The sequence below is a fragment of the Talpa europaea genome (assembly GCF_964194135.1).
Source record: "Talpa europaea genome assembly, chromosome: 5".
Taxonomy (NCBI): Eukaryota; Metazoa; Chordata; class Mammalia; order Eulipotyphla; family Talpidae; genus Talpa; species Talpa europaea.
This window is the reverse complement of record NC_140071.1, coordinates 48,649-113,273: the sequence shown is the minus strand read 5'-3', so window position 1 is coordinate 113,273 and position 64,625 is coordinate 48,649. Positions and strand designations below refer to the sequence as shown.

At 61.1% G+C, this 64,625-nt stretch overlaps 4 protein-coding genes across 7 annotated transcripts; 1 reads left to right on the top strand and 3 right to left on the bottom strand.

Annotated features, from left to right (window-relative positions):
- Positions 1 to 6,236: 6,236 nt before the first annotated feature.
- PDCD6 (programmed cell death 6) lies at positions 6,237 to 13,912 on the bottom strand (the record flags this gene model as incomplete). 3 transcript variants are annotated; one of them, XM_084233909.1, is made up of 6 exons in its annotated part: positions 6,237 to 6,648; positions 7,410 to 7,519; positions 10,106 to 10,264; positions 10,721 to 10,765; positions 12,661 to 12,722; positions 13,809 to 13,912. In XM_084233909.1, 6 exons carry the CDS (start codon positions 13,901 to 13,903, stop codon positions 6,550 to 6,552), a joined length of 570 nt encoding a protein of 189 aa, XP_084090035.1. In that variant the 3' UTR covers positions 6,237 to 6,549. The 3 variants fall into 3 exon arrangements, with proteins under 3 accessions (XP_084090035.1, XP_084090033.1, XP_084090034.1); XM_084233907.1 differs by having other exon boundaries at positions 10,112 to 10,264; positions 13,809 to 13,903; XM_084233908.1 differs by lacking the exons at positions 10,106 to 10,264; positions 10,721 to 10,765 and having other exon boundaries at positions 13,809 to 13,903.
- Positions 13,913 to 17,461: 3,549 nt separating this feature from the next.
- SDHA (succinate dehydrogenase complex flavoprotein subunit A) lies at positions 17,462 to 36,816 on the bottom strand (the record flags this gene model as incomplete). 2 transcript variants are annotated; one of them, XM_084233519.1, is made up of 15 exons in its annotated part: positions 17,462 to 17,627; positions 18,578 to 18,691; positions 19,819 to 19,949; positions 20,059 to 20,170; positions 24,345 to 24,463; positions 25,965 to 26,136; positions 26,619 to 26,814; positions 27,351 to 27,519; positions 28,709 to 28,833; positions 29,363 to 29,511; positions 30,114 to 30,278; positions 30,535 to 30,678; positions 30,954 to 31,115; positions 31,813 to 31,920; positions 36,754 to 36,816. In XM_084233519.1, the coding sequence occupies 15 exons, from the start codon at positions 36,814 to 36,816 to the stop codon at positions 17,541 to 17,543; spliced, it is 2,016 nt and encodes a 671-aa protein (XP_084089645.1). In that variant the 3' UTR covers positions 17,462 to 17,540. The 2 variants fall into 2 exon arrangements, with proteins under 2 accessions (XP_084089645.1, XP_084089646.1); XM_084233520.1 differs by having other exon boundaries at positions 31,813 to 31,893.
- Positions 36,817 to 38,751: 1,935 nt separating this feature from the next.
- CCDC127 (coiled-coil domain containing 127) lies at positions 38,752 to 42,401 on the top strand (the record flags this gene model as incomplete). The annotated part of the gene is made up of 2 exons (XM_084233874.1): positions 38,752 to 38,872; positions 41,731 to 42,401. 2 exons carry the CDS (start codon positions 38,752 to 38,754, stop codon positions 42,399 to 42,401), a joined length of 792 nt encoding a protein of 263 aa, XP_084090000.1.
- A 5,947-nt stretch (positions 42,402 to 48,348) lies between these two features.
- On the bottom strand, positions 48,349 to 51,849 carry LRRC14B (leucine rich repeat containing 14B; the record flags this gene model as incomplete). The annotated part of the gene is made up of 2 exons (XM_084233906.1): positions 48,349 to 49,164; positions 50,975 to 51,849. 2 exons carry the CDS (start codon positions 51,847 to 51,849, stop codon positions 48,519 to 48,521), a joined length of 1,521 nt encoding a protein of 506 aa, XP_084090032.1. The 3' UTR covers positions 48,349 to 48,518.
- Between the last annotated feature and the right edge of the window lie 12,776 nt (positions 51,850 to 64,625).

Here is a 64,625-nt window from a genome sequence, read left to right as displayed (position 1 = left end):
GCTCCCGCTGACCCCGCCCGGCCTCCCCCGCCTCCCGCCCCAGGAGGCACCTGCTCCCCGTCTCCCGCGGGAGCCCCCAGAGGCCCAGGCCGTGGCCCAAAGCGCCCGGAGCCGGGGCTTGGGCCAGTGCAGGAGCCGCCCCGCCCGCAGCGCCCGTGCCGGGGAAACAGGCCCCGGCGGCTCCGGGCGGCCTCGGCCCGGGCACCCGCGGCGGTCGCGGGGGCCACCGGTCGGGTGGGGGCCGCTGGGCGCGCCCGCGCTTCTCGGGAACACCGGCTCGTTAAGGGAACGCTCCTCCGATGGGAGCGTGGAGGCGTCCGTCCAGGCGCCCGCAGGCTGCGCCCAGCCCGCGCCAGCCCGCGCCAGCCCCCGCGCCACGCAGGACCGGGCGCCCGGGGGTGCTCAGCGGGGCCGGAGCAGCAGGCAGGGACCGGGCCGGGGGCCGCACCCCGGCCAGCACCCCGCCTGGACACGGCGCCACGCGGGCGGCCACGGCGGGCCCCCGGGAGAGAAGCGCCCCGGCCCGCGCCCAAGGCAGGCGGCCGCGCCCCGCTCTCCACGGCGGCCGCAGGGGCGCCCGCGGCGGGCCCCGGGGGAGGGTCGCGCCCGCAGCGCTGCCCCCTGCCCGGAGCGGGGCGCGGCGGGCTGCCCTGGGAAGAGGCGCCCCGAAGCCCTCGAAGGCAAGTGCGGCCGGAGCAGAGCGAGGGGCGCAGCCCACCGTCCCGCGGCCGCCGGGCGCTGCGCTCCCGGGAGGGGCTGCGGCGCCGACCCGACGGGCCCGAGGGCGCTGCCCGGTCCCTGCTGCGAGTCGGAGAGGGCCGGGGCCGGGGCCGGGGCCGGGGCCGGGGCCGGGGCCGGGGCCGGGGCCGGGGCGGGCGAGGAGGCGCGGGTGGGGGCCGCCCGGCCCGGGGACTTACCGGCCGGCGGGGCGCGGAGCCCGGGCGCGCCGCGGGGGGAGGCCGCCCGGCTGGGAGCTGTGGCGGCGGGGCTGCCGGCGCTCGCATCGCGGGGACCCGGCGCGGCCGCCGAAGGACCGCCCCCCCCGGACCGCGAGCCCGCCCCGCCGCGCCCCGCCGCGCCCCGCGGCCCCGAGGCGACAGGGGGCGCGCGCGCGCTGCCCGCCCCGCTGCCCCCGCCCCGCACCCCCGCCCCCCGCCCTTCCCCGACCCCCCACTTCCCCGACCCCTGCCCCTCGCCCCGCCTCCCCCGCCTCCCCCGCCCCCGCCGCTCCCGCGCCCCTGCCCGCGCCCCACTTCCCCGACGCGTGCCCCGCGCCCCCACCCGCGCCCGCCCCGGCGGGCCCCGCTCTCCTCCGCGCCCCCACCTCGCCCGCACTCCCGCCCCACTGCCGCCGCCCCCGGCCACACGTCCCGCGCCCTGATCCCGGCTCCCGCGTCCACGGCGCTCCCAGGCCGGCGCCCCCGACGTCCGCCCTGCGCCTCGAGCGAGCGCCTGAGGCCCCGAGCTCCCCTGGGGGCCTGGCCGCCCCCTGCACCTGTGCCCGCGGGCCAAGCGCGCACCTGCGCCTCGCGGGGTGGGCCCGGCTGCCCGAGCTGGGGGGCTGGCGGCCCGCCTGAGAGGGGCGCGCAGCGAGGCGCGCGGGGTCTGGCTGCTGGGCCACCCGCCTCAAGACCGAGAGGGGGACACGCCCTCCCCGGCGCGGGAAGGAGCCGGCGCGGCTGCCGCCGTCCACGCCGAGGCGCGGGTCTCCCCCGAGGGGCTGGGCTCCCTGGGCTCCGGCCCACCCTGTTCCCGCTCCCGGCCTCTGGCGCAGACCAGCCGACCCCGGGGGTTGCTCCTCCTGCAGCCTCGGGCACCCACAGGCCCCGCGCTGGGTCCCCGCAGAGACAGCCCCCCAAATCCAGGCCGTGCCGGCTCCGCCCCTGTCGTCCCTTCCTGAAGCCACAGGGGACGGCTCTCCGGGTCTGCTCTGCTCGCCTGTCTGCCCGGAGGGGTGCCCCCGCACCCCCCCCCCACCCCGCACAAGGCAGGGGCTGGCCAGGGGTCGGGAGCTGCTCTGAGCTTCCAGCAGCACCTGAGAACCGCAGCTGCGTTTTGCTCCAAGTTTTGTCCAGTGGGTGAGGCACACCCGCTGGGGTGCGGGAACCTGAATTTTCTTTTCGCTTTTTAAAAAGCCCACAGTGCCCAGGCGGCGGGGTGTTTGCAGGAAGGATGGCACCCGCCTGCGCTTTTCTGTATTTTCTTTTGGGTAACGAAAATATGTGAAGTATGTTGTTGAGGACAGGTCTTGGAGAGGTGCGTGGGCCCAGGTCTGTGGGGGACCCTGGACCCAGGAATGTAAACAGGACATTGGGGGTGCCTCAAGGATTGGGGCTCTGCAGACCCTCCCAGAGCCTGCGGAGCTTCCCCCTAAGAGCCTGTACTTCGGGGCCCAGGAGGACCCACATCTGCGTCTCAGGGGCCCTTTGTCCAAGCACCTGTCACATCACCCACCTGTGCCATCAGGGACTCACCAAAGGGAAACAGGTCTTTGCTGCTCCTCCCAGTAAGGCAGGCAGGGAAGCTGCCCAGCCAGAGGCAGAAGCGAATCCGTATCCTCCAGAGTCTCCCCCCAAAACACCTGCCTGGACGGCAGATAACTCCTGCGGCCGGCCAGGCAGTCACAGGACTGCAGGGACAGAATGCCCGTCTGGGAGGCGCCCTGAGTCCCAGAGAACAGGGGGGACCCTAGTGGGAGCCTCTGGGTAACAGAGGAGGGACTCCCCGCCTCTCAGGCAGTGGTCCCCGGTTTCAGCCGCCACATCCTGCCTCTGGCAGCTTCCCGTTCACACAGGGCACGCGAGCAGACAGCGACCTGGAGCCAACATCAGGCCTCACTGTCATGACCACCCTGCGGCCCACTTCCCCCTACAGGGCTGAACGCACGGGGCACCTGGGCCCAGGAGGCCTCTCTTCTCAGCCAGGACCCCAGCTCCAAACAGGTACATGCCGCCGTCGCCCAGCCCCTCCAACTTCCCTCCAGCAGGGGCCCTGAGCCCCAGGGACAGGGGCGGGCGGTTTGCCCAGAGCTGCTTGTGGAAAAGCCCAAGCTCCTCCAGGTGCCCGCCATGGCTCCTCTGGCCCTGCCGTGGGCCACCAGCCCGGGTCCCAGCGCCTGGAGGCCACAGCACCTCCTCAGGGGCCTCCCAGATGCTGTCCCTGGACTGAAATGCCCTTTCTGGCAGGCGGGGCCTGTCCTCTGAGCAGCCCTGCCTGCGCCCCTCACCCGCTGACATCTGGGCGTCCTGGGGGAAGTGCAGGGCTGCGCCCTCCTGCCAGGCAGAGCAGCCTACCTTGGGGAAAAGGGCAGATGGTGCGGAAGAGAGGGGAGAGGGGAGGAAGGGAGGCGGGTGGGGGAGGGGAGGCCAGGGAGGGGGCTAAGTGGGCGGGGCCAGCCGCCGCACTAGCTTCCCCCCCCCCCCCCCCCCCGCAGGGGCAGGTGTGCTGACTCCACACCTTGTGACAGTGACAGTCCCCTTCCTGGTACAGCCCCTGAACCCTAACTCTGTACTTGGACACCCCACAGACTGGAGCAGCCCCACCGAGCCTCCCCAGGCTTCCAGGCCCAGGACCCCTCGCCCCTTCCCTGCCTGCCCCATTACCACCGCTCCCTCGGGCCCTGTCCACTCCCGGGCTGACCCGGAGGCCCTGAGCTCGGCCCTCCAGCCAGACTAGCACCTGTGCCTGACCCGGGCCGCTGCTCTCCCTTGGGCGGCCCCTCCCCAGCTGCCTGCGCCCAGGGGACCAGTGAGTGGCCCTCCCACCTGTCCTTTGGTTTGGGGGGCACCCACTGTCCCCAGGGTGCGTCCCCCCAGGGCTGTGCTGTGAAGGCAATCTCAGGAGGAACCCACAGCCTCAGGGCCCCCTGAGCTGCGGGCAGCTTGTCCAAGCCCATTTAGGGTAGAGGAGGCCTGGCCGGAGCGCACCTGTGGGGAGCAGGCAGGCTGCTGTGTGTCCAGGGTCCTCCTGCCGCCATGGGCGAGGATGCTCTAGGGCCTCCGCCTGCGCCCACCGACAGATTGGCCTCCCCCATGTCGGCCGTCATGCCACCTCGCTGTCCACAGGCCCCCCACCCCCTGGGCAGAGCAGGACGCCCACTGTGCCCCGTGTCACCCCCGACTGCGCACACTAAAGGGTTGGGCCCTCAGGGAGGCCGGAGGCTCTGGGAAGAAAGCGAGGGGGTCACCACGCCGCACGCGCTGAGAACCTGTCGCCGCAGCAACAACGAAAACAAAGACACAGACTGTGCCAGCGTCTGTGCATCGCGGGGCATCACCAGCAGCGCACGGGTGCCCGGCTTGGGAAGGGAGGGACCCCGGCCCCGCACCCCTTCACTGCAGAACTTGTAGGCGTGGCTCCGCCGGCCAAGGGCAGGGAGCACTGGGGTGGTAGAGAGGGGCAGGGCAGGGGCCTGCTGGCCTCCTGATGGCAGCGCCCGCAGGGAGAAGGGCTCGGAGCCCTGGTCACAGCCAGGAATGTGCGTTGTGGGCCGCGCTCTGAGCCGGCACTGAAAGGCGCTCAAGGGACAGCCCTGACCGCCCCGCAGAGCCCCTGGCCCACCGCCAGCCCCACAGGCCCGGGAGCGCGGACACCTGTCTTGGGGGCCCCGACCGCAACCTCTTCACATCGGACGCACGTGGGGCTGAGGCTGGGCACAAGGGCCGGAGCTGCTCCCTCTGGTCCCTGCGCCGAGCCAGGGGCTGTCCCACTTGCAGCTCAAATGGGGGCAGGGCGGGGCAGGGATGAGAAGCCCGGGAAGGGGCAGGGGCTGAGGGGAGGGGCCCAGGCAGTGGCAGGGACATGGGGACAGGGCAGCTGACCTGGGGAGGCTCCCGGCAGGGGTGCCCCAGGCCAGTCAGCTGCCTGCTGGCGCTGGGCTGGCTCTGCCCCAGACCCCACCCTCGGGCCCGGGGTTCCCTGAGAGAGCCAGGCCCCCAGCCCCGCCCTCAGTGCGCCTGGCCCTGGGCGAACCTGCCCCGCGTGGCAGCTGGGGGCGCCTCTGACTCCCATCTCTGCCTGGACTGAGCAGGTGTCCTGGGGACAGTCCTGCCTTCCTGCACATGCTGGCCCTGCAGGGGCTCAGGAAGGCTGCTCCCCACCTTCAGGTGGCACCAGGTTCCCCAGTGGGGGCCTCCCAAACCTCAAACCCTCCCGCCCCAAGCCTTCCAGAGAGCTGGGGCCTCATCTGCAACCCTCAGGCCTGCAGGGCGGCTGTGCTCCATCCCTGGCCTCGCCCCACACCCAAGGGCGTCACCAGTCTGGGCCTCCCCCACAGCTGAGGGCATCATGAGTCCCAAGGCGGGAATGTGGACATTGTGCAGCGTCTGCTCTCGGCTGGTGGCTTGTGTCTGCACAGGCCCCTCCAGGGGTAGCTGGGGGTGGAGGCAGAGGTCCTGGGTGGCCTGGGCTTTACAGCGACACTTAGCTCAGGTCATGAGGGCTGGGGTGTGGGCCAGGGTCAAAGGCCTTGCCCAGGAAGTTGGCGATCTGGGGCCTGGAGGTCAGGTAGGTCCCACGGAATCTGGACCTGGAAATGTGGAGGCCTGAGTGGCAACTTGGGGATTGGGGGACAGAGCTCACTGGACAGCATCTAGGGTCACATACAGATGCTACGTCTCAGTGTGGGCAGGAAGGAAACTGCAGACCCAGTGGCTGCACCCACACATCCCCACTGACCCACAAGGCCAGTGTTTGAGCCCCAGACTCCGCCCCCCCAAACACCAGTGGCAGGAAACCCGCAGCCCCAGGCAGCCAACACAGACCCGGCCACGCCTGACCTCTGACAGGTCAGATCTTTATAAATCCTGATGTCCATCCAGAACCTGCATGGCCTCAAAACCCACAACTCCTACCCCAGATTCTGGCTGGGAGGGTCAATTCAAAGAGGGAGTGGACAGAAGCAGTCGAAAGGGACTGCCTAGGCGGCTGGGCAGCCAGCACAACTGGAAGCCACGAGGTTGCAGGCCTGAGGGCGGCGCGGGAGAGAGGGCGGACAGAGGCCTGAGGGGGGCACGGGAGAGGGCGGGACAGAGGCCTGAGGGGGGTGTGGGCAAGGGCAGAAGGGGGTGCAGGCCCCAGGGGGCTGATTGGAGTGTGCGAAGCAGCAGCTCCTGAGCCAGAGGCTGTGGCCGCCCCAAAGATCACAGGGCGCATCTGAGAGGAACTGGCCCCGGGGCGCGGTCCGCTCTGTGGCCCAGCCCGCTGCGAGAAGGAAAGCCCGGTGCATCTGACAGAGATCGTGAATTCATATTGGCCGACACAGAGATTTCTCCTACACGCGGGGCGTCTAGAGGAACACGTGGTGAGGGACCCGAGCAGCGCCCCGAACCCCTGGCAGCTCACAGCACCTCGGCGGTCACTGCCTCCCAAGTTCATGCCCGACAACTGTCAGAACCGCAGAAGCCCCCATGAGCACATCGCCACACGCAAGGCCGGCCCGGCGGGCGCGGAGCATGAGGGGACGGTGTCCTGCTGCACCCGTGCCTCTTTCACCAAAGGGAAGCGATTTGGCATTTCCAGTCTTTTCTCCCGGAAGCCGCGCAGCTGGTGTCATACGATGCTGAAGACCATGGAGAGGTACTGCTCATAGGACACCTGGATCCAGCCGTCCTGGTCCGTGTCGTAGCGCCTGAAGATGTCCGTCAGCCTCTGGGGAACACGGGGCACTGAGACCCTGGCACCGGCCAGCGCGCAGCTCGTGTGCTGGGGCGGCACCTGGAGTCTCGGTTCAGGAGTGGTCAAGGCTGTCCTTCACCTAACGCGGACAGGTCAGCGCCGGGAGGTGGGCTGGGGCCCCTGAAGTCTGGCCCCCGTGAAGGGCGGCAGAGGGTGGGGGCAACACGGGGCAGGCAGAGGCAGAGCAGTGTACCGCTTGGAAAGGAGGGCTCGCTAGGCCTCAAGGAGTGTTTGCCCATTTCCTTGGATGGAAAATATAATCAAAACGCTAGAGTGGGGCTTCCCTGCGGCCCAAGAGTCAGTCTCAGGCGGTCACCGCCACGGCCTGGGTTCGATCTTGCCCGGGAGCTGACCCACACGGTGCAGCAGACCTCTCCTCTCTCCGCTACTCCCCTCAGCAGTGGATCTCAGTGGATCTGCTGCTCTGCTCCCCACCCTGTCTCTGGGGAGTCCTCCCACCTCCCACCCCCCACCTCTGGTCTGCAGCCCAGTTCAACACAAAAATAAAACATGAGAGTAGACCTGTGGCCGCACCACCAGCCCTGGGAAGCTTCCAGTGGGTTTCTAGAATGTTCCCGCGGGGAGAGTGCCACTGCCGATGCCCTAACTGGGACTCCTTACGGGATGACACTGGCTTTCATCTGCTCTGGAGACAAACCCTGAGGTCTGCCCCAGTTACTGCAGGTCGAGGCGCCCGCCCGCACCCAGGACCTGTCGCCAGCAGGTGCCCCTACCTGCAAGACGATGCAGCCCTGGATGAAGTCGTCAAACGCGATCTGGCCCCGTCCTTGTCTGTCAAACTTTCGAATGAGGATGTCGTGAAACTGGTCCGAGAGCCGGTAGCCTTGAGGAGGACAGGAGAATGAGGGGTGCGCCCCCTGGTGGCCGGCCCGAGCAGGCGCTGGCCCAGCCCAGCACCGGGACTCAGGCCCAGAGGGAAGCTCAAGCCCCCACGCCAACAAGTCCTGAACAACCAAGGGGCATGGGCTGCGGCGCCCAGGAGGCCAGGCGTGCCCCGCCCCGGGGGAGCACAGCCAGGGCAGTGGCTGGAGCTCTGGCCGCGTCTTCCCCGGGGTTGTCTGGAAGGTCTCCGCGGAGAGATGGGGTGCTTGGCCATATTCCTGGGAGACCCTGGACCTGCTCCGAGTGGACACCTACTTCCTACCCGCCTGTCCACTTCCTGAGTGACTGGCCCATCACCCACTCAGGAGACCAGATCTGGGCGCCAGATACTTGACTGGCTACACCTGGTTGGGACCTTGGCAAGGACAGGCCGCCCAGCGTCCCGGCGAGCCTCAGTCACCTCCCCGCGGAGACCCCGCATGCACACACGGGTGGTACCTTCCAGAGGGCGCTCTGCGACTCACGAACAGGACCCCCTCCTGCAAGCAGGAAGACAAGACCCAACCCGGCGGGAAGAGGCGCTGGACAGACGCGCTCGCAGCCCTGGCGGCTCTGAGTCACTGCGTGGAACCAAAGGGGTCAGCGGGCACTTTCGGGCTCAAGCCCCAACTCCCACCTAAGCTGCAGTGCAGTCCCCTGCTTGGCTGAGGAAAGAGACTTATCCTTACGAATCAAAACTTAGCAGAACTTTGCTTCTGAGGCCCACACCCTAGGAGTCATTCCCAAAAATCTTCCAAGGTCATGTGAAAGGGATAACAAAGTTCCCTCCATCAAGATGGGGTTCCGAAGGCTGGTAAAGCAAGAACCAATCGGAAAGAACCTTTTTGGAATAACCCAAGAAATGCAGCAGCATTTTTATTTTCTGTAGAAAATGCCTGTCCCTGCCCAGCAGAGGGGTCTGGCTGTTCCTGGAGGCTCAAGAGGCCAGGGGTGCCATCCACACCACCATTTCTGCCAGCAGCTCCCAGGGCCAGACTGCCCGTGGGTCGAGAGGGCTCCAGGTGGAATGTGTCCAGAAGACGCTGGCCTGCACCTAGCCCCAGGCTCCTTCCCAGGCTGCCCCAGATGGGCTGAGCCTGCCTCTGGCCCTTCCTGGCCCAACAACCAGTGGAGGGCCGGCCCTCCCTCCTGCTGCCCTGCGGGCTCCCGCAGCTCCTGCCCAAGGGCAGGGCAAGGCCAGCCGCATTCCAAGTTCCAGCTCAGAGCCCGAGGCTGAGGTCCAATCCGAGCCCTGCCCCACTCTGGGGAAGCTTGAGCAGCTCCCTGATGCTGCACTGAGTCACAGGTCAGATGGACACAGCAGCAGAGCACACAGGAGGGGCACAGGCTGGCTAGGGACCCTGGGAATGAGAAGTGCTTTGCATCACTGAGCTGGAGATGCCCTCAAGGGTGCCGTCACACCCTCCCTCCTTGTCCTGGGAGTTTATCAACAGTCTGTGACCTAACAGAGAAGGTGCTGCGCCAAGGGCCTGGCAGTGCATCCTAGGGCAAATTAGGGATAATTAGGCAGCCTCAAGGACAGTGCAGGGACTTCAGGAGAGGTAAGGCACACTTCAGAGATAAGGACAACAAATTCCAAAGGGGACTAATCAAACACCCCAGAACATTAGGGACTTACTTTATGACCTTAAGGTCAACAGGACATTCCAAATAAAGAACAATGAAGAAAAAAAGGGCTGTGACACAGAGACTTAGTTCCGGGCACAGAGACATTAGGGCAGTAGGTGAGACCACCGAGAACTAACCAATCCCAAAGAGACTGGTGGGGGTTTAGAATAATTAGGAAAAGAAGGTCTATGTTCCCTGAGACACGACTCCACTTTGGCTTCCTTGCCCCTCCCTGGCCTGGTTTCCTGGCTGGGGAGTCCCACTTTATTTCTGTTCCTTTTCTCCTCAATAAACTTTTTCTTTCTCTAAACAAACCTGCCTCTTCTCGCTTGCTTGAGCATCTGCGAAGTTCCTGCTGCAGCTTTGTGAGACATCAACCTGTGGGGTCTAGTGGCTGGGACTCAGTGCTGCCCCTGTAGCTTGGGATCCATTCCTGGCTGGGAGACTAGGCCTGAAAACCTACAATTCCGGTATCAGTAACCTCAGGGTTTTCAGCTTTTCCTTCTTAAGTTAACAATCCCAGCTGCCTCCAGCCCAGCCCAACGTGGGGGTGGCCAACCGCTCTGGAAGGTACCGTGTTCACAGCCTGGAGCACACGCTGGACAATGTGACCTGCGGCCGGCGCCTCACAGGGGCCCTGGAGGGCACGAGGCCCCGCTGGGCCCTTGGCTGGGTCTGGAGCCGCATTCTCATTGCACTGTGACTCCAGCATTCCACGGGAAGCCTGTATAGCCTGTATCTCATTTTGGATGAAAAACTGTTTTTTGAAAGTCTCCACATCAAATAAAAAATAAAACCATGATGAAAATGAAATTTTTACACAGACTGGGTTTAAAAAACCAGTGAGCTAAGTAAAGACACCTTCAGTGGCAGCTCGGTTCCAAAATGAAATACGCTACACCATCGAGAAGAGGATTACCAAAACCTGAGAGCGCCTGCTTGAGCTCGTTCTTGTCGATCATGCCCGAGTTGTCCCTGTCGTAGGTCCGGAAGACGTTCTGCCAGTCGGTGATGTACTTCCAGACGCCCGTGAACTCGCCAAAGTTCACGCCTGCCTTGTTCTCGCGGTCGAACATGGCTGTGGGGCAAGGAGACATCTTCAGCCCCAGCGGCAGCTGGTGGGGCCACAGCAGCAGGAGCCCCAGGCCCCACGGGACCGGCTGCCCCTGCAGGCACAGAAGAGCCCTCCTCTCGGCGGGACGGGCCGGCCACTCCCATGAGAAAGACCATGGCTGAGTAAGACCTGCTCTCCCCAGACAATCAGCCTCATTCCAGGTCCAGATACAAATGAACCCAAACCCTCATTTCCCCTGGTTTCAAAACGGCTGGAAAGAGAGCCTCAGCCTGAGTCAGGTCTGCAGAGAGAGTGACGCACTGGTCGCCATCCCTGGGCAGAGCCGCACGGGACTGGAGCGCAAGGGCTCGTGTGCTCACAAGTCACCGCGTACAGCCGGGGGACACTGGGAAGGGCCCTCCTGGGGCACCTGCGGGGACCAGCAGGACAGGGGAGGGCGGCCTATGGCCTTTCACTTACATATGATGGACCTCACGGTCACGGGGTTGAAGGGCGTCCAGGTACCTGCAAGAAGCGGAGCAGTGAGAGGAGGCCCCTCTCCGAGGAGCTGGCTGGCGCCTCCATTCCTGACGCACAGGGAGGCAAGATGTTTGCTCTACAGGGCTAGAGGGACGCCCTCCACAGGAGACACTGCCCCAGGTGGGGCAGCCTCAGAGATCAAAGCTGTTTACAGGCTCCAAGCAGGGGCGCATTCTAGTGAGCACTCGACAAATGCCCCCCAGGGAAGCAGAGCCCCCACAGTCAACACTCCCCCGCAGGAGCCTGCCTGCCAGAGATGCTTCGAGGCCTCTCCTGCACACAGCACTGCCTTCGGTGGTGAGAGCAGGGAATGTGAGCGCTGTGCTGGCCCAGAGGCAGAAGTCCATCCCACCAAGAGAGGCTGTGCTGCCTGGTGCCGGTGCCACATTTCAGGGCCAACCTGGCCGCATTTCTGGCCTAGTCCTCGCCAGCCACCTGAGGAGCCCTAACGGCCATTGGGGTGCACTTCCTGCATGCGCCCGGGCAAGGCCTCCCACGCTGGACCCAACAGAGGCAGCGGACTCAGGGGCATCTGGGTCCCATTCCTGCTTTTCGGTGGGAGAGTCACAAGTGACTGGGCAAAAAGACTGGAAACAGGGCCTCCCCGGTGGCGCAGCGGTTGAGCGCTGGGTTGCGAAGCTGCCCTCGGCCTCTGCGGCGCCGGTTCGATCCCCGGCTGCTCCCCGGCCACCGGAGGAGGGTCCCACATGGTGCGCAGACCTCTCCTGCCGCCCGCTGCTCCCCTCAGCAGTGTACTTCGGTCCTTCTGCCTGCTCTGCTCCCCGCTCTGGCTCTGGTGAATTCTCTCACCCTCCCGCGCTTCTGACTGTACCCAGTGCATGTATAAACAAAACAAACAAACAGACCAGCAAACAAATAAATAAAGCATGCCTCTATACAAAAAAAAAAAAAAAAAGACTGGAAACACCGCACCTCCTCCAGAGGCGGAGAACAAGGTGTTGAGCGCCTGCCTGTTTCAGAACAGCCTGAAGAGACTCACAAAGGCATTCACAGCACAGGACTAAGGGAGCGTGACCTCCGTCAGAGGCGCAGACGAGCAGGGCAGGAGCACGACAGAGTGCGGTGTCTGAGACTAGGTTAATGAAATTTTTAGTCTAACTCCCAAAATTCTAAATTTTTACTACCAGAAAGTCACAAACTTAACTACATCTTTCAGCAGCTAATCTGCTACAAAAAATGTAATGGGCTAAAGGAGTCAGGCTTTTAAGATGCAAACCAAACAAGAGCCCAGGGCGCACAGGCTGGACTCTGCTGAGAGGGTGAGCGGACAGCCCTCCCGGGGTTGGCTCCTGCCTGCTCCAAATCAGCAGTTGGAGACACCTGCTGCCTGTGTGGTGGCCGCTGGGAGATGGCCCCGATGCATACTCGTTGGCCTGGTTGTGAAGCCTGGTACTGGTTTCACGTGTCTTAGGAATGAGGAATGAACATCCTCCAGGCAACTGTTAAATCCTCTCCAGCCACTGAGGTCAGGGGGAAGAGCTGTGTTCTCCTGGCATGTAAATCGGGGGCATTCTCCAGAGAATGGGCCCTGCACACACGCTGGGGCGCAACAATGATGCTTACCACGGGCGCGGGGGAAGGTCTGCTGCAGACCTAGCAGAGTCTGCACGGGAGGTGCTCTCTGGCCAGCGAGGGAGGCCGGGAACAAGCTCCCAAGGCGGTGATCAGCCCTCAGCCCAGCCCAGCAGGGGCTGGCACCCAGGAGGCGCTCTGCTCACATTGTGCCCTTCTTACCCAGAAGGGTCCCTGCCTTAGCCATTCAGCAAGCCCTGGGCAGCACCAGCCAGGGCCCTGCAGCAGGACTGGGTGGAAAGGCCCCTCCGCCAGGGAGCCAGGTCTGCGTTCAGGCGCCTACTCACCGTTGGACAGCGCCTGCTGCAGCTCGCTGTCTGAGATCACACCGCTGCGGTCCTTATCCACCCTGCAGAACCCAGGCGATCAGCTGGGGCGTGAAGGGCAGGACGGCTGCCGGAAGGAGGCAGCCAGGCCTGCTCTGTGGGCCTCTCCTCTGCCAGGCCCGGCTCCTCCCCCCCCCTTAAGCGCCCCACCTGCCAGCGGCCCCAGAGACAGAACAGCTTTCTCTAGTTTCGCTTTCTCTTCTCCCCTGACCAACAAGGAAGTCAATCCCCCCCCCCTCACTCATTCACTGCAAGGCTGGGGGGGGGTGCTGGGGGGGGTCTCAAGGGAGGCGGGGGATGCCGTCCAGGCCGGCGGCCCAGTCGCGAGACCCGCTGTCCAATCGGTCGTGGGCGCCTGGGTGGCTCCAAGCCTCGGCCTGTTTACCTAGCGGCCTCCCGCAGCCTTGCTGGGGATAGCGGGCTGAGCCGGGGAGGATAGAGGGGGGCAGAGGGGAGCGGCCAGAGCGGCGGGGGGCCGGCGGGGGAGGCCGGGGCAGCGGGGGCGGCGGCGGGGGGGCAGAGGGGAGCGGTCAGGGCCGGCCGCGGAGGAGGCCGGGGAGGGGCCGGGGGAGGCTGGGGCGGCGGTGGGGCAGAGGGGAGCGGTCAGGGCCGGCGGGGGAGGCCGCGGCGGGCGGGGGAGGCCGGGGAGGGGCCGGGGGAGGCAGGGGCGGCGGTGGGGCAGAGGGGAGCGGGCAGGGCCGGCGGGGGAGGCCGGGGAGGGGCCGGGGCGGCGGGCGGGGGAGGCCGGGGCGGCGGGGGGGGGCAGAGGGGAGCGGGCAGGGCCGGCGGGGGAGGCCGGGGAGGGGCCGGGGCGGCGGGCGGGGGAGGCCGGGGCGGCGGGGGGGGGGGCAGAGGGGAGCGGGCAGGGCCGGCGGGGGAGGCCGGGGAGGGGCCGGGGCGGCGGGCGGGGGAGGCCGGGGCGGCGGGGGGGGGCAGAGGGGAGCGGTCAGGGCCGGCGGGGGAGGCCGGGGAGGGGCCGGGGCGGCGGGGGGGGGAGGCCGGGGAGGGGCCGGGGCGGCGGGGGGCAGAGGGGAGCGGTCAGGGCCGGCGGGGGAGGCCGGGGAGGGCCCGGGCTGGGCGCGGCGCTGGGGCGGCCGGCCGGGCCTCACCTCTGGAAGACGTTCCACAGGAAGCTCTGGTCGGGCAGCGCGGCGCCCGCGGCAGGGCCGGGGCCGGCGCCCGGGCGGTAGGGGTAGGCGGCCATGGGCCGAGGCGCGCGGCGCGGCTGCCGGCGGTCGGGGCGGCTCCGCTTCCGCCTCCGCGGGGGCGGGGCCTGGTGACGCCACTTCCGGGGGCGCCGGAAGTGCGCCTGGGGGCGGTCCCGGGACCCGGCGCGCCCGCCCCGCGCGCTCCGTCGCCAGGCAACGCCCGGGCGCCGCGGGGACGGACCCCGCCCTCAGCCGCTCCTCCTGCCGGCTCGGGGCTCCCCTGCGCCCCGCAGCTCCCGCCGGCCGCTCCCCGCCCCGAGCTCGAGCGGCCCAGGCGCCCGCGGAGAGGCGGGGCCGCGTCCCGGCGGGGCCGGTCGGCGGCGGGTGCCCGCGAGCCCGCTCCCCGCCCGCGCCTGCCGGGCCCACCCGGGCTGCGCCTCTGGTGCCCTCAGAGCTGCGCCCGCCGCCCGCGAGGGACGGGACGCGTGCGGGGGCGACGCGACCGCAGGCCGCCCTGGGGGCGCAGCCCGTGAGCTCCGTCCGCGTCCGTCCGCGGCGCCAGGAGCAGCCCCGCCGCCCGCACGGCCCTCCTGCCCCGCGCTCCCCGGCAGCGCCCTTCAGGCAGCGCGCGTGTCCTGGTCCCCGCGCGACTCTGGGGAATCCTCTCACCCCACACCTCTGGCCTGCGCCCCAGGTCCTGTGTGCACCAATAAATAAACCCTTTACTTGTGTGGGTGGGTGGGTGGGACCCTCGCCGGCGGCCGGGGATCGAACCGGCGCCGCAGAGGCCGCGGGCAGCCTCGCAGCCCAGCGCTCAACCGCTGCGCCCCCGGGGAGGCCCAATAAATCAATCCTTAAAAAAAAAAAACGCCGATTGGGGCCTCCCCGGGGGCGCGGCGGTTGAGCGCTGGGTTGCGAAGCTGCCCGCGGCCTCTGCGGCGCCGGTTCGATCCCCGGCTGCTCCCCGGCCCCGGAGGAGGGTCCCGCATGGCGCGCGGACCTCTCCTGCCGCCCGCTGCTCCCCTCAGCAGTGTCCTTCGGTCCTTCTGCCTGCTCTGCTCCCCGCTCTGGCTCTGGTGGATTCTCTCACCCTCCCGCGCTTCTGACTGTGGCCAGTGCTTGCATAAACAAACAAACAAATAAATAACTCTTAAAAAAAAAACAAACCGCCGATTGCAGGGAACTGGAGCCTCTGCCGGGGTTTCAGTGTTTTGTTTTTGTGTGTGTCAGTGTGTCATCTTCAAACCACCATCACCGCAGCAGCACAAGGACGACTCTTTTTTTTTTTTTAAAAGATTTATGTATTTACTTATTTATTTATACAAGCACTGGGCACAGTCAGAAGCGCGGGAGGGCGAGAGGATTCACCAGAGCCAGAGTGGGGAGCAGAGCAGGCAGAAGGACCGAAGCACACTGCTGAGGGGAGCAGCGGGCGGCAGGAGAGGTCTGCGCGCCATGCGGGACCCTCGCCTGGCGGCCGGGGATGGAACCGGCGCTGCAGAGGCTGCGGGCAGCTTCGCAACCCAGCGCTCAACCGCTGCGCCACCGGGGAGGCCCACAAGGACGACTCTTAAGGGGCTTAGCTGCTGGGCAGTGGAGGGTTATGGACACACCTGCCCGGACTCCTAAACCAGCGGCTCATCCTGGAGGCTGTGCCTGGCGGCTGCCTGGCCAGTCCACACCTTCCAGGCCTCTTCACAGGCAGAGGCCCTTTTTGGCCTTGACAGGTGTAGGGTAAGTAAAGGATCAGGATTTTCTGCCCTCCTGCCATTAGGACTGATGCTGGAATCCTGTGGTGCTGAACGCATGCCTGATGGCGGCACCTGGGGTAGGCTATGGGCATACATATGTGGGTACACTTGGGCTGAGAGACTGGGCTTATAAGGTCGGTGTCACAGGGAACAGCAGAGCAAAGACATAGAAAGAGAAGCAGAGACGACGAGAGAACACTGGAGAGCTCAGAAAGAGTGAAGACTAGCTGGGGGCTGGGAGGCACCCCTGCCTGCCATGTACCTGGTAAATCCCAATAAAAGCCTACAAAAGCTACCAAGGGCTCCAGGACTTCTTCACCCATCTCCATAGAATCATAGAGAACCTGCTCTGGCCCTTCCTGCCGTTACAACAGGGTGGTACCTGGAGACCTGTCACCACGGTACAAGGTAGAAATCACCTCCTGCCAGCAGCCAGCCCCATATTCTGTCCCATCTACAACACCGTGGTCCATGGGTATGCCATTGCCATTGCTGTCTGTCCTGAACTCACCCCCTCCTGGCTGGGTGTCCTCACCTGTCCCTGGAGAAGATGCTTCTCAGGTGGGGCCTGGGACGCGCAGGAGGCAGCTCTGCTCACGCCCACACTCTCCCAGGTCTCAACCCTGGGCAGCCTCCGGCTGTCTCATTGCTGGGTAGTTGGATCATCAGGAATAGCTGAATTTCCTTCGAAGCTTTCTAAACGTTGGCTTTCTCTGCTGGCGTTCCCAGTATTTTCCCACCATTGTCGATGTCCCTGGCACACACGTGCCTCATTCCCACCTCTGCGGGGCACTGGACGAGGCAGGCCCTTCCTCCTGCCCTCTTCTGTCCAGTGCACATTTGTGGGCACCCACGGCTCTCCCTGAGGCTGCTGTGGTCAGGGCCATTAAGAGCTGCTGGCTCGCTGGAGACCTCCCCTGTGCCCCTGAAGGCCCTGGCTGTAGAATCTGGGGGAGGCCTGTGGCCCCTCCTTGGATGGTTGCTGCTGCTCAGGAACCTGGACAGACACTGGCTCCATCCAAGCCCTGCTTTAGTCAGTTTCTGTTTTCAGAGCTGGTGGAACAGAACGGAAACTGAGCAGGGGAGAACACACCCTCCTGCCTGCCCTGAGCAGTGGGGACAGGCCCTCCTGGGCAGATACACACCAGTGAAGCCAGCCTCCCACCACGCCCGCCCTGAGCAGCTTATCTTACCAAAAAGGCACTTTAAGGGGTAAATTCATAGTAGCATCTCATAAAAGCAAACTTCGGAAAGAACAGCACTACAGTGAGTGACACCTGCCAGAAAGCCCCCGAGAATAGAGATGCTCGCTCACATCCATGTCTGTGCCATTTAGTATTGTTATTTAAATAATTTAAGACACAAGGACAAGGAGGAAATGTTTCTTTTCTTCACTTGCTGTCAGGCACCAGAATTCATCTTAACATTTTTTAAAAGATTTATTTATTTACACAAGCACTGGGTAGAGTCAGAAGCGCGGGAGGGTGAGAGAATTCACCAGAGCCAGAGCGGGGAGCAGAACAGGCAGACTGACGAAGTACACTGCTGAGGGGAGCAGCGGGCGTGGCAGGAGAGGTCTGCGTGCCAAGTGGGACCCTCGCTGGCAGCCGGGGATCAAACCGGCGCTGCAGAGGCTGTGGGCAGCTTTGCAGCCCAGCACTCAACCGCTGCGCCACCAGGGGAGGCCCTTTACTTAACATTTACTAAAACTAAGTATCTGTGCTGCAGCGTCACATCCATATTTTATATTTAGAAGATAATCACATTTTATATTCTGGTCAACACACACACCTACAGTCAGGCAGCCTTTAGGTTTTACATGAACTTGCAAATAAGAGCGAGTCTGAAATTTAAGGATGGTGCCAGTTTTATTATCTCACAAGAACAAAGGATGACAGGAAGCTTGTTGCTGCGGCCCCCAGCACAGGGGATGGGCGCCACATCAGTAGGAGCGGATGGCCGGGGGCACCGTGGCACAGTCAGTCTCATCCAGAGTCTGGTCGATCACGGGCCTGTACTGTAGCGAGACCTGGGGAGTAGAGTGGGGGTCGGCACAGCGGGTGTGCGGCCCACCCCTGCGTGCTTTTGAAAATTTAGGTAGGTAGATTTACATGAAAACACTCAGGCTTTACTGAAAATGACCCAAATTCCCAGCGGGGCGCTGGTTGTGGAGGTTGAGCGTGCCCAGCAGGGCCTGGGTGCACCTCGACTCCCCTCTGCCAGGCCTTTGCGCGTGTGCCTGTAACGGACACTGCGCACCTGGAGGAGACACTCAGCCGACAGGAAGGTGCCGCTGACCCACGAGCTAAACGCCCACTTTGCGCTGCAGTTTCTAACATGAGCACCTGTTTCTTTTACTGTCATATACCCCAAGACCACCGAAGACGGGCCTACAGCAGGGAAGGAAGCATGACGTCCTTCTAGGCCTGTCAGAAAGCAGCCTCTGAAAAGCCACGGTGTTGCCCAGGCGCCCCCAAGCAGAGACTGTGGGCCCAGAGGACTGACTCCTGCTGGCACAAAGCTCAAGGGCACATCATTTGTGCCTCGGTCACTCCTGAACTCTCAGTCCCAGCAGAAATGCCGACTCCTTGAATTACGCTGCTGTGGACTGAGAGCCCTGACTTTACTGGAATCTGGGCTGATGTCCCAGGCACCCCCCAGGCCCTGCCCTCCTCCACTTGAGCTGGGCCCGGGGAACCCTAGCGCTGCACAGCACTTCTGAGGCTGCTGCTGAGGCCATTCACCGGAAGGGCCGTGTCCCCCTTCTCCACTGTAGCCTGGCTCCCCAAGCTCTGTGTCCCCCACCCCCGGCCAGGGCCAGCCCCCAGAAGGCTGGCTTTTCAGACCCCCACTGACAGTAGGTTCTGCTTCCAGGCAGGAGCTTAGCTGACTGGGAGAATTTAATCCACGCTGGCTCTCCCAGCTCCTAAGCTTGACCCAGAACTGGTGGGCCGGCTGAGCGGCTGTCATGGCCCGTACCTTCCCGGTCCGGATGTCGACGTAGGAAAGGGTGTGCTTCCGCCAGTGCTGCTCGAAGGGCTTCCGCTGCTGCCCCTCGATAGGCTTCGAGTAGTCATACTCGTCTACCCGCTCCTGAATGTGTTTCAGAGACCCCAGTTAGTCCCAACTCCCACCTACTGCAGCAAAACAAAACCCTGGAACAAAAGCCACTCACTGAAATGACACACGAGACCCAGGTCCCCCACACATGGCTGGCTCCATGGTTCCAGCAGACTCCATTGGGACACCAGGACCTCCCTGGACTGCCCCTCACCTAGGTCCCTCCCCACCAGTCAGGCTGATGGATGGGGCACTGCAGGAAACGAGGGTGGCCAGGCACGCAGTGGGGTGGGACGGGTGGAGCCCCCAGCAGCCCACTCCCACCACACACATGGGGTCAGGAAATGGAGGTCGCAGCCAGGTGTGGGCCTGTGGCTGGTGGAGACAGCCGGTGCTGGGGTCAGGCCGGTGAGCTGTGCACTTGCTCTCTCTCTCTCTGCTCTCTACTCTGGGAGGGTCCTGCTCTTTCTTTCAGACCGTATTTCAACGTGATGATGGACGAGACACACAACAGCCTCTTCAAATACACCCGCAAAGATCTCGACTCTTGGCTGTTTGACCGAGCGAGGGGCTGGGAGAGGAGGGACCCTGGGCCAGTGGGACCGTGTGTGTCCCTGCGTTCTAGGCATGTCCACGCATGGGGCCCCTGTGTAGCTGCCCGACTGCAGGCACAAAGATACATTCTTGTCACAGGAAGCCACAACCTGGCACTTCTGGTCCACAGCAGATGCACGAGACGCACACGGGTCCTTCCCGGTAAAGCAACTCCAGGCCGGCCCCTCCAGGGGACAGATGAGTGGGCTGCTCCCCTGGCCTGCCCACTTCCCATCTGCCCACGTGCATGGGCTGGACTGCCAGGGACCCGCAGCTGTCCTGCTGATGTGGCTCACCCTAGCTCGCACCTGACCTCCCATACCCCTTCTTGGGACTTTTTGCCACCATATGGCAAGAGCTTTTTTCTGACACATGTCTGCGTAAAAGGCAGTTCACGCACAGTCTTGCAGGCCAGAGAGGAGGGCCTGGCTCCACAGGGCTGCGCCTGAGCGCCGTGAGCATGGAGGCAGGAGCCATGGGGAAAGGCCTTTCCTCTGCCGGCCTTTGGGAAACGCAGTGCAGGGTGGAGGAGCCAGAGAAGGAGCGACCGGTTGGGGGGGATGCACCTTGTAGTCCTCCCGGGCATGGGCGCCGCGCGACTCCTTGCGGGCTTCGGCGCCGTGGATGGTCTGCAGCGCGCACAGCATCAAATTCTGCAGCTCCAGGGTCTCCACAAGGTCCGTGTTCCAGACCATCCCTGGGGACACGGGCAGTGAGGGCGGGCAGGGTCGGGGAAGCGCCATAGGGGATGTGGTAGGGCAACCCGCGCTTGCCCAGCACCCCAGCTGCAGGCAGGGCCCCCTCACCTCTGTCGAACGTCCTCAGATGCTTCAGGTCCCCATAGAGCCGGCTGATCTTCTCACAGCCCTCCTGCAGCACGCTGCCCAACCGGAACACCGCCGCATGGCTCTGCATGGACTGAGGGTACAGGTGTGAGGCCGCGTGGTCAGGTCGGGCACCTCTAAGACCTTCCTTACGATTTCACTTCCCACAAAATGTTTACGTGACCCTGAATTTTATTATTTTTTTTAGAAGACTTTTTTAAAAAAAGATTTATTTATTTTATATAAGAACTGGGGTACAGGCCAGATGCGCGGCAGGGTGAGAGGATTCACCAGAGACAGAGAGGGGAACAGAACAGGCAGACCGACTAAATACACTGCTGAGGGGAGCAGCGGGCAGCAGGAGAGGTCTGCGCGCCATGTGGGACCCTCGCCGGCTGGTGGGGATTGAACCGGGGCTGCAGAGGCTGCGGACAGCTTCATGTGTGGCACTCAACCGCTTGTGCCACCAGGGGAGGTCCTTTATTTTATATTTTTAAAAAGATTTATCTACTTATACATACAAGAGCTGGGGTACAGGCCAGAGATGCAAGGGGCAAGAGGATTCGTCAGAGACAGTGGAGAACAAAACAGGCAGACTGACCGAAGTACACTGCTGAGGGGAGCAGCGGGTGAGTCAGGAGAGGTCTGCCCCGCCATGTGGGCTGCTCCCTGGCTGGCCAGGGATCAAACCTGTGCTGCAGAGGCTGCGGACTGCCTCACAGTGCAGTGCTTAACCCCTTGTGCCACCAGGGAAGCCTGTGACTCTGAATTTTAAAGTGAAGTGTCAACGTTCCTGTTAGGCGTCATGAGACGACCCTTGCGTGTCCACGGCAGACAGTCGTGGAAACAAGGCCCGGACAGTGGCCCCTCCAAGCCCTGGAGGACTGGGTACAGTGCTGCCCTCCAGTTCAGCTACAGGGCAGATGCCTTGCGGCCGCTGAACCCCCCGCAACAGAGACATGCAGGGCCACTCAGCGGTCAGCAGTGGGTGCTGCTGTGGGAAGAGGGGAGGGAGGCCTGGCCCCACTGCTTGCCTCTGGTGACCCCACGAAAGCTTATCGCTGCCTCTGAACAGACGCGATAGGTGAGCCTGGGCCCACCCAGGCACAGAAAAGACCAGCCTTAGCCTCCCGTCATCTGCGGACAGTCCTCAACTCCATCCGAGCTGAGGAGTCCCAGCAGGGACGGAGGCTGTTTCTGGCCTCCCTCTGGGTCCCCTGCACCTCAGGAGGACCAGCTTCGCCACCAGACTCCACAGCCTCTTGCTGCGCCCTTACCCTCTTGCGCCATCGGCGAGGGTGCTGCTGTCCCTGGACATCCCACTCCTTCACCTGTCTAGGGCTTGGCCTCGGCCCGTGGGCAGCACTGCAAGCTCCTCCCTGCACGGCAGGAGCAGGGAGAGCAGCTGCCAGCTCCACGAGAGCCCCTGACCCAGATACCGTGCAGCCCTGGCGCAGCTGTTGCAGGGTCTCTGGCTCCCCCTGGGGCCCCAGGGACCTGCTCTGCCCATCAGGACCGGCTTTTCCCTTTTTGCTGCCGCTGCCTCAGACACCAGGCGGGTCGGCCTCGGGTACTGAAGGCAAACCTCACGACCACGCAGCCCACACGCATCCACGGCCCCAGCTGAGGCCTGGTGAGCAAAGTGCCTCACGTCTGGGGCAGTGAGCACACCCTTGTCAGGGGACACAGCTGCGAGGCCCCACTGCCACCTGGCCCTCTGGAGAGCCACCCGCGGGCAGCTGTGACTGCTGCTCAGACACTGCACGGAGAGGCCGGCTGCAGGAGGACTGCTGGTCACGAGACACTTCCCTGCAGCACGCAGCACCTTTGATACTGCCCACCCCACCGTCCTCTCAGGCCTGTTGCTGCTTCTCGGAAAAGCTGTTCTGGTTCGAGAGCCCTCAGCAGCTCGAACCCACCCATGCGAGGCGCAGTCTGTCAGTCTGGCCTCAGGTGCCCAGGCCCCTTTCCTGCTGTCCCCACCCCATCTGCAGGGACCCCTGAGCCTCAGCCGTGAAGGTCAGCACCAAAATCTTCCACACCCTGGTCAGGGGGCCTCCTGACCTTCTCCCACAATCATAAACAGTGTTTCAGAGGTCTAATCCTTCCAGAAGGTTCCAACACACTTTGTGCAGACCCGCCAGAATAATGGCAGCCACGACCTGATGGATTTTAAATGTTTTCTAGGTTGGACAACTTGATGGTTGAAATGGCTACTGACCCAGGACAGCAAATGGACGCTGTGGGGCAGGCATGGAGGTGGTTCCTGGCACTCCAGTGAGCAGGGCCCACAGAGGGGAGCCTCTTCTGGGCAGGGGTCTCGGCGGTGGCCATGTCACAGAGCAGAGGCGGTGGCTAAAAGCCCCCGACCTGCACAGTGCCATGCATGGGGCATCGGCCTGGGCCAGCTCTGCTCCCAGCACAAGCCTGAGGGCACCATCGCCATGGAAGGCGTCCAGCCAGGCAAGAGCCCATGGTTTAGTGCCCCCACCAGCAAGTCCAGCAGCCTCCTGGACAGTGGGCTGTGGCTTCTCCATTTCTGGCCACCCTGCTGCCCAGACACCTCGTGGCCTGGCCTCCAGTAGCTTCAGGGGTCCCTTCCATGGGCTCCTCATTCCTCCACGTGCTGTGCACATGCTGGACTTTGCTAGAGGGAACATGGTGTCTGTCTGAGCTCCCAGACAGCCGGGAAGTGGCTCCAGGCTGCAGTGAGGCCACTGCCATGTCCTTCCGTGCCACTGGCCTTCCTTTTGCGGCCTAGCCAGGTCTGGGGAGGGGCCTTGCTCTCAGCTGATCCCGCCCTCACAGGCTTGTCCTCCCTCAGCCCTGTCGTCTCTGCCTGACTGGGAGGGAGGGACATGGCCCACTGACGGGCCTGACTTCCACGTTGCCTTGTCTCAGCGACAGGGAGGCCCAGGAAGGCGGGATGGGATGCTGTCACCTGACTGGCGTACACATGTCGCCTGCACAGCCAGTGGCAGCAGCGACCTCCAGGACCACTGGCCCCATCACAGATGCAAGGAGAAGCTGAGACGCTGTGGAAACAGGCTGAGTGGCCTTCCATGACCAGCGCAGAGGGCGCCATGCACCACTGGGATCTGAAGAACGACCCCCCCCCTTGCAGGGATGGGGGCTCAGCTCATGCCACAGGCCGGGTGGCCCCCCAGTCTGCCCTGGCTCCCCTGTGCTTCCCACTCTGAAATCTGTTATGGATGCTCCAGCCCGCGCCCCAAGGGCAGTGCCCACATCAGAGGCCCCGGCACTCCACCCCAGCTGGTCTGCAGCCCCTAAGCTCCTGGCGTCCCTGGGGGTGGCCCCGGCCTATGTCCTCAAGATACCCCTTCCGGTCATGTCCTGTCCCTCCTGGGGCAGAGAGGCTCCAGAGCACGTGCACCTGTGCCGACGCGACGGCCGCGAGCCACGAGTAGCTGCTCACATCGAGCTGAGACAGTCAGAAGGGCCAGGGCCCAGGGCACCAGTGCCAAGTGTGGTCAGAGACAGCCCCTTGGGCGGGCAGCACCATGAGGACCAGGCAGACCCGGTCCTTGCCCCACCGTAGTCCCCTCTGACTTTATTTCCTGGCAGCACCTTAAGTTTCAAGATGCTTCCCCAAAACGTCAGAGGAGGGACGCGCACTAAGGCCCTGAGGCTGCAGAGGCAGCTCAAGACCTCGTGGCGACAGGACGCTATTCCCACCCCAGATTGCTGCCTCCAATTCAGGGAAAAAGACAAGCTTTCGGGGGGCCACCAAAAAGCTTGTCTTTTTAGGTCTGACTTTTTTTTTTTTTAATAGAGGCATTTTTTAAAATTTATTTATTTGTTTGTTTTGTTTATACATGCACTGGGTACAGTCAGAAGCGTGGGAGGGTGAGAGAATTCACCAGAGCCAGAGCGGGGAGCAGAGCAGGCAGAAGGACCGAAGGACACTGCTGAGGGGAGCAGCGGGCGGCAGGAGAGGTCTGCGCGCCATGGGGGACCCTCCTCCGGGGGTCGGGGAGCAGCCGGGGATGGAACCGGCACTGCAGAGGCCGCGGGCAGCTTCGCAAACCAGCGCTCAACCGCTGCGCCCCCGGGGAGGCCCAGGTCTGACTTTTTAGACTCTTGTCTACTTTAGGTCTGATCTCTTATGTTCCAATTTGGCACAGCAAGAAAACTGACCTGCTGTTGACTGCAAACCCTAGTGCACTACCACACCCAGCCCCTGCCCCACTTCCTACCGTTGCCCACTGAGCCCCTGCACCCCCAGCGCCGGGCACCCCAGTTCTTACCTTCTGCATGTTGAGTCGCAGTTCTGAGGTTCTTATGCTTCCCTCAGCAAACCGCAATTTGTCTAGATTCATGACAGATTCTTCCCCAGCGTTAGCTTTAATTGGGGGAACTTTATCTCCTAAAAAAAAAAAAAAAGTTAGAATTTAACTTTTGAAAAATGTTTAGAGAAATCCAATGGGTTTTAAAAGCCACACAAACACGTGTTTCTGCCTTTCGGGGAGCCGAGAGTGCACGTGCACTGAGCTCACGCCCTGCCCAGGGCCACCTGCTAACTGGGGCAGTGTGAGGAGGAGATGGCAATAGATGTCCAACGAGTAACTTCTGGACACACACAGCAGCAGCCACGTCACAGGCGTACAAATCAGGTTTCTGCAGAGATCGCACACCCGGTGACCTGGCTGCTCGCCCTGCCCTCCCCGGGCCCGGCATGCTCAGCGTGGCCATCCCCAGGAGGTGACTCGGAGGTGGCAGAGGCTGCAGGGAGGCAGCACTGTGCACGGCCCAGCCCGTGCCGGGTGCTGCTGTCTCCCCAGTTCCTTCCAGGCAAGCTGCTGGGTTCTTGCTTTGGATAGTTTAAAAGTTGAGCTTCCAGTAAAATAAGGCTTTTTTTTTCCGGAGCACAGCTCCACAAATCAATCTGTGCACACACTGCAGGGTCTTAGACACACCCTGCTTGGAAGACATGGCTTAGCCGCTTTTTACTTTCCTTCTGCGCTTTAAGAAAACGAAAGCCTAACTGGGGTGCAATCCCACGACCCAGAACCGTGGGGCCTCGGCAGCCACCGGCTGGGCCACTGGCATGAGGACTCTTCACGTCAGTCTGAGGCCCTCCCGCCAACGGGTGGAGCCTGCTTGTTGCCGAGTTTACATTTTCTCAAGTTGTGCTGATCCTTCAGGTCTGAGATCATGTATTCTTACGACAACGTGTCTCCTGCTCACTTGCAAAGAAAGTCAACCTGGAATGTTCTGTCTGCCTGACGGTGGACGGCTGGTGGCAAGGACCCAGGTGCGTTCTAGTGGCGGCCACGGCCACAGTGAGGCGGAGTCCCCAAGTACAGTCTACTGACCGCGAGTGTGCGGGCAGCATCCTGACTGAGACGCAGATGCTGGCCTGGGCCACAGCCTGGTGCTCCGGCCCCCAGGTTCCTTCACGCAGGGTCCGCGTCTCACCAGAGGGCAAGACTGAATGCCCCACTACACCACCGTCACCCATTAAAAGCCATGACAAAGTTTTGTTCAATGAAAGTAACAGAACAGACACTGGCATACAAGGTGTCATGGCTGGGGGGGGCAGGCCCAGCACCCTTTGCCTCAGGAAGGGGGTCCACTCCCACTGCTATTAGAGCCCCGGGCAGTAAGGACATGGTGGCCCAAACCCAGGCTGCTCTGAGAGGCCAGGACCCGGCCCCTGGCTTGTCTACATGAAGATGGCCCTCCTCCGAGACGCGTGCTGTACGCTTTCTGTCCTGTCCAGGTCGGCCTGAATTAATTTTCTTTGAGCCCCAAGAAGCTATACGATCACTCACCCCTGCTCAAACCAACAGACTCCTGATATGACCCTTCCACAAGCGCGGCCTCCCCGCAGCCCCCGGCACCACAACCGTGTGTGCGCCACGCACCGGGCCTGCAGGACTCCGCGATGCTCAGGGCACAGGCGCGGCCGAACACCACCAGGTCAAGCAGTGAGTTGGCTCCCAGCCGGTTGGCTCCATGCACTGAGGCACAGGCAGCTTCCCCACAGGCGTACAGGCCAGGGACCACCTGGTCCCGCCCGTCCACGTGCTTCAGAACCTGCAGGGAGAAGAGGGAGCAGCGTGAGCGGCGTGGCCCTGCCACTGCCCGTGCAAGGACTCCGGGCAGCCCCTGTGACTGTGCACCTCAGCACTGTGCACTTTCGGTGGGTGCAGACCCCGTCTCTTGAGGGCAAGCGTCCTGCCCACCCGGCTGAGAAGAGCTGCTTGACTAAGGTGCTCCTGAGCCCTGGAGCAGCTGCAGCGTTAACTGTAAAGACCCCCCAGTTTCCAGGGTCACGTGGGGATGGTCACATGCAGACGGCCTGGCCAACGGCCTTGTGGCTGCTCCTGGGAAGGGCTAGAGACCCATATCACACCGCTAGGGCATGGAGCAGACACTGGCCCCAGCTCAGGTCCCTGTGCACCTGCCGTGGGGAGGCGGCCAACCCCGGCAGCCTTCTTAGGACACGCCTGCCCCCAACTGCGGCCGGGACTGAGGAGGCTGCCCCACGCCATGGAGGGAAGGCCCCGGCGCCTCACCTGCCCCTTGTAGTTGGTGGGGATGCCCCCCATGTTGTAGTGCACGGTGGGGAGGACGGGGATGGGCTCCTTGGTGACATCCACACCCGCGAAGATCATGGCCGTCTCGGAGATGCCAGGAAGGCGCATGGCCAGCTGCTCAGGGGGCAGGTGGTGCAGCTGCAGGTAGACGTGGTCCTTCTCGGGGCCGCAGCCTCTGGGGAGCACAGAGCCCCACGCCACAGGCGAGGCAAGAAACATGAGCCCACATGCTGGCAAAGCACGTGGCCCCGAGACATGTGCCAGGAAGGAAAGGACCCTCCCCGCAATGGCCTGACCCCATGTTGCTGGGACCTCTGCACCCAGGTACGAGTGGAGTGCAATCTGCGTGGACAAGGCCGGCCCTCCCTGGCGAAGGGGTCAGAAACTCTTCGATGCCACCTGTCCCAGAAAACCACCCACCCACCCTCCTGCCCCCGGTGCTATCACGTCAAGGCCCTGAAGACCCCGTGCAGACACTGGCCAAGCTCGGCCACAGGGTGACGCCGTCAGACCTGGAGGTCCAAGCCTGCACCTGGAAAGAACCCTCCCCAAGGGGTCTTGCGCGATGCCAGTCTGGGTGCCGGCTCCCCGCAGAGGCCCAGCTGTGTCCCGCCCCAGCCTCACCCCACTGACTCAGCGGAGCAGAGGGTGTAGGCTCTGCACGCTTGCCTGTGCAGGTGGGGCCAGTGGCTGGGGGAGGAGCCCACTGACCTGCCCTCGCGGATCTCCACGGTCATGGACCGAGACACAACGTCGCGGGACGCCAGGTCCTTGGCGACAGGCGCGTACCGCTCCATGAACCGCTCGCCCTGGCTGTTGATGAGGATGCCCCCCTCTCCACGGCAGCCCTCCGTGATGAGACAGCCGGCGCCGTAGATGCCTGTAGAGTGCCCTGGCTGTTACATGTTCCCAGCTGCCGCTAGACTGCATGGGGGGATGTGAGGTGGTGACCTCGGAGGGCACAACGGGCAGTCACCAACTGTGGGGGTGGGGGGAGGCACGTGTGCCACGACGCAGCCCTATGGGCCCACGCTACTGAGCACACATTTTAATTTTTGAGTGTCCCATTGCTCCGCGCTGCCGTGGTGACACACTCGTGTAAGGAAACCAGCCTGGGGGGTGGGCATCTTAGGTGCCAGCACAGCAGGGGCAGCGGCGGCGCGGCTGACCCTGGAGAAGGGCTCGTGGAGCACAAGTCCTGCCCTGTGCCGACCCTGGTCCCACCGCCTGTGTCAGAGGCGCCCGTCACCCACAGTGGCCAGGGCAGAGCCACGCTCAACTCCGGCTGTGCGCTGGGTCTCTGCCCGTGGCACGACAGAGGCCAGGAGGCTCGGCTGGGCCTGACAGACCCGTTGACCCATGTCGTCTGAAAGCAGAGCTTCCACTTGTGCTAGAAAGCAAGCGGTAACCCCTGCGCCTCAGCTGCCATCAGCCCGTGTGCTCTCCTGGCGGGCCACTGGGTTTCGTGAGGAGGTGCTGGGGGCCGAGCGAGAGGTAGTTCAGAAATCATGGATGTTTTATCAGTTAAAATGGTGACAAAAAGCAAGCAGGCACATCCCCACCCCGGCCAAGGTCAGCGGAACACACGGGCAGTGCAGAGGGGTGGCGGGCCTGGCCTAGGCTGCAGCTACTGGTGTGCAGCGCCCCTGGCTGGCAGGGCGGAGAGATGACCGTAGACCATCTTCCCAGAGGCAGCTTTCTTGGGGTCACTCTGGATAACCCACAATTGGGACTAGAGCTCTCGCCTTCTGCACCATCAGCCCTCAATCCCACACCCAGAGCCCCCGGGGCCACCGTGAGACGTCTCTGCCTGATGGCACACCCCTACCCAGATGCCCAGCCACGCCCTGACCACACCGTGATGTGGGAGCCTAGGCCGCCTCTCCGCTCACCACAGTCCGCCGTGGGCAGCACTGCCGGGACAGATCCACCACCCCAGGGCCACCCAGGCCTGGACACACACGCCTCCCGATGGGCACATCCTGGCAGGATGGCCGGAGCCAAGACACGGCCTGACCGGCCTGGGGTGCTGGGGATGTGAGCGAGCACCCTGCAGGAGGCCAGCCTACCTGTGGGGTGGAACTGCACAAACTCCAGATCCTGGCAGGGCAGGCCGGCTCTGGTGATCATGGCGGTGCCATCGCCAGTGCTGGTGTGCGCAGATGTGCAGCTGAAGTAGGTGCGCCCGTAGCCCCTGAAACGAGAGGCCGGCTCAGCGGGGGCTGCATGGCTCTGGCCCGTGGAGTGGTGGTCTGAGATGGCGGCGCTGGCTCGCCTGTGCTCAGGGCATGCGTGTGTGGCGTGAGTTGTTTCTGTCCGTGTGCTTCACGGGGATAATGACAACTGGAAAACATTTACGAATCCCCCCTTTTAAAAAGTTACAATGACTGGCAGCGCGTAAAATGGAATCGCGTATGTTCCCCTCGTGGACAAAAGGCACTTTATCCACCCAGAAACGGGAGGAACCATGGTATCTGTTAAAAGCAAAAGCAGCTCTTCCAGAAACGGTCTGTGACTCCCAGGCCCGTGTCCTCTAAAACATGAAGATCCTTGGGGCGAGACCCACCGGGCCCCTCCTCACCCCTCTGCTCGCGAGGACCAAGGCCGCCTGGCTGGGCCGCGTCGGACCCACTGCTCTCGGATGAGGCCCGGCACGTACTGAAGCGGCTCTGAGGCCCAGCACCCACCCCCAGTGACCAGACCCAGCGCGGGTGGGGCCCCACCCTGTGGCGATGACCGTGTTCTTGGCTCTAATGCGGTGGATGGACCCGTCCTCTATGCAGAGCGCGATCACGCCGCGGCACTCCCCGCCCTCCATCAGGAGGTCCAGGGCGAAGTACTCCACGAAGTAGCTGGTGTCATACCGCAGAGACTAGGCAAAACAGGAAAGAAAGCACAAAGAAACCCTGCACTTCAACTGCGTTTCTGGTAAACAACCAGCGATTTAATTTCCTGAGACCGACGCTCTCACGTCAGCAATGACAGGCAGGGGCACTGCGACGCTCCAGCGAGTGTGTGATGTCACGTGATATATGACACAAGCCGCCTATGACGTCAGCACTGCACTGTGAGCCACTGCAGTTCCTCCCAAGTCATCCTGTTGCATTTTCTTTCTTTTTTTTAAAAAGATTTATTTACTTATGCATTTAGAACTGGGGTGCAGATCAGAAGTGTGTGTGTAGGGGTAGAGGATTCACCAGAGAGAGTGGGGAGAAGAACAGGCGGATTCAGTGTATACTGCTGAAGGGGGCAGTGGAGAGACAGGAGAGGTCTACAGTACCGTGTGGGTATCTCCCTGGCTGGACGGGGATGGAACTCCTGCTGCAGAGGCTGCGGACAGCCTCCCAGTGCTGTGCTTAACCCCAGCGCCACCAGGGAGGCCCCATCCTGTTGCTTTTCAAGCGCCCCCTGGGTTGACGAGAACACAGCCTGGCCTGGTTGGTGTGCGCCCACCCCTTGCACTCTAGGCCTCACCCGTCCATACAACGTGTGCAGCAGTGAGTGGCCGGTGCGGTCTGCCACGCAGCAGCAGCGATGGGCCTGCCCGCCTTTGCCGAACTTGAGGCTCTGCCCGCCAAAGGCGCGCTGGTAGATCCTCCCGTCCTCGGTCCTGCTGAACGGCATGCCGTAGTTCTCCAGCTGGGAAACACGAAGCAGACCCCCAGCACCCCCGGCAAGTTCATGGCTAATTTCCACTGAACAGCCCCCACGTGAACCTACAAATCTAACTGACCTACAGAAAAACAGACACTTTAGGAACGAAAAGTTTCCCGGTGACACGCCATCACCTCCTTCGGTTCTTCTCAGATAAGACCTCCTTGTCAGCTGAGCTTGCCGCCCCAACCCCCACCTCCGCTGGGCCCTCAGGCTCCCCAGGACCTCGTGAGGGCCTCACCTCAACCACAGAGGCAGGGGCCTGCTCAGTCATGTAGTGGATGGCGTCCTGGTCCCCCAGCCAGTCGGAGCCCTTCACAGTGTCGTAGAAGTGCCACCTCCAGTTGTCCTCCTCCATGTTGCCCAGCGCGGCATTGATGCCTCCCTGCCAACACCAGTACCGCCAGCTCGCCCTCCCGGGGGACTGGGCAGCCAGCACTGGGGGTAACCGCAAGGACCACCCCTAGCGGGGTAGCAAATGGGCATGTGGGTCTCAGCCTCCCCCCCCCCCCCCGCCAACCCCGCGTGACATGGTCACGCTTCTCGGTTGCTCAAAGGACCTGAGGGGACCGGAGCAGAGCCGAGAGCCATGAGGCTCCAGCAGTGGGGTGCAGCTAGAGCCTCCAAATGCCCACGGCGTGGCCGGGCCCTCCCCCGCACCTGGGCGGCCACAGTGTGGGATCTGGTGGGAAAGAGCTTCGTGACACATGCTGTGCTGAAGCCCGCCTCCGAGAGGCCGAAGGCTGCGCGCAGGCCAGCGCCGCCAGCGCCCACCACCACCGCGTCGAACTCATGGTCCACGACTGGGTACTGCGCGGAAATCTGGAAGCAAGAGCCCAGTCAGCCGCCTACTCGTGCTACCAGCGGCGGGGATGTGGGGCACGGGAGATCGGGAAGGAGGGGGGACTGAGGAGAAGAGCGACCGGGGCCTCGTTCTGTGGGAGCTGAGTGCAGGGAGCGGCCTTGAGACGGGCACCTCCGTGGGGTGAGGCCGCCGCAGGCGCCCACATGGTGCCCCCGAGCGCGGCCCAGCCGTCTGATCGCCGCCACCGTCTCCTGTCTGTGTGCTGGCACGCTCTGGGAACTCGCGGAGGTGCTGTCCACCGGAGCAGCACGGTCGGCCCCGCGGGCGACCGGCTCTACCTCAGGCCTGTGTCTGTGTACTCAGTGCTGCTGTGAGCCCGCAAGAGCTGGCAAGCAAACCCTGCCTTCTTCAGCGAAGATGGGATGGCCCACGCAGCGCGCCAGGCCCCACCCGGCCCCCAGCCCTGGTGCAGCGACGCTATCACGAGAGTTTCTGTCCTGTTGCTTTACTTGACTTAAATTTTCAGCCTGCTCGCAGGTACCCGAGGACTGCAATGCAGCATCACGATGTAAAGGGCAGCGAGCGCGTGCTCGTAATGGGGTTTTGGCTAAGCACAACCTGTGTATATACGGCTGCGTCCAACACTGGTATAAAGCGTGAGACCTGCAAGTCCAGAGAAACTGCCCACAATGGAAGCCAAAGCCACGGACTTACGGAGTCTGACACCTTAGCAGACGACCTCTTCGTCCCATCGACCGTGAAGTGAAACCCGCGGGCTCCTGTCCGTGATGCCGGCTGCAAACAAGGAGGTTGAGCGTGGGCCTGAGCCGTCGTCCTCCTTCACAGACACCTTTGTGCGCTGTGCTCCCCGGTGCTCCCCTTGGCCCAGAAACCCCACTGGGACACTGAAGGGGAGGGAGGGGCGAGAGGCAAAGGACTGATCCCCAGGACATGTGTCCCGGCGCAGCCTGTCCCAAGCAGGACTCCTGTGGAGGAGGCTTGGCCTTCCCGCAGGTTCTGGAGCTGTGCTGCTGGGAGGAGCACGGTGCTGGCCCCCGAGGCAGCGCAGCGTGACCGCCCACCCGTCCTCTGCACAGCGGGCCCCCGCTGTGAGCCCACGCCAGAGAGGCCCTGGACAGCCCTGCACAGTGCTCGGAGAACAGCCCCAGAGAGGCCCAGGCCTGTGATGACGCCGGCACTAGCAGCATCAGCCCCTCACACATACCACGGTGCGTCCTGAGGACACCCAGGCCCAGTCCCGCGTCAGCACCAAGCCCGGACGTACCCCGTCACAGCCGGGGGCCCTGTCCTTGCCCGCACACACCCTGGCCTTCGCCTGGCTGACCTCTGCTGTCTCCGGGTCTCGGCGTAAAGGCCCCATCCAACTGACGCTGCCCCGCCGTGTTTGCGGAACCACCGCCCGGCCTGAGTGGCGACGCACTGTCCATGAGAAGCGTGGTCAGCGGCGCGGGGACCTTGCTCCCATTCTAATCTCAGAAAACTGCTGACCAGATAACCTCAGAAACACCAGAGCAGATCCAAGAAGCAAGCGCACCCAACATCAACCAAAGGGAACGTTCTCAAGCGTTCTGCAACTTAGAATTCCTTATTTTGAAGCGGCAGAAAAGGTTCTGTGGGACAAACAAGGGGGAGTGGGGGAGTGACAGGGGGAATCTGGAAAAATACAACATGACTCCCCCACCCCCCAGCCCAGGCGCCTCCGAGGCCCTGACGCCAAGAATGAATGAGGGCTGCAGGAGTTCTGCCTTGAGTGCCTCCACTCACAAAGCAGTTTCTCCAATTTCTAAGCAGACCTGAACTGGTAAGAACGCTATGCTTGAATCCTCAACGTCAAGTACATTTGATTTTCTGACAAAAAACTAGTTTTTCCTCACAAAGCAAATTAAAAATAAATAGAAAAGCAAACATGCTGCTTTAATGTAATTTTTTAAATGGTAAAGCCATATTTTAACAAAAAACTATCAAAATTTCAATACAAGTATTCTTAAAAATCTTATAAAGTACACTATAAATGCAAGTAACAACAAGAACACTGCATTTTCCACTATCTCATTAAAATTAAGACAGAAATCATGAGATTGGGCCTCCCCGGTGGTGCAGCGGTTGAGCGCTGGGTTGCGAAGCTGCCCGCAGCCTCTGCAGCGCCAGTTCAATCCCCGGCTGCTCCCCGGCCCCGGAGGAGGGTCTCCCATGGCGCGCAGACCTCTCCTGCCGCCCGCTGCTCCCCTCAGCGGTGTGCTTCGGTCTGCTCTGCTCCCCACTCTGGCTCTGGTGAATTTTCTCACCCTCCCGCGCTTCTGATTGTACCCAGTGCTTGCATAAATAAATAAATAAATAAATAAATAAACAAGCAAATAAATCTTAAAAAAAAAAAAGAACTCACGAGATTCCTTATTTATTTCTTCTCTTCCGGGTTGTTCATGGTGACTATAGATGGACACAAACACACACCCTTGAAAAAAGGAAGCTACCAAACTACTACAATGAAATCGTTAGCAAATCACCACATGCCACCGTCTCATGGTGAATAGTAATATAAATCATCGTGATCTAAACCTGATTTGGAGGAAAATTTTTAAAACTTAGTGCAATTTTAACCCATTTCTGGCTTTATTTTTTTATTTTTAAAGATTTATTTATTTATACAAGCACTGGGCACAGTCAGAGGCACGCGAGGGTGAGAGAATGCACCAGAGCCAGAGCAGAGAGTAGAACAGGCAGAGTGAGGAAGCACACTGCTGAGGGGAACAGTGGGCGGCAGGAGGGGTCTGTGCGCCATGTGGGACCCTCGCCGGTGGTCAGGGATCGAACTGGTGCTGCAGAGGCTGCGGGCAGCCTCGCAACCCAGCGCTCAACCGCTGCGCCACCGGGGAGGCCCCCATTTCTGGCTTTAAATGATGCTGTGTCCCTTATTAATCTATGCTTCTGAGAGGGAGCTATCGGACATCTTTGAACAGGCAACATGAAGAATGGGGAAATCAACAACTAAAACAAGACGGGGAACTCCACCCGGCACAAAAGCCCCATCCCTGAGCAGGAGGCAGAAGGGAGGGCAGGAAGGGAAGGCAGGGACTCTCACATCCTGACTGGCAGACTGGAGCAGCCTCACCTCATAAAATATCCCAGACGAGAAACTAATTTGTAAGTGCAACTTCTGTAATTACAAAAGCGGCCAATAAAGTTCTGAAGGTGGCTGTGAAGCCACGCTGAGGACCGAGGACGTGTTATGCTGGATGGTGTGTGTGCACTCACTCACCAGCAAGAGTCCGCCCCTACACTGGGCACGTGCACCTGCCTGCTGGCCAGACATGGAAATTAAGGCTACTGACCAATCTCAGAAATACTTCGGAGCTGACTCCACTAGGGAATAGGTCTGGAGAGATAGGACTCGTATTTCTTTTTACTCGTTCCTTCCGTAGTTACCAATTTTTAACAACTATGTGTAATTATTTCTATTAAAAATGAAAGCCAGATGGTTGGCATAGTGGTGGGTACATGCAGGGCAGCTGCAGGCTGGGAGCGGGAGCCCTGGCTTGAACGGGCACCACTGGGCCCGAATGAGCCCCACAGAGAAATGCAGTCTACCCCAGAAAGTGGGCCAGGGCTTGCCCCTGCCTACTGCTCCAGACCTGTGGACTCTTGGGGTGCATCTCTGAGGCTCCAAGCTGGGATGAACAGCCCAATGAGGGATCAACCAGGGCACCATTCTCAAGTGAGCCAGGGACAACATCACAGCTGTTTTAACATCACTGATATTGGAAATATCCCAAGAAACAAAGGAAAAGGCTACACCACCACCTCAAGTAATCTAACTCTAAATACAATGCTAAAACAAAAAGCAAAGAACTGACTTATTCTAGAACATCAAAAGATCTGAAAGATCTCATCAGAATTGAGTGGTCAGCCAAGGGCTACTTAAGGTCCTGGTTTGACTCTCCCTTCAGACTGGACTCCTCTGCACCGTTTGGGACACTGTTCACTGCTAGGACAGAGAACAGGAAACGAAATGCTTGAGAGCAACTGTCAGAGCAAGGTGACTAAGAAACACCACGGAATTTGATCAAAGAAGGTGAAGAAAGTTCTGTGTTTTATCCCAGTTATTCTCATCTGTTGCCGTGTGGCCATCTCTCAGCTGAAAACCATAAACTGCCTTCCTTTGTTCTGGCCCATCTTGAACTTAAACACACATGACCCTTGAACAAATGCGTGTGGAAGGTTAGGGGGACCCCCCCCATCCAAGAGCAGTTGAACATGTGAGTGTAACTTTTAACTAAAGCATCTTTGAGGAATTAAGTTTCAGGGTCTTTGCCCGAAGCTACCCAGATACCAAAAATTCACAGGTGCTCAGCTCCTTAAATAGGGGTGAAAGCAAGGCAACCTTAGGGGAGAGACACTACTACCCCTCTCTGGCCTCCACAGCCCCCAGTCCCACCGTCGTGATTCAAGCATCTGCGAACCCAGAAGCTCGGATGAGAAAGAGGCCTGCTTGTAAGTTGCCCTGCTAAGCGCAAGGCCATGCTGTCGGGCCAAGGTGGAGCCCATCTAATTCCCAAAGAATCACCACCAAGATAAGAAGTTTGGAAACCACCAGGACCCAACACCCAACGCCGGAGAGGGAAGCCTCCAGGAGCCCAAGGAGATAAGGCGCTGCCCGTGACCGCTACGGGAGGTCCAGACCCAAGGCTTCCCCAGAACGCTTCGGCTCCCGTCTTGGAAAGGGAGGTCCGCACAGACCCGCAGCCGGGGTGGCCGGCCAGCCGGACACAGGGCCCAGGCTGGGTGGGGACAGAGCTCCTCTCAGCACCCGGGCCGGCGTGTCAGCTCCCCTGACCCCAAGCCTTGGACGTCTGGTGCCGTCCGGTCAAATTTTAAGACAGCCACTGGCCCCGAGCTCCAGACCGCTCCTGCCCTCAGGCCTCAGCGCCCCGACGAGGGGGCCCCTCCCCACGGCCGAGCTTCTCCGAGCCCATCCACACGGCCCGGCCGCGGCCCCAAGCCGCAGGGCAGCGAGCGGGGCCAGGACGGCGCCCGGTGGCCGCGGCGAGTCCACGCGCGGGACCTAAGCGACCCCAACCTCCAGATCCGGTCAAGACCTGGAGAGCCGCTGCCCAGGCGCGACTGCGGACACCCCGAGCCCCGCGCGCGCAGAGGGCGCAGGCAGCGCGGGGGAGGCCGGCGCCCCCGGCCCCGCGCCGTCGCGGGGACCCCGGCGCCCTCGCGGCCCGGCTCGGCCTCCGCCGTGACCTTGGGCCGTCTCCCCAGGGGTCACGCGCAGCGGCCCGCGGGGTCGTGACCTTCACCGGGACCGGCCCGGCCGGCTCGAGACTCCGCGGGCGCCCCCCGCAGCCCACGACCTCCCCCGCCCCGCCCCCAGGCCCCCGCGCCCCCTCCCACACCCGCGCCCCCGCCGCCCCCGCCCAGCCCCCGCGGGCCCTCCCGCCCCCCGCGGCCCCCCGCCCCCCGCGGCCCCTCCCAGCCCCCCGCGGCCCCCCGCGGCCCCCGCCGCACCCCGGCGCCGCCGCCCGCTCCCCGCTTCCTGTCCGCTATGCCCCGCGGGGACCCGCCTCCTCTCCGCTATGCCCCGCGGGGACGCCCGGCGCCCCGCCCGGCCCGCCGCCCGCGGCGCCCCCTCACCGCGCGGGTCAGCGCCAGGCGCCGGTGGCGGAGCAGCCGCGACACCGCCCGGACCCCCGACATGTCCGCGCCGAGCTCGGTCCCACCAGCCCCCGCGCCCAGCCGCGCCTGCGCGATTCGCCAGCCGGGAGGCGGGGCCGGGAGACGCGGCGCCTGCGCAAGTCACCGCCCTCTGTCCGGGGCGCGGACGGTGGGGGCTGAGGTCACTGCGTCTGCGCAGCTCAAAGTGCGGCGGAGGGGCTGCATCACGCATGCGCCGACCGCCAACGCAGGGCGCCGCAAGGGCCCGCCAAGGACACTGCGCGTGCGCAGCTCGAGGTACTCCTGAATCCGCGCGGAGGGTCTCTGCACGCCTGCGCAGGTGCTGCCGTTGACCACTGCGCCTGCGCAGCATCCCAGGCTCAGGGGAGGAGGAGACGCGACGCCTGCGCGCCCCGCCCGGGGGTGTGGGGGCTCCGCGCCTGCGCACACGGAGCCTCCGACGGCGGCCTCAGGGAGCGCCGCGGCCGCTCTCGCGGGCGCGGGTACGTCTGGGGCGCGGTGGGCGCCGGGCGTGGGGCCGGGGCCGGGGCCGGGGCCGGGGGTGGGGCGGGCGCCCGGGCCCGGAGACCCGGGGATGGGGTCGAGCCCGGGGCGCGGCGGGGCTGGCCGGGGTCGCGCAACATTTGGGCCCCGGGGCGGAGGCGGAGGGCCGGGGTCGGGGTGAGGTCGGGGGTGGCGGCGGGGCGGGCCGGGGTCGGGTGAGGTCGGGGGTCGCGGCGGGGCGGGCCGGGGTCGGGGTGAGGTCGGGGGTCGCGGCGGGGCGGGCCGGGGTGAGGTCGGGGGTCGCGGCGGGGCGGGCCGGGGTCGGGGTGAGGTCGGGGGTCGCGGCGGGGCGGGCCGGGGTCGGGCGGGCCGGGTGGAGTCGCGGGGCTGTCGGGGCAGGGGTCGCGGCGGGGCGGGCCGGGGTCGGGGTGAGGTCGGGGGTCGCGGCGGGGCGGGCCGGGGCGGGGTCGGGCCGGCCGGGTGGAGTCGCGGGGCTGTCGGGGCAGGGGTCGCGGCGGGGCGGGCCGGGGTCGGGGTGGGGTCGCGGCGGGGCGCCCTCGGGCGCCTTTCGGGTGCTCTGAGTCTCCGTGCTGAGTTGCTCCTAAACTCTCTCGCTGGAAAGGGTGTGCGAGTGACCCGAATTCGGGATCGGGGTCATCTTAATGCGGCCCATACTTAACATATTCTGGGGGGCCCTGTAGTGCCAATTGGAAGTACTGCTGCTTTTTTCGTGGCGAGCCGGTGTCCATTGAGAGTCCGTAAGCGTCTCTAAGACGGAGCTGGATTCCTTTATTCCAGGTCCCCTGACTGTTGCTTTGCACCGTGTCTGTGCTGTGTTTGGGCCGCAGGGCAGTGAGCTGGGGCTCCTGTGGAGGGATCTGGGAGTGCCTGGGCTGACCGGGACTGGCTGGTGGCAGGGCGGCAAGGGTAACCCCTCTGGGCCACCGCCCCTCCGGCTGCCCTCCATACCACGCCACCTTCCAGCTTGTGGTTTTTTTTTTTATGCACACAAGAACTGGGGTACAGGCCAGAAGTGGAGGATGCGAGGATTCACCAGAGACAGAGTGGGGAGCAGAACAGGCGGATCTACTGAAACACACTTCTGAGGGGAGCAGCAGGAGACAGGAGAGGTCTGCAGCGCTCTGTGGGTCACTCCCTGGCCAGGGATCCAACTCATGCTGCGGGGGTGGGGGGACCATAGCTTGATAGCCCTGAGACTTGATCCCTGCCCCCCAGGAGGGCCCCCTCCAGAGCTGAGCTGCTTTTATCTGAAGTCTTGTGGGCTGGCCCTCCTTTTGATCCCGTAAGACTGCGTGCTGTGCAGACGTGCTGTGCAGGGCAAGAGGCCGAACTGAGCAGCACATTGGGGCGGGATAACGGATTCAAATGAGACACAGAAATGATGTGATGGTGTCGCGTTTCCTTCCTTTTACATGGTTAATGTTCTCATTGTTTACTTCTAGGTCTGTCTCCATGAATAACTTAAATGACCCCCCCAATTGGAATATTCAACCTAATTCTAGGGCAGACGGGGGAGATGGAAGCCGATGGAATTACGCTCTGTTGGTTCCGATGCTGGGACTGGCTGCTTTCCGTAAGTCTCGTTTCCCTAACTTGAGCATTCTCTGGGCTGGAAACGTGGAGTCCATAGACCCCGGTCTTCAGGAGCTGCTGGCGCACGTGTGTATCTGGCCTTGCCCGGTGTATTGGGCACACGACTTCACCCGCTGAGCCTCCGTTTCTGGCTGACACGCCTGGAGGGCTCGGTAGGCGGGCTCTGCTGAGTCTAAAACCATTACAGGGCAGCCCCAATATAAAACGGGTTGCTTGGCTGTGGGTCCTCACCTGCGCGCTTAAAAGGGACTTAATACTCCACTGACGCACACACAAAAGGTCAATAAAAGAATTAGTCGCACACACAAAAGGTCAATAAAAGAATTATTCACAGAGGACGGGGAAATGAGGAAATATACGACTCAGGGAGAAAAGTGGGAGGTAAAGTCTTAAATGCGTCATACCCGATCCACCAATCTGGACTCCCAAATGGCGCTCTGAGAGCTGGCCGCGAGCCACAAGCCATGAAACCAGGAGGCAAGAGACCCCCAAGGCCCGTGTGTCTGGTTTTTATACCAACCCTGGCTGCTTAACTCCACCCTCAGGTCACAGCCACCTTCCCTTTGGTGGTGATGGGATTTGTCTTTCCCAGTGTCTCGATGGCTTTGGTCTGGAGTAGGAGTGGAGTCCACGAAGCCTGTATGGAATTAGCTCAGGACATCCTTTTCCCCTAACAATTCCCTCCTTTCACTTTTGCCACCATTTCCTTGGTGATGAAGAACAAATATATGGATGCTGGGATACAGTCTCAGATGGAAGTTTTCCAGGGTTCCAGTATGAAAGAAAACAGTCCCTCCAGGTATTGTCCATTGTGGAAAGCAAAAGTCCTCCATTCCTGGAAAAACAGTTCATCAGTCCAAGCCAAAAAAAAAAAAAAACATCTGGAGGCATTAGCCAAAACAAGTCTAGTGGGCTGAATGCCCTCCCCTGCCCCCTGGCTGTGGGGCACGGTGCCTGACTTTCCACCCTTTCCCTTGGGTGGTTTTCTGATGTTGCATTTTGAGAGCTTGAGAGCTTGGCCACACTTGCAGGTTCTGGTTTGCACACGGGTGGACCTGTCCCTCTTCCTCCGAGCTGTGGCTTTCTCCGCATAGGGAGGCTTCCATTTGGATGATGGCTTAGGTCTCCGCCCGGAAGCCAGTGATCTGCTGCTGCTGATTCTCTGGGAGGCCAAGCCCACACAGCACACACCTGTCTCTGGCCTGGGCTCCTTCCAGCTGTGCCCAGGCAGATGCCTTCTGCTCTTCTGGGTGCCATGCGGGCTGCGCTGGGGCTTGTGGCTGCATGGGCTCTCCATGGCCTGCAAGTGTGTTGCCCTCCAATTTCAAGGGGCTGACGAACGCCATTCCGGGCACATGTTTGAAATAACCCCAGTGGGTCATGCCGAAGGGCTGCTGCCCATGGGCCTGGCATCCCTACTGCTGGTTGGGAGTGCTCGGTACACCCCACTTCTGCAGAGTCTGCGAGGGCCGCGTCACGCCCCCCCCATGACGCCCGCTCAGCTGAGGTTTCCTGATTCTCAGTATGAAGAGTGATATTTTTTCTTGTTGAAACCTGGGTGTTTGGGGTATTAGATCCTGCGGTGGGGTTTCCTCGTGTTGTTCTTCGGTTGCCTTTCCTGGACAGTGCTGGTGAGGGGCAGTCGCCCTCTTATTCTCAGGTGGGGTCTAGTTCCTCATACACCTCCAGCCCATGGACTCCCCAGGGAGGGGCTGGGCAAGAGCTGGGGTTGGACCCCACCTCACGGGGTCTTGTCACCTCCACTCCCCAGGGGCTTATTGTGACAACACCATGGGGGTGGGAGGAGCACCTCATTCCCAGCCTTGGCCCTTGGGGCCCTGGGCCCCCCGTGGCGTCCTAGCTGCCTCCTGTTCCTCCCCTTGTCCTTGAGCAGAGGTGACCCTGGGCCTTAAGGAGCCTCGGGCCGCCCCAGTGCCAGGTCTCTGGAATTGCAACCCTGGGGGGTCCGGACCCCATCACCACTTGGTGGGCCCCTCTCACCTGCTCTGCCTCTCCTCAGACCCCCTGTGGCCGCCACCTCCTGGAGGCCTTGGGCAGCTCCATGCCGTGAGGCCAGCACTGGTCCATGGGCGCATGGATTCCCATGGGAGTTATCTCGCTTGACTGGGCCCCCGCATCCCTGCCTGGCCTCCCGCATCCCCTCAAGTGGACATGGTGTCACCCACGCTGAAGCTGCAGAGGAGGCCTGAGTGGCTGGACAGTGCCTGGGCAGCAGAAGGGGATGGCCGGAGCCAGCCGCCTGCATCTGGGCGGGAGAGAAGCCTGGGTTGCGTGACTTGCTGCGTGGCCGTGCACCCTGTCCCCGGAGACTTGGCTGTCCGTGCTCAGGTTTTGTGGGCCCGTGTGCTTGGCTGTCATTGCCGGACAGGTTGAGTTTCTAAGGACGGGCGGGGGTGGGGGCAGGGGGGTGTGTACCGAGAGTATCGTGCGCTGCCCCTGCAGCTGCGGGTGGGAGTCACAGCAGAGCCTGGCGCCGGGGCTGTGGGCTCCTCTCTCTGACCCCGGGGGCGCTGGGTTTCTCTGGGTGGCCGCCTGGCCTGCCGCTCTGGTGCGTCCCTGCACCGGCCTCTGGGCCCTGCCCGCAGCATGGCTGGAGAGGGCAGCGCTTAGCCCTAGGGAGAGGGCATGCTCAGGGAGACCTAGTTTGGTTTTAAGGTTAGAACTTTGCATTTTTGAGTTTGCTACAAAATCCTGTCTGTGCCTGCTCTGGGCCTGGACCCGCAGTGAAATGCTGCCTTTGCTGCGGCATGTTTTCCTTAAACAAAGGCGGTGGAGCTTGGCTCTGACTGTCTGCGTGTATGCTTTTGCTTACTTCAGGCTGGATCTGGTCTCGGGAGTCCCAGAAAGAAGTAGAGAGAGAGCGGGACGCCTGCCGCCAGAGCACCGCGGCTTTCCAGCGAGACCTGGAGGCCAAGTACGGGGCCGCACTCTCTGAGAGCCGGCGCGCCCTGGCCCAGCTGTCTCTGGAGCTGGAGAAGGAACAGAACAGAACGGCTAGTTACCGGGAAGCCCTCATTTCTCAGGGGCGCAAGCTGGTAGAGGAGAAGAAGCTTCTGGAACAGGAAAGGGCCCGGGTCCTGCGGGAGAAGAGGCAGCCCCTGCGGAGTGCGTACTTGCGCTGCCTGGGCCGGGAGGAGGACTGGCAGCGCAGGGCCCGGCGTCTGCTGGGGGAGTTCGAGGAGGCCCTCGCGGAGAGACAGAGCATCTTCTGCAGCCGGCTGCTGCCCCGCAGCAAGCGGCTGGAGATCGAGAAGGACCTCCTGGTCCGGGCGTCCACCGACCCGGTGGCTGCTGAGCTGGAGATGGCCGCTGGCTTGACCGACATATTTAAGCATGACACGCACTGTGGTGACGTCTGGAACACCGACAGGCGCCAGAACGGGAGGCTGTTGTGGCTCTATCTCAAGTACTGGGAGCTGATGGTCGAACTGAAGAAGTTCAAGAGCGTGGAGAGAGCCCTGCTGGACGAGCAGGGCGGGGCAGAGTGACCCTCACAGCCCGCTCCAGCGGGCGCCCGTCCTCTGCCTGTGCCCGGGGCGGGGACCCCTCTCCCTGATGCCCTTCCGCTGGGATGGTGCCGCCCCCAGCAGGACGGTGACCTCCCGTTGCAGCCCCGAGTGGCGTCCAGGGTCAGACACAGACCTGCCCCAGATGTAAACAATGTTCTCAGTGAATTGTCGCCTTTGGTTACTTGTCTCCTAAAATTAAATTTAGAAGTTGAAGGTCACAGACAGAATTGCTGAAGGCACGAGAAGGCGCTGCAGGCCGCAGGCCTCTGCGTTGTCTGCACGATCCCCCCATCACAGATGTGTGGGGTCCAGCCGGCACCCTGGCGCAGGGGGCTATGTCTCTTCCTGGGCAGACCTTTATTAGCAATGACGTGTAATTAAAAAAATGCCTGCTGGTTTTCACCTTTTGTGTGTGTGACTCCTTGTTCTTTATGAAATGGTTTCACTAGATTGTCTCAGTTTTTACCATAAAGTAAGAGGCAGATGGGCACCTGTGGCTGCATGCCCCCAGGTCTGAGCAGCCCCCTAGGCTGGTGGTGTGGCCCAGCCCAGCCCTGTGCAGCCTGTTCTGTCGTGGCCTCCTTTGGGCTGTCGCAGCCCTGGCTCGGTGTTCGTGGGGGCTGGTAGGACACGGCTCCAGCCGGGCCCACGGCCTTTCATCGCACAGGAGGACGCAGGTGGGGCGGGATGGACACGCGGTTCCAAGCCCCTCCTGGGTTCTCAGGGCCCCCCCGGCCCGTGGCTGCAGCAGGCCTGGGCATCCTGGTTAGAGGACGCACACCCTTCAGAGGACGCAGGTGTCCAGCCCAAACTGCACGTTTGGGTCTCGTGGCCCTTGCAGAGTGCAGGTTTCCAGACGCAGCATGGCCCGCCTCCTGGAGGACTGCAGCCCAACCTACTGTGTGGTCCCCAGCCTGGTTTTACAGGTGAGGGGGTGGGGCTGAGACCTGCATTGGGTGAACTGGGCGACCTGCCCCAGGCGGCCAATCAGGCCGGTTGCCTGGGGTCGGTGGCCAGGTTGTGTGGGTTTCACGTGGAGCAGTGGTTACTTCTCCCTCGGCCCTGTTAGGAGATGGGTCGACTCAGAGAGCTCGAGTCTGCTAGGTGCTTGCGCCCCGGCTCCAGGCAGCCCCGCTGCAACCGTGGCTGCCGTCTTGGTCTGAGCAAAAGTGGCTTCAGGGGCCTCCCCGGTGGCGCAGCGGTTGAGCGCTGGGTTGCGAATCTGCCCGCAGCCTCTGAAGCGCCGGCTCAATCCCCGGCTCGATCCCCGGCTGCTCCCCGGCCACCGGAGGAGGGTCCCACATGGCGCGCAGACCTCTCCTGCCGCCCGCTGCTCCCCTCAGCAGTGTCCTTCGGTCCTTCTGCCTGCTCTGCTCCCCGCTCTGGCTCTGGTGAATTCTCTCACCCTCCCGCGCTTCTGACTGTACCCAGTGCTTGTATAAGTAAATAAATAAATCTTAAAAAAAAAATCTTGAAAAAAAAAAAAAAACAAAAACAAAAAAACAAAAGTGGCTTCAGGCGACTTGGACTAGAAACGCGCTCCTTGCGTTTCCTGGCCATGCACATTCTAGCTCCTGTCACGTCTCTGACCTCCTGCATGACCTGTGCAGGGGAGGGGGAGCTCTCGGGCCAGTAAGACAACCCCCACCCCTGCGGGAGAAGCGTGCACTGCCGTGAACACCTCTGGGTCCCGACCCGGGGCTGCAGGCACTTGGGGCACGGCAGATCCGCCTGGGGACTTGGCCAGCGTGGTCACAGGATTCTGTTGCCCGGCATCTGCTCAGCTGGTGTCGGCGCAGCTGGCCACATGCCAGCCAGTGAGCGGGCTCGGCCCTCGCCCTTCTCGTGGGCTCCTCACCTGTCGAGCAGTGCTTGGGCCTCCCGCCCCTGCGCGCTCGTAACACTTGGATGGACGGCGTCCTGCTTTTCTCTTGGCTTGGTCTTTAAAGGGAGGCCGGCCGCCCAGCCAGCCAGTAGTGAGGCTCGGGGAGCGCTGAGATGCGCTGGCGAGGACAGGGTGAGCCCCCAACCTCTCAGGGCGAGAGAAGTGCTGCATGAGACAAGACTCAGCTGACTCTGTCGGAGACCCTGGAATAATATTTCAGTGTTCTTTGCTAAGAAGCTCTTTGAGACCGACGTGCTTTATGTTGGTTATTGTGGGGCTCGCCGTGTTTAAGGACAGAAAGGGAGTGAGCAGCGTGGCACTGGCCACCCCCAGCACGGCACAGTAGGCAGGAGCCGATTCTGCGGCTCATGGGACCAGGGGCCCCCGCGGGCCAGGAAGGACATTTCACTCCAGTCAGGGCGAGAAAATACCAGGGAAGCCTGTGAGTTATGACAGGGTCAGGAGGGTCACTCAGGAGAGGGGAGTCCCCGGGGACAAGGTCGCTGGCCCGTGTCCCCTAACTCAGGCCTCCTCGTCGGAGGCACTGGTGTCAAAGACCAGAAGCAGAGCCCAGGGCCCACTCTCGGCCTCGGTGGAGGAGGCCTTTTGAGTTTTTTATGACTGAGACAGGACAGAGGAGGCCAGTGAGGGAAAAATGTTGGTCTGGAAGGAGCAGTGCCGGCCACACCGCCAGTGGGCCTGGTGGGAACGTTGCCCGGAAACGTGCCGAGATCTGCCGGAGAGTTTCCCGCCATTATCAGGGTAAACTGAGGCAAAGCCGATGTCCCTGCTGCGCTGCCCCATGGGGACAGCCTGTGGGCCCCTCCCTCAACCCCCTTGCTCTCCGGCCTCTCTGCAGATTTCTCTCTCCTCCTGAGGCAGACACTGAGCTGCTGGTGTGCAGCGAGGGCCCGGCCCTGACGTTGGGCTCCGCTCTGGAGGGCGCAGCCGCCCGCTGCCCGCTGCGGAGGGAGCCTGCTGGCGAGGGAGGGTGCATGGAGCAGCGGCAGAGTTAGCGGAGGGAGGGTGTTCCCAAGAATACCTTCCCAGTAAAGCTCCAGTGTTCCCCCCTCAGGCAGGACCGGCCAGACAAGGCCTGAAACCCCACCTTACCCTTAAAGCGTTGTGTGAATTCGGGGGGCTGCAGTCAGTTGTGGTGGTGGAAACGGTCTTTCATTAGCCCTGTCTGGGGATGGGCACATTCTGCTGTTGCCTCTCACTGCTGCTGTGATTTCTGCTTCTGCTGGCGGATCTTTGCTTGGCCAAGTTGATGGGGCCGGGGGACGGCGCGGCCCACCCGCGCGGGAGCCCCACAGCACAGGCTCGAATGCGCCTGACCGGCGGTCTGCCAGCTCCAAACCAAAACTCTGCTTTGGACTGAGATTCCTGTCCGATGGTGCCTGCGGGAGTGCCAGGCATCGACCTGTCAGAGGCCCCAGGGTCCAATGATGGGGCTGGTGACTGGTGCTGGGGGCCAAAGGTGAGGGACATCAGGAGCAGCCATGACAGGCGGTGCTGACGGGCAGCTCGAGATGGACGGCAGGATGGCTCCGCAGGGTGAGCTAACCACATCCAAGGCCAGTGGCTTGTGGTCTGAACAGACGTGCTGCTTCTGGACAGTCCTGCCCCTGCTTGTTGGCTCTGGGCGGGACGGGCAGCAGAACCCGGCCCATCCACTAGCACAGTGATGGGGCTTCAGAGGCCCTGTCCCTGCTCAGCCACACGAGCAGACACCGGAGCCTGCCAGACGCGCTCGGTCAGGACAGAGGGAACTAAGCTCCTCCAGGCGGGCAGGGCCTGTACCCCTCTGAGACCTTCACCCCATTAATCCTCAGGAACAAGGTGGGTAAAATCCCTCAGCGAGGAACGTGTAGGGCAGGAGACAGTCTGGTGATCTCAGGCAACTCTGTGACGGTGGGTGTGAACTCGGCTGAGGCCGACCAAGTCGTTACAAGTGGAAAGTTTTCTCCGCTGGAGAGGCCAGTCCAGTCCCTGCCCACAGCCTCCCCGACACACTCTGCAGGCGAAGGGAAGTCTCCCCACCATGGCCACTCAGGCCCAGGCCAGCCGTGGCCACGGCAGGCAGCATCCGCCCGGGAAGGTGAGCAGGGGCCCTGGTTAAAGGGCCCAAGCAGCACCCCCCACCCCTCACCCGGGCATCACGGAACCATCCTTGCTGCCACTCCCCCTGCCTGGCACGGGCCTTGGTGTGTCCTGCTCCATGTGGCGGGGCTGGGGACCCCAAGAACCAAAATCCGGAACCCAGCTGAGCGACCCGCCACAGTCAGACACACACGTCCGGATGACTCAAGCTAGTGGAGACACCGGCCCCAGCGATGGCGGTGGGCTGGGGCAGTGGGTGGGGGTGCTGGGTGCAGGGCACGGGGCAGTGGGCCCTGCCGTATGTCTTCCAGAAGTCAGCTTCATTTGCTTGGGGTGTCTGCACAGCGTTGTGGCCACTGAATGCACAGAGCCACTGCACAGGGGTCAGGTGGGGTGCATCCCTGAGCTGGAGTGGTTTAAAATTGAGGTCTAGGGCCTGCGGGAGAGTGTGACTCTGCACCAGCATGCCCCAAAGGCAAGAGCTCACAGCGGGCTCGTGGGGTGCAGATGCAGTTTGCTGGCACATCTAATTCTCCCTGTCCCCCCATCCGAGCTCTGCTCTCCTGGGACACACCCTGACTGCCCCCCAGGCCCAAGGGGGGCCCGGAATCCACGGCCCTCGTCCAGGGCAGTCAGCGGGAGGCAGCTCCCGGCCCTGGGGCTGCACGGCCCTGGGCGTCAGCCTGCTGACCAGACGGCCCGAATCTAGGACGGTGTCCTTGGCCTGGCCCTCTTTGCCCACGTGCCTTTGGCGGGGCAGGTGGCCTGGGCAGCCTCCCCCTGCTGCCTAGAGGGGCCAGCCCAGTGCCGCCAGCCCACTCTAGGCCTGCGGGGCTTCTCGTACTGAGGCTGCCTCTGCCAGGGGCCATGCACTCTGAAGTGCCAGAGCTGGGTACTCCCGGGCCTGAGCAGACAGGCCGGCCTGAGTCCTGGCGCCCCCTCCCTGCTCCGCAACTGCCACGTGCACCTCCAGCCACTTGTCTGCAAGAACAGGCCCGGGGGCCTCCCTGGTGGCGCAGCGGTTGAGCACTGGGTTACGAAGCTGCCCGCGGCCTCTGCGGCGCCGGTTCGATCCCCGGCTGCTCCCCGGCCACTGGAGGAGGGTCCCACATGGCGCGCAGACCTCTCCTGCCGCCCGCTGCTCCCCTCAGCAGTGTACTTCGGTCCTGCTCCCTGCTCTGGCTCTGGTGAATTCTCTCATCCTCCCGCGCTTCTGACTGTGCCCAGTGCATGTGTAAATAAAACAAACAAACAAACAAATAAATAAAAATCATAAATAAAAAATAAAAATACATGCCTCTTAAAGAAAAAAAAAGAACAGGCCCGGGGCTGAGGGTGCCCATCCCCCGCACCCTGGCCCTCCTATCGCAGCTGCTGGCTCGCCTGGGGCCTGCCACGCAAGCAGGCCTCATCAGGACACCCCCAGACCGTGCCCCGCAGTCGGGAACCGTCACATCGGGAACCTTGGCCCAAGTATGAGCACAGCCCGAGGCACCCTCCCTGTGGGGTGAGAGGTGGGAGGGCCCAAGGGTCCCGCAGGAGGGTCCACCTGTGAGTGCCCAGAGTTTCAGCGGGCGAGGGTCTGACCACATCAAGCTCTAACCACCTTGAGAAATCGTTTAATTTTCACACTCAAATTCTTTCAAGTGTTCTCTATCACACTGAACTCATGCCACGCTGGCATCAGCACACCCTGCTTGGCCTGCCAGGCGCCTCACGCTAGCTCTCTGCACAAACCGGACCTCGGAGGAGGGGATGAAGCAACCCGGTCAGCCTCATCGTCTTCCCAGAGGGCCTCCGAGCGCGGCAGGGCCTCGAGGGCGGCGTTTTCCTCCAGCGACAGAGCCTTGGTCCAGGCCCCACGCTCTCTGGCAGACCGTGTCTCCGGGCCGGGCCTGCTGTGCCGTCTTGGGCCACTCTGCTCTGTCATTGCCCCTCGGCTGACAACCACGGCTACCTCTCGCTCCGCCTCAGGCTCCTGCCCCACCGCCAGCCTCCAGGCTTCACCCCAGCCCGCCGCCTGCTGCGCTCTGGGCACCTGGCTGACCGGTGGCGGGGTGGGGAGGGTTGGGGGGGGTGGCGGTCACCAGCGCAGGCCCTAGGCTCGGCTACTCCATCTGTCTCAGCGCCCTGGACAGGTTCTCCAGCGCGGCCCTGAAAGCCTGCAGCAGGCGCGCACCCAGCTCGCTGCCTGTTTCTTGAAGGTCAGGGTCGAAGCTCCCGTGCAGGGGTGTGGAGACCTGGACGTCGGCCCGGCCAGCCTGCAGCAGGTCTGCCTGCAGCTCTGCGGCGATGGCCTCGTATTTCTGCTGGTCGAACTTGGATTGGGTCAGCTCGTCCTGGGGGTAGGGGACGCCCGCGGGGTAGCAGTCACTGGGCACAGGGAGCTGCACGCCCCGCAGCTGGGGCAGTGTGCACAGGGTAGCCAAGAGGTGCCGGAGGGCGCGGGCGGACAGCGGGTTCCCCAGGAGGCGCAGCTCTTGCAGCTGCTGGCAGGGCCCCAGGGCCACGGACAGAAGCCCCACGTGGCCATCCTCCAGACCACACTCCTCCAGGGTCAGGGTCCTCAGTGTTGCTGCGGCCCTGCCCAGCAGCCGGAAGAACGTCGAGGGGTACAGGCTAACCAGGGGGTGCCCACTGAGGTCCAGCTCCTCCAGGTGGGCTGCGTGCATGCTGTCGGCGAGGAAGGCCAGGTCGGCGTGGCTCAGGGAGCAGTTGGCCAGGTCCAGGACGCGCAGCGGGGTCCGCAGGGGGCTGCAGGCAGGGCAGAGAGCATACAGGTGAGGGAGGCCGCAGGGACCTGGGGGCCAGGCACGTAGCCACAGGCCACCAGCCGGACACCATAGCTCGAGGGCTGGGAGCCAGTTACACTCTCATGTGGCTGGATGAGGCCAGAGCAGGCGTGTTTGTGACGCGGCAGGTCACGTGGCTGGGAGTCTCTGACCGTGAGAGGCTGCCTCTGGGAGGCGCTGAGCTCACCTGTGTGGCTGGCGGGTTGACGGCCGTGAGCGGGTGTGGGGGCAGTCACGCGTGGCCACAGCATGTGTGCTTGTGCACAGGGGGCTGCTCTGTGGGCTCCACCTGTGTCCAGACAGGCCTGCGCTCCTGTGTGGTCAGGGGGTGGCGCAGAGCTCTGGGGAGAAGCCCCTCACGTGTGGCTGGGACAGGTGGGGAGCTTGCGGGGCAGGAGACACCAGGTTTCTCTCTGGACGAGGAGGTGGAGCCCACACAGGCTAGGCGGGGAGGCCTCCAGCCCCAGAGCTCCAGGACAGAGTCCCTGCAGGTTCAGGGTGGCAGCTGGCTCAGGTGCTCTGCCCTCCAGCGTGGTGCTGGGTCTCGGGGAGGTGTGTCTGGGCCTCAGGGGAGCCCCAGTCTGCTGAGGGCCCAGTAAAGGCAGGTGCCGCCTGTGCTCCTGCTGGGGCACACCCACTGCTGCCTCCGACCTAGACTCCGCCCCTGCCCAGAGAGCTGTTGCCAACAGCCCCTCCCAACTTCGAGACCCCTGACTGGTGCTCACCCATCTGTGGCTGACCCTGCTGTGCCCAGAGTTTGGCTTCTAACTGTGTGTCAAGGTGCCCTCACCCCTGTACCCCACATGGGACCTTCTGAGCTGCAGGCGTGAAGTGGGCATTGGAGGTCTGCATGTTAAGAGCTGGGCACTTGGGGTCCTCCACCCCACACACAGCTCGGTGCCGTGTCCGGCCGCAGCTGACACCACACACTCTGCTGACCCCACACTCTCCCTGCTGACCCTGACCCCTTCTTGCTGACCTGGACGCTCACTCTGGGGACTGGGGCTGCAAGTGCCTGCTGAGAGCACCGTGAGGGTGCTGGGGCGATGCCCCTTGCGCAAGTGCCAGGCCTCTGCTCCAGGCCACGCAGCACAAGCCCTCCCTGGCCACCTGCCATCTTCCTCTGTTGACTTTTCTGGGCCGGGACAGCCTCTCGGTCGGACCAGGGCCCAGCTGGAGGACAGAGCATGGCAGCCTGTGTGGCATAGGGCAGGGGAGTCCGCTGCGGGGCATTGCCCTGTAGACACACGTCCAGGCTGAGGGCCCAGGCTGGCCACAGGCAGGATGCTCTCTGGGCTCCCGCTCTGGCAGCAGGACCCTAGGCCTATAGCAGGCCAGCGGTGGGGGGGGGCGGGCGGGGGATGCCAGGCCACCTGCCAGCAACTCCCTGAGTGGGCCCAGAGCAGGCCGCTGCTTTCCTGGCCTGGCTAAGCCTGCAGGGACTGCAGCAGCAAAGCCTGATGGCACCAAGAGTTGGCACCCAACAGAGTGACCGCTGGTCAGCCGGCCAGGGCTGCTGTCACCCAATGAGATGGTGGAGTCCTTTCTTTGTTTTCTGAGTCCCCCCGCCCATGCCCTTCTGTGGGGGCCTGGGCTGAAGATGGGGGCATGGTGTGGGGGACTGATGGCTGTGGAGGGCGGGGCCCCGTTTTAGTGCTCCTGGTGCATTCTCAGCCTGGCCCCGGAGGCCCGTGTCGCCCTGATGCCAGCCGAGAGGCCATGGGCAGGCACTGTGACCGCCCAGCAGCCCTCACCTGCTCACCCGCACTCACCCGAGCAGCCTCTGGACCTTCCCGGTTAGTGTGGAGAAGGCCACGCTCAGCTCCGCGAGCTGTGTCATCCGGCTGAGCTCCCCGGCGATGGACGTGAGGAGGGCGTCCTGGCTGTCAGGGCCAGGGTTGTAGGCGGGGGTCGTGTCGAAGGCCTTGGTGGGCAGGGTGAGTGAGACCAGCTGGGGGAAGCCCAGGGCCAGCAGCTGCTGCACAAGGCCGGCATGCAGCCGCACACTGTGCACCACAGTCAGCCGGCGCAGCTGGCTCGGCCCGGCCAGACGCAGCACATGCAGGAGCTGCCCGGGGTCCAGGCTGTCTGCCCGGAAGGACAGGCAGTGCAGACGCAGTGGGCCGCCCCCTTCCAGGGCCCGCACTGCCACCTCCAAGTTGCCCTCGGTGACGAAGAGGTCGGCAAGGACCTTGAGCGGGCGCCCTGCTGTAGGCCCCCCTCCCTGTAGCCCACAGCAGGTCCTGGCCAGCAGCTCAGTGCGGCCCCACCGACCCAGTGCCCTCCCACAGGGGCAGCGTTGCTCCTGCACATCCCGCAGGCCCGTGAGGTCGGCCACCCTCAGCCGCCCGCCCCCGGGCCGCAGCACGTGGTCTGCAAGGCCCTGTGCACAGGCCTGCAAGCAGACCCGGCAGGCCCGGTCCCGCAGGTCCTGGGGGTGGTCAGCGCTCGGGCCCAGCAGTGCGCTCAGTAGGAACTCCTCCAGGGGCCAGCGCTCCAGCAGGAGGCGGACCAGCTCCGCCCGCTCCAGCAAATAGCTGGCCTTGAACAGCAGTGGGTAGAGACTGTGGGCCACTCCGGCCAGGCTGGGGGCCACCTGGGGGTGGGATGCCAGGGCCTCTGCGGAGAGGGCACGCAGGGATCGCATGGCGCCGTCTCCCCAGGCGTCTGCCCTCTGCGCTCTCCCTGCAGCTGTTGTGGCTGCTGGCCTTTGGGCCAGGATGGTGGGCCAGCTTGCATCACCTGACTGCTATTTCAGTCCTGGGTGCCTGAGGCGCTGGGTGTGGAGTGACTGGAGGAGGCCTGTCTCCTGCGGCCTCCAGGGAAGCAGAGCACATTTAAACATTGAGTAAAGTATCCACAGGCAATGTTATAACCTTAAGGCATGCATACTTCAAATTCAGCCATCAAGTTTTGAGCTAGTTTTTGATTACCAAAATTTTAGATTGTGATCTCAAAATTTGGGATTTCTTATTAGAATTTATATAGGCACCATTTATATACAATTAGCCCTCCAGAGACAAAAGACAATGACAGACACAGAGATTTCTTGATTTTCATTTTAAAATTTTGGTCATGTATGTTAGTTTTAAGAAGTAGTTATTTTATTTGTGAAAACAATGAGAAACTTTTATTCATTAAATTTCCAAGCTGTTTGATAACTCCATTAGATAAAATGTCTCAAATTTGTATTTTTAGGGCCTCCCTGGTGGCACAAGATGTTAAGATGCAGCACCATGAAGCAGGCCACAGCCTCTGCGGCACGAGTTTGATCCCCGGCCAGGGAGCCACAGGGTGCAGCAGACCTCTCCTGTCTCCCCACTGCTCCCCTCAGCACTGGATTTCAGTGGATGTGCCTGTTCCCCACTCTGTCTCTGGTGAGTCCTTCCCCCCCAACACCTCTTGCCTGTACCCCAGTTCTTGTATGCATAAATAAGTAAATAAATGTTTTTTTAAAAAGTGTAGGCTCTTCCCCCTTTGAGTGGAGACAGTGGCTTTGCTTTGCAAGTGGAAATCATAATCAATCAACCCTTTTTCCTGTGTATCTTTGTATATACAAATAAACCCTACACATATACTTGTTTATTCCTTTTTGTAATTTCAGAAAAAGAGAATCATCAATATATGTTCAAATTTCTTTTTTTTTTTTTTTAAAGAATACAGTCTGGGGCCTCCCCGGTGGCGCAGTGGTTGAGCACTGGGTTGCGAAGCCGCAGCCTCTGCAGCACCGGTTCGATCCCCGGCTGCTCCCCGGCCACCGGAGGAGGGTCCCACATGGCGCGCAGACCTCTCCTGCCGCCCGCTGCTCCCTTCAGCAGTGTACTTCGGTCCTTCTGCCTGCTCTGCTCCCCGTTCTGGCTCTGGTGAATTCTCTCACCCTTCCGCGCTTCTGACTGTACCCAGTGCTTGTATAAATAAATAAAAAATAAAAACTTAAAAAAAAAAAAGAATACAGTCTGGCAATTACTTTTATTTATTTATTTAGTTTATTTATTTATTTATTTGTTTGTGTTTATACATGCACTGGGTACAATCAGAAGCGCGGGAGGGTGAGAGAATTCACCAGAGCCAGAGTGGGGAGCAGAGCAGGCAGAAGGACAGAAGTACAGTGCTGAGGGGAGCAGAAGGCGGCAGGAGAGGTCTGCACGCCATGTGGGACCCTCCTCCTGTGGCCGGGGAGCAGCCGGGGATCGAACCGGCGCTGCAGAGGCCGCGGCCAGCTTCGCAACCCAGTGCTCAACTGCTGTGCCACTGGGGAGGCCCTCAAATTTCTTTTTTTAAAAAAGATTTATTTATTTATACAAGAGCTGGGGTACAGGCCAGAGGCACAGGAGGGTGAGAGGATTCACCAGAGACAGAGTGGGGAGCAGAACAGGCCGATGGACCAAAAGCACTGCTGAGGGGAGCAGCAGGCGAGACAGGAGAGGTCTGCTGTGCCATGTGGGTATCTCCCTGGCCTGCCGGGAATCGAACCCGCACTGCAGGAGCTGTGGACAGTTTCAAAGCACTGTGTTTAACTTGCTGCACCATCAGGGAGGCCCTGTTCAAATTTTTTTTTTTAAAGATTTATTTATCTTATACAAGAACCAGGGTACAGACCAGATGTGCGGGAGGGTGAGAGGATTCACCAGAGACAGAGCAGGGAACAGAACAGGCAGACTGACGAAGTACACTGCTGAGGGGAGCAGTGGGCGAGGCAGGAGAGGTCTGTCTTGCCATGTGGGACCCTCGCCGGCAGGCCAGGATTGAACTGGTGCTGAAGAGGCTGCGGACAGCTTCACAGCGTGGCGCTCAACCACCTGTGCCACCAGGGGAGGCCCTCAAATTTCTTAAGATTACAAATTACAGGGCCCCCCTGGTGGCGCAGGGGTAAAGTCTCAGCACTACCAAGCTGTCTGCAGCTACTGCAGCACAAGTTCGATCCCTGGACAGGGAGGTGACCCACATGGCGCAGCAGACCTCTCCTATCTCCCTGCTGCTCCCCTCAGCAGTGGATCTCAGTGGATCTGCCTGTTCTGCTCCCCACTTTGTCTCTGGTGAATCTTCTCACCCCCCTGTAACTCTGGCCTACATCCCAGTTCTTGTAGCATAAATAAATAAAATCTTTAAAAAAGATTATATAAATTATAGCTCAGCAGAAATGATAAATAAAAATTGTCAAACAAAATCAACTCCAAAATACAGCTCTCTGTTTTCTTAAATCATATTTTTAGAGTGTGTTTAGGAAAAAAGAAATCACCAGAAAGGATCTGTAACAATCACACACTTGAACATAACCTGATTCCAGTAAGATAACAGGCCATCCATCACTTTCAGTGTATCTGTGGCATCCCTATTTATGGGTGTCTGTGTCATATGTGGCAATATCCTGCATTCCTATGGGGTGATCACAAGATTTCCATAGGACAGGGTCAGGTGGTTGAATGTCAGTGAAGAAGGGGACACAGTTTCCAGGTTTACTCTGGGTATTGTATCTATTGTATGGAACAGGGTAAATAGCACATTAAACAGGACGGCACTGACGGCTGAGAGTCACTCAGAAAGTTGAGGAAACGAGAGTAATTACAGGAGATGAGCTGCCCTTCTTGGGTTAAGGGAAGACTCACTGTTGAAACCCCTGTGTGCGAGGGTGGACAGTATAAATGTGAGATTTCAGAATTACCAAATGAGCTCCATTAACTGGGTGAAGAGACACAAGACCACACTGTAGCATAATCTTCCTCTCTGAGTAAGCACAAATACGTGGCTGTCATTATAAGTATTTCCCTTGTCCGTCATAATCTGTTATAGGGCAGGGAGAGGGGCAGCCCAAACCCCGCAAACCTGCCTATTTTATGTAGGGTTTTGCCATCCGCCACATCAACACAAAACATATGAGACTTTAATGGGAAGGAACTTTAATACAATTTGGAAACAATACAGGAAAGGCAAAGAATCTAGCTTCTAAATCAAGCACCCAAAGTTACCCATCCCCTCGTGGGTAAAAGTCTATTCAAATGGGATTGGCCCAGAGCAAGGCCCCAAAGCCTGCCACAAGTCTAAGGCATCTTCCAGTGGGGCCCCCGGGAAAGAGAAACAAACAGACAAGTCTGGGAGGAAAAGAGCAAAATCAAAATCAAGATAAAACTGCCATTGTCACCTCCCCACGGGTCTCATCCACATCTGTGTCACCCAGTCCACAACCAAAAGACAAGTGCAGTTTCTTCACATGTCTCTTGGCTCCATGCGCCTCCTGCAGGTCTCCTTCTGGCTCCATCCTGCTTCCTTCATTCCTCAGTCTCCTCTGCAGCTTCTTCTCTCCCTGCTCAGCTCCACCCTCCATTTGGGTGGAGCAGGGAACCTGGAACCTCCCCCTTTCCTGGGGATCCCCCTGTTACAAATTCATCACCTAGGTATGTATTACTAAATGCGTACTCAACACATGATTTCAATTTTGTCTGGTATTTAAAATTTAAATCAATCATATTATGCTTATTTTATGTCTTGACTCTTTCACTCAACAACATGTAGGCAAGATGACCCACATATTGGATTTAGCTAGAGTCTCTGCATTTTCACTGTTGTATAGTATTCCACTTAATGCAAAGTAACTTATGCCTTCTATTCTACATGTACAGTATATTATTTCATAAATATTTTATATCCATGCTGGAATAACACTCTTTACAATTTTATATCTTTCTCACTTCATTTAACATCATAAGTATTTTTCAGGTCATTGATATCTTCAGAATCATTGTACATAATTTCTACATTTATTGTCACATATTTGACTGTTTCTCGGAGTTTTGATTGAGATTGTTTCCAGTATTTGTTAGCATAAGAAAGTGCTGGTTAGCATTTTTACAATCAAAGAATTTTATTGGTGTTTCAAGCATTTCCTTAGGTCATTTCTCAAAAATGGCATTATTATTTCTTTCAGTACATACACATATATAATAGTCCAAATTCTGATATTTAAATCCCGAGTCCCCGCGGAAGGGCGACGCCACCTTGTGCTCGTCCCCGAACGCGCGAGGACCCCTACGTCAGCGGGTCCTTGCCTCCCCTCATTCCGTCTCCCCATCTTCAGGGCGCTGACATCACACACTGCCGCTTCCTGCTCCCCCTCTGCGAGGGCCTCGCCCCGGCCCACGACTCTCCGGGCTGCGTCCCCCCTGGGCCGGCTGACCCGCCCCTCGGCCGCGGCTCCGTCACCGCCCCCCACCCCGCCCCCCACCCCGCCCGCGCCACCCCGGCGCCTCCGCGCGCCCGAGTCCCGCTCCGGCCGCCCCGCCCCTCCGCGCCACCAGGCGGCGCGCGCCACCGCTCCGGCCCTGGTTCCCCCGCGCGCCTCTCCTTCCTCGGCCCCGCCCCGCCCCCTGCGTGTTGACGCCACGCCCCTGCGCGCTGACGCGAGCGTTGGCGGGGACGGAAGTGGCTGAGAGACGGAAGCCGGGAGCGCCCGCCCCGGCGGAGCGGGCCCCGGGCCGAGGAAGGAGACGCCCCGGGCGCAGCGCGCAGGCGTGAGGGGAGCGCGCGCCGCCTGGTGGCGAGGCGGGGAAGCGCGGCCTCGCGGGGATCCCGAGGAGGCGCCGGGCGGGCGGGGCCGGGGCGGGCCGCCCCTGCTCTCCCTGTGGGGGCAGCGGGTTTGGGGGCCCCTGTGGCCGCGGGTCGGTGTCTGTGATGCGCGTGGACGCGACCTGCTGTTTTCACGCCTGCGGGAATTTTAGGGTCACGGTGATTCCAGAGACGTGGGTCTTCGCCTCCGTTTCCGTTGGATTTTCTAAACTTCAGCCGCGGCGGGACGGGCGGGGGCGCCCCCGTGAGCGCCCCAGGGTTAGCCCACTTGCCCCGGCCCTGGGGCCCCCCACACCTGCAGCCCCGTCCCCCCTCCCTGCAGCCCCGCCCCGGCCCTGCCGCCCCGCCCTGTGCCCGGCTCCCGCCTCCCCAGCGCCCGGGCTCGCCGCGGCATCGCTGCCCGGGACTCGGGGTGCGGCCTCGCCCGCGGGAACCCGGTTTCTTCAGGGGCCGCCCCGGAGCGAGGGGGGCGAGGACGTCTCCCGCCCGGCGCCGATGTGGAGCAGCGCGTCGGGGGCCCGGGCGGGGCGGGCTGTGGGGAGCTCTGCCCGGTCATTGGGGTCCTGGGGGAACATGGGGGTCAGGACATTCCTGAGTGTGACCCTGTGGGTGCCCAGCGCCCCTGAATGAAGGCGCACCCCCCCCCGTGTTTGCTCCCGGCTCCTCCCTGCTGCGCTGATCACCCCCCGGATGGGTTTTCTGGGCTCTCCGCTCTGTTACATTGACCTGTGACAGCGTTTTATTTCCATGGACTTAGGATATAATTTGGGGGATGTATTGTAAACTTTTAGGGGGCTGACACCCCCCCCCCCCACGCCAGGTCCAGCAGGCCTAAGGGCAGAGTCCAGTCCCAGTCTCCCGGGGTGCAGGTTCTGACCCAGGGGGTTGCGTGGCGCCTGGGGCTCCGCATTTCTCACGGGGCCTGAGATGCCGCCCGTGCTGGGCCTGGGCCCACGTCTGGGGGCCGAGGCGTCACTACCTGTCGTGCAGGTGATGTGGCCATTCAGAGCCTTGAAGGGGGTTTGACCCTCAAAACTGCCTCATGAGGCGACTTTACAATAACCCTTGAATAGAATCCAGGCTTTCCTGGGCCTTGAGTGACCAGGAGCCACACGGCTGCCACACTCTGCCTACAAGTCTTTGGTTTTCTAAAATGGGTTATTATTAACCGATTCAGTGTACTGAAAGCAGTGGCCCTCTCTGCATCCGAGAAACCCCACAGCAGTGACAGCTGGGCACCATCACCCATCGGGGCGGAAAGTTTCTTCATGGGGAGTATGTGAGACACTGAAGGACCCTTTTCCAAGCTCTTGAGATCTTTTCTCTATAGATGGTGCTAAGAGGATTCCTCCTACTTCAGGGATTGTGTAAACCACAGTGACTCATGTGGGAACTGGACATTTTGGAGAGAATCCATTTTATCTTTTTTTTAAAAGCTTTTGTTTAATTTTTCAAGAACTGGGGTGCAGGCCAGAGGTGTGGGAGTCTGAGAGGATTCACCAGAGACAGAGTAGGTAGTAGAACAGGCGGATATACCGAGATACACTGCTGAGGGGAGCATCAGGCGAGACAGGAGGGGTCTGCTGCACCATGTGGGTGGCTCCCTGGCCAGGCTTGAACTCAGACCATTGTGGTCACAGCACTGAGATTTAACCCCTAGGCCACTGGGGAGGAGGAGGCTGCACTTTACCTTTTAATGTGTTAAACTGATGTTGTTAGGGGGTGTTACCTCCTTCCTTGCCAATCCCTCTGTTATGCTCGCCTTGGAAAGAAGTTGAATTTCTCTGGAAAGGAGAAAGGAATCGGCATTTATTGAGCACCTGCTGGAGCAACAAGTTCATCGCTTTAGTTACATGATCTCCATTAATGACGCTATAGAGGTATTATTTCTACCCTGTAGTCGTGGACCCTGAGGTCTAAAAGGGATCCGTGACTTATCTGAGATCAAAAACTAAGCACAAGGGCCAGATATATTTGGACTCCAAAATCTTTGTATTTTGTGCTGAACTGGACGTTTTAAAATGAGGGTAAATTGTAACCCTCTTGGAGGCCAGGGGGAGGGAAGGAATCTGGGCGCCCCCACCCATCCTCAGAACAGGTCCTTGGGTGCTGGGCATCCTCCATAAGGAAGGAGCTTCAGCCTAAAACAAGACAGAACAAAACTTTCAAGTTTCATTGCACCGCGTGAAGATGCTGACATTAATATTGAACGTGAATGACTTCATAGTTTTAGAATGGCTCTAATCCCAAACGTGATTGCTACTTGCAAGAGACTGCAGTTAAAAATAGCCTTTTTCTAATTATTTCCACACAGCAGGCTTAATTGCTGCACCTACCAGAGAAAATTCCTGGAGATCTAGAACAATTGGTGAGGAGGGGATGCCTCGGCAGTGCCTGCATCATTGTTCAGCATAAGTCCCCCGTTAGGAGCATTTATTTATTTATGTTGTCTTAGGGTCTTCCCTGTCCTTAAAGACCATCTCTTCTTCTTCTTCTTCTTCTTCTTCTTCTTCTTCTTCTTCTTCTTCTTCTTCTTCTTCTTCTTCTTCTTCTTCTCCTTCTCCCTCTCCCTCTCCCTCTCCCTCTCCCTCTCCCTCTCCCTCTCCCTCTCCCTCTCCCTCTCCCTCTCCCTCTCCCTCTCCCTCTCCCTCTCCCTCTCCCTCTCCCTCTCCCTCTCCCTCTCCCTCTCCCTCTCCCTCTCCCTCTCCCTCTCCCTCTCCCTCTCCCTCTCCCTCTCCCTCTCCCTCCCCCTCCCCCTCCCCCTCCCCCTCCCCCTCCCCCTCCCCCTCCCCCTCCCCCTCCCCCTCCCCCTCCCCCTCCCCCTCCCCCTCCCCCTCCCCCTCCCCCTCCCCCTCCCCCTCCCCCTCCCCCTCCCCCTCCCCCTCCCCCTCCCCCTCCCCCTCCTCCCCCTCCTCCTCCTCCTCCTCCTCCTCCTCCTCTTCTTCTAATTTTTTGCAAGTTTATTTATTTATTTATTTATACAAGCACTAGGCACAGTCAGAAGCGCGGGAGGGTGAGAGAATTCACCAGAGCCATAGCAGGGAGTAGAACAGGCAGAAGGACCGAAGTGCACTGCTGAGGGGAGCAGGGGGCAGCAGGAGAGGTCTGCGCGCCATGTGGGACCCTCCTCCAGTGGCCGGGGAGCAGCTGGGGATCGAACTGGCACTACAGAGGCTGCGGGCAGCTTCGCAACCCAGCGCTCAACTGCTGCGCCACCGGGGAGGCCCTCTTCTTCTTTTTTTTTTTAAAGATTTATTTATTTATACAAAAACTAGTGTACAGGCCAGATGTGCGGGAGAGTGAGAGGAGTCACCAGAGACAGAGCAGGGAGCAGAGCAGGCAGATTGACTGAAATACACTGCTGAGGGGAGCAGCAGGGGAGACAGGAGAGATCTGCCGTGCCATGTGGGCATCTGCAGCTGGCGGGGATCGAACCGCCACTGCAGAGGCTGCGGACAGCTTCACAGCACTGCACTCAACTGCCAGCACCACCAGGAGGCCCTTTTCATCTTTGCTTGCATAGTAGTTCATTTTTGTCTAGTTATTGGTTTCTCCCCTCAGGGGTGGTCCCCGTAATTCTCCCACCACCATAGCACCCATGACCCATCACCTTGTGTTCTTCCCTCCCCTCTGTTCACCCCCTCCCTCCTCCTCCCTGCTGGATGGCTCAGCTCTTGGTCAGCCTGCTAGGGTTGTCTTTTTCTTTACCTTTTGTTCTGTTTCTCTATATTTCACAGGTAAGTGAAACCTTCTGATGCTGGAGTCCAGCTCCAGCCAAGGCAGGGTCCACGAAGGTAAGGAAGGCGGCAGCGGGAATGAGGGAATGAGGAGACACTGACACTTGATCAGGTGACAAGTATCTCCCCTTGATAGCCTCAGCGGAGTTTTATTTATACATCAGAAATTTGTTATTTTATCATTACGTCATGCAATCATGCGATTATATTTTTACATTCTCTAGAAGTTATTTTTAAATTATTAACTGTGCACAATCTTTACTCAAATTTCCTCGTCTATGATTAACCTGATTACAGTTTTTCTTTAAGTGAAGTAAATTTCTCAGAACTAGAACCAAGAGCTAGACAGAGTATGACTTATGTGGCCAAGCTAGTTAACTACATAAAGGTCAAGCAGGCATTGTAAGATCAGAAGGCAGCTTCCTAGTTTGCTGGGACAGTGGGTCCCCCTACTGTGGGAACAGTATGTGGTGCATTTTTTTCAGGCCAATTTGTCTCTGGGGCGCCTCAGTGCCTCCTCTTGTGAGGACTTCTACCAGGTTTGGTTCCAATGGTTCCTTCAAGCATGATTTGTTGAAGATTTTAGCATTGCTCATGGTAGGTGATTTACAAATCAGGGGACATGGAGAAATACTGGAAATCGTCACATTATCAATTATGTTGGAATGCACATTTTTTAAGCTGCTGTAGTGCGCATTACCAAAACAAGCATTAACGTCAATACTTATGTCATTTTAAAACTTTATAGAAAATTTCCATGATTGTGAAAACTGCCATAAGCAAATGAAAGAAAGCAGCTGGAGCTGGCTGCAGAGCTTCCCGACCTTTCAGGAATTTCCCCCCTGCCTGGACCCTGTCAAACAGCATGGGTAGCCTGGCTTGCACCAATCTGATATTTATCTTTCTCCTGCCTTATTGTGGCTAGCATCATCCCTTCCAGCTCCATCCATATCACCACAAGCAGCATGAATTTGTCTTTTTTTTTTTTAAAGATTTATTTATTTATTTATACATACAAGCACTGGATACAGTCAGAAGCATGGGAGGGTGAGAGAACTCACCAGAGCCAGAGAGGGGAGCAGAGCAGGCAGAAGGACCGAAGTACACTGCTGAGGGGAGCAGCGGGCAGCAGGAGAGGTCTGCGCGCCACGTGGGACTCTCCTCCGGTGGCTGGGGAGCAGCCGGGGATTGAACCGGCGCTGCAGAGGCTGCGGGCAGCCTTGCAACCCAGCGCTCAACCGCTGCGCCACTGGGGAGGCCCGAATTTGTCTTTTTGATTGCAGAGTAATATTCCATGGTGTAACCGTACCGCAACATTTTGATCCATTTACCTGTTTTGTGGCATTTGAGTTGTTTCCATACCATGGCTACTGTAAATAGTGCTGCAATAAACACAGGAGTTCAGGTTTCCTGTTTTTTCTGTCCTTGGGTAGATTCCTAGGAGTGGAATGCTGGATCATATGTAGACCTGTTTTCAGTGTTCTGAGGACCCTCCACACATCTGCCCATAGTGGCTGGACCAGTTTGTGCTCCCACCAGCACTGTCAGAGGCTCCTTTGTCTCCTCTGCTTCTCCAGCACTTGTTGTTTCCGGTTTTTCTTTTTTAACGTGGAGCATTCTCACTGGAGTGAGGTGGTAGATCATTGTGGTTTTGATTTGCATGTCCATTTTTGCACTGGGTTCTTTTTGTTGAGTCATGTAAGCTCTTTGTAGATCTTTGGTTTCAGTCCCTTATCTGTCATAGGTGTGCCGCTATTTTCCCCCATTCGGCGGGTGTCTCTGTGTTGATGACTGTCTCTAGCTGTATCCCCAGTTGTGTACATTCTCCCCGGTCTCCTTGCTTCTGGAGAAGAAACCTCAAAGACGTTTCTGAGCATCATGTCATGGAGTGTTTGCCTATGTTCTCTTCTGTGTATTCTACGGTGCCAGGTTTCACATGCAAGCCTTTCATCCACTGGAGTTGGTTTGTGCATGGTGTGAGGTAGTGGTCTAGTTCCATTCTTTTGCATGTTGCAATCCAGTTTCCCCAGCACCATTTATGGAAGAGGCTATTCTTGTTCCAATGTATAGTCTTAGCTCCTGTGTCATAGGTTAGTTCACCATTGGTCTCTCTGTCTGTTTTTGTTCCAATAATGTTTTCATTATAACAGCTTTGTAGTATTCTTTGATGTCTGGGAGTGTAATACCTTGTGGGTCTGCTACCCCTAAATATCAGATTGGTGCGAGCCAGGATACCTCAAAGACGTTTCTGAGCATCATGTCATGGAGTGTTTGCCTATGTTCTCTATGGTGCCAGGTTTCACATGCAAGCCTTTCATCGGGGGCTCGCGTCAGCCCTGGGAGCTGGAGTGTGGGGTCCCCGCGCCGGGCCCACAACCGGCTGGACCCCGCGGGGCCGCTGTGGCCCCCCACGCTCCAAGCCCCGCCCCTCCCGCCGCGCCTGGCCCCGCCCACCACGGTGAGCCCCGCCCACCAGCCCCGCCCACCGCCCGAGCCCCGCCCACCAGCCCCCGCCCACCACTCGAGCCCCGCCCACCAGCCCGGCTGTGGGCTGCGGGCCACGGGGCGCGGGTCCTCTCCTCGCGGGCAGCGGCCCGGCGCCCTCCTTCCGACCCGCGCAGGAAACAGGTGACCGCGGCGTGGGGCGTGGACGCCGGCGAGGCGGGAGGGCGGCCCGAGGGCGGGGTGCGGCCGCGAGGGCGGCGCCGGGACCCCGGGAGCGGGCTGGGACCCCCGGGGCCTCCCACAGCCTCCGGGGCGGGCGCTGCGCGCGGGCTCCGCCGGGTGGACGCGGTTGGTCTCCGCGCCCGCCGGCCAGGAGGACCCGCGCCCCGGCCGTCGCGGCAGGCGGGGGTCCCCGTAGGGGGTTCCACGGCCCGCCCGCCCACGTTGGGGGGTGTGAGGTCGCCCTCGCACCCCCGTGGAAGGGCAGTGGCCTGGGAGGAGGCGCATCCCTGACCTCACGCCTCCTCCCCAGGGGAGTCGAGTCAGAGTGTGGGGTGTCGACCCCCCAATGCATTTGGCCCCCAGGCCCCACCCCTCCCTTGACCAGCGATGACCGCCCGCAAGTGGGCACTGAGCGCTTTGCAGGAAGAGGACAAGGCGGGGTGGGCCTGCACTCCCAGGCACGCCCTGTGGCCGTGCTGTTGAAGAGACTGGCCATCACCCCTCGAATAGCTACAAACGGGACAGCAGAGCTGGAGTGTCCTGTCCTCCTCAGGGCAGGCCTCAGCTTGGGTCCAGAGTCCATGTGCGGAGCCCCACAATGCGGACCCTGAGGGGCAGGAGGGAGGCACAGCACACCACACACCAGGGCTTCACCCCAGGCTGCAGAGGCAGGAGCTGGACAGGCCCCAGAGGGAGGGAGCAGGGTGTCCGCAGAGGCAAGGGCTCTTTCAAGAGAAAAGGCCCCACTTCCCTCTGGACAGGGACTTCCCTCCCCGGGAGCCTCAGTCCTGGATTGCTCTCCCTGGGCCCAGCAGCCGATTCTCCAGTTACCTGCTTAGTCTGAGTCCAGATAGACACCTTGCCAGGGGTTGCGCTTGTGTGCAGCCTGGGTGAGAGTGAGTTCTGCGTGGCCCTCCCGATCCCCTCTGCTTCCAAGGACCACTGAGGTACGTGACCTGGGTCAGCTTTGTATGGAGACAAAATTTACTCGAGCAAAGGCAACAAGACAAAACAGACACAACCATGGAGGGCACTGACCGCCAGGCCACTCAGGTACCTGTTTGTCCTCATCTCTTGTTTTGAGAGTGGAGGGTGGTTCAGATGATTTCTGACCCCACTAGGCTCTTGGGGAGTGGACCGGTCAGTAGATTTCCTCAGAAGCCCCCAACCCCAGGGGAAGTGCAGAACGAGTGGCGGCTACTTTTGTCCTCTGTGGCTGCTGAGATGTGATTCACAGGAAATGACCGACTCACCCTGGTAGACACAGGGCTTCTCCCCTGTGTGTCCTCTGGTGTGTGACTAGGTGTGACTTACGGCCAAAACCTCGCCCACACTCCCTGCAGACACAGGGCTTCTCCCCTGTGTGTATCTTCTGGTGTGTGCTGAGGTGTGACTGCTCATGGATGCCCACTTCCTCCATACTCGCCTGTTGTAGTTATTGACAATCCTACCCCAGTGA